This window comes from Coffea arabica, chromosome 6c, assembly GCF_036785885.1.
Source record: "Coffea arabica cultivar ET-39 chromosome 6c, Coffea Arabica ET-39 HiFi, whole genome shotgun sequence".
NCBI classification, from domain to species: Eukaryota; Viridiplantae; Streptophyta; class Magnoliopsida; order Gentianales; family Rubiaceae; genus Coffea; species Coffea arabica.
In genome coordinates this window covers 10,693,775-10,746,744 of record NC_092320.1, presented here as the reverse complement: position 1 = coordinate 10,746,744, position 52,970 = coordinate 10,693,775, and the positions used below count along the sequence as shown (strand labels likewise).

Genomic DNA, 52,970 nt, shown 5'->3' with positions numbered 1-52,970 from the left:
GCCGAGGAAAGAGAAATCTCACATTAACTACGATGGATAAAATCTCGACTACATCAACTCAAACGCCGCGCCAATCAAATTAAAAGTTTCGATACTATTTATTCATTTAATATTGATATTCTTTTAATATTGAAAACCTGATCATATCATGAGTTGTGCTCATGATGTGACTTATGTAGTCTTTACCCCAAACTCTTAATATGGTAACATATTGTAGTACCATCAATTTTGATCACGAAAAATAATACTACTATTAATTATGAGTTGTGATCTGTGGAGTTTCTTCGTTACTTTGAAATAAGATGTTCAGAAGGTTGACATTAAGAGATTACTACTAGCGGGTAGGTTCGTTTTTTGTGTTTTGGGTTTTTTTTTTTTTTGCAGATTTTGTGTCTTACTGCATTACATGTCCTTGGGCTGTTCAAATCGGGATAAAATCATGCCGTGTCCAAACTCTCTCCGGATAAAATCTTACATATACATATATATATATATTTTAAAAAAATTTTGAACTCTGGAAAAAATCCTATATTTCTTAAGCATCAAATAAAATGAATCCCCCAACATACTCGAACCTTAGTTATATATTTAGTCGCAAAATTGTCTCAACAGCTTGTGTGTGTGTTGTAGTCGATGGATCCTAGGAATGAGGTTCTAAAAAAAATTAAAATTCATGTCACATCTTGATTCTGCTATGCATGGGCACAATCCAGAATTAGATGGTTTCCATTGTTTATAAGAATCAAGTTAGAAGTTTCGCCACTATTTATTCTTTAAATATTGGTATTTTCATTATACTTACAATTATTAATAATATTTCTAATATTATAATATTATTATTGTTTTCATTGTTTATAAGAATCAAGCCGGTATTATCTATTCTTTATATATTGCCATTTTCATTATAATTGCAATTATTAATAATATTCCCAATATTATAATATTATTGCTGTTTCCATTGTTTATAAGAATCAAGTTAGAAGTTACGGTACTTATTCTTAAAATATTGGTGTTTCCATTGTTATTTCAATTATTAATAATATTTCCAATATTATATTATTATTGTTGTTTTCATTGTTTGTAAGAATCAAGTTAGAAATTTAGGTCTTATGTATTCTTTAAAATTTGGGAATATTATTGGGATTATTATTGTACTTCTAAGTATTAATAACATTCCGAATATTATAATATTATTGTTGTTTTCATTGTTTATAAGAATGTGGAAATAGTACCAATTGTTTATAAACACTTTAATAAATGCCACCGCAAGCTCCCCAATGGCTTTGTTAATATTTTACATGTTAACAAATAGTACTAAAAGCTATTATTGCAGTGGTCAATCCTAATGAATAGGATCACTACAATCTTATCTAATATCAAAGGTTAACATAAATATATTGTCATTTTTACTACCAAAATTGACAATTTGTTTGAGGCAATAATTAACATAATAAAAAATATATTTTACTATTCTAAATGTTTAATTACATATCATAAAAAATATAGTGACTCAAAACTCATATGGTCGAAATCATGCTTCACATTTCACATCGAGTTCACCCACTAAATAATGTCTCAAACATAAAATATTATCAACTACTATCATAAACATTACCAAATTAAGGATAGATTTTCTCAAATCTTACTATTAAATACACATATTACCATTCATTAATTAAAAAATAATATTTTATAATATTATTTTATAGTAAAATATTTTAAATTCTTCCATAGATTGTAATTTTTTTTTTATAATGTAAGCACCGTGCGTAGCACGGGTATTCACACTAGTGCATAATAAATTTGTGCGTTACATTTTAGTCATTCCAAAATTGTAAGTTCATTCATGATATAAGAGCAAATCTCATGAAGATTTGTTTTTGCCACATACGTGTCAGTGTTGCAGTTTGGTCATGAGTTTAAATAGTTTATTTTGATTTTGTTCATATGTTTTTCTCAGCCCAATATCTAATTAACTGTGGGGTGAAAGGGCTTTTTATCCTGTGCTTCTTTCTTTTGCTCTTTTTTTTTTTTTTTGTAAAGTCATTCCTAATTCTATAGTCCCCCGAGGACCACTTTTGGATTAAAAAATTGGATGAAAGTAGAATTGGAATTTGGTGAATGAGACGGAGAGATTGGAGCGTCTGCCCTGTAAAGTCTAAACAAACAAAAAGGAGGGTGGAGCGTGTGTTGACGAATGGAGGGACGTTTTTGAAACTAAAAATTTGGGCTCCCGACCAACTTCGAACTTCAAAGGCATCGGAAAGCCTGGGCTCACTATCTGGGTCACGTGCTTTGTTTTCTGACTGACGCCTGTTCGTCGTCTTTTTGGGCCTCCTATCCACTTGTCTAGCTTACATCGAACATGGGAAAATTCTATCTTGATCTCTTTATTCTATTTCTTTCTTTTTTTTTTTCAAGAACCCTTAAGGCTATTTTGGCCCGATTTTATTTTATAAAAAGAAAAGAAAAAAAAAAAGAAGTGGCACTAGGAATGTGCAAATAGTGTATAAAAATTATCTTAGGTTTCTTAAATATCATTTGCACGGATGTAAGCAGGTGGGTAGTTAAATTACATCAATCCACTCTTTTATAACTTCATAAACTATCGATGCATAAATTATTTTTCAGAGCGTTACATGTACTCTCGCAAATGATTTAAATTATGTAACTGTAACATTTTTTGTGATATGATACATTCGCAAAAGTTTAATTTAGCAATTACGCACCCCATCATCTTTGTCCACTAGAAGCGAGGGGGAAGGTGGCAATTTTTTACTCTATCCCCTTATCCTTGGCATCTTTTTATCCACCACAATCCACACAAAGAGACAGCAATAAATAAATGGCTCACTGCGTCAAACCATTTTCAACATCCAATGTTAGGAAATTGTGAATTTTGGATTTCATTGGATTTGTTGAATTTTGGGCAGTAGTGTAGGCAGCTCTATGAATTGAATCCGTTAAATTAAATACCGTTTATCTACACCGCCATGCAGGCATGCAGACTTCTCCATTAAATCTCTAACTACATAAGGCGCGGAAGGCTTTGCTACAGTGATTTCGCTGGTTATTTTGTAATTTGAGCGTTGATTTTGTCTTCATTTGTCTTTGTAGGTGTGATGGAAGGCATTGTGGGGTCATCTCTGTTTCATGCTTGTCGCCCACAGGTTCTAAATTTTGGTCGCCTGATTCCAATTTGACCCTTTTACACTGGTTTCGTTGTTGTTTCTCGGCAGATTTTGGCCTTTTCCGTCTTTTTATTGCAAGTACTGGTTGGCCCGTTGCCTGCTGCACATGCCTGCCCAGATTTCTTGGACCTCTCACGGTTTTTGTGAAATCTTTTATGGTCTGCCGTATTATGTTGGTTCATTGTGTTTGGATTTCATAAACAAAAAAAATGCGACTGTATCCATCCATAGCTACTATATCCGTCGATATATTAAAAAAAAAAAAAATTATGATAGGCAAACAAATCACCAACTTTGCCTGCCAAATTACTCTTTACAAGTTTCTCGCAACTTTTGCTATCATAAAATTAATTAGAACCAATAATCAAATCATAATCAGACAAAACATAAATATACCGTAAACAAAAAAAATACCAAAAAATTGCAAAACAATTACTTACTCTACCAATAGAAAAACATATCAAAATCATAATCATTCAAAATAATACAAAATATGACAAATCCATACTACATTACAAAAATTATATTAAAAATCATGATTTGGCTGTTCGATTTGTGCTTCTTTGTCCTGTGGTCCAATATGTAGCCGTCAACGTCCTCTGCTCTCAATCTGTGCCCGTGAAGGTGTGAAGCTCCAGTTACAAGTTATAAATCAATTGTCCGGCTTTGTTCTATTAAATCACCCTTGCTCCCTGCTTTGTTCGATTAAATCAAGCCCTCTTCATTATTAAATTAAAGCTGCCCACTTGTTGGATTAAAGCTATTGCGTCACTTTGTTCCATTACATCAACCTCTCTTGATTATTAAATTAAAATTACTCAATTATTAAATTAAAGCTATTGTGTTTTTAGATTGAGTAGCATAGCATAAATGTGCTCAACCTCTCTCGATTATTAAATTTGAACTACGCAATTATTAAATTAAAGCTACGGTGTTTTGAGATGAGATTTAGATAAGATTGATAAAATTTGTTAGCTATTGTTAGCTATAAGATTGAATGTCATAACATATATGTGCTTAATACAAAATGATAATTAGTTGTCTACCTTATTAAATCCATTAAATTAAACTCGCTCGATTATTAAATTAAAGCTACTCATCAAATCTTACGTGGTTCTTTTCTGTTACTTTCATATTACGTGGCGCAATTCTCCTTTGACTCTGTCAAATTTTGCCTTACGTGTTGCATGCTTACAGATTACACGTTGCAGATTGCATTGGGTCAAATTTCATCTTACGTGCTTACAGCTTACGCATTACAGCTATATTTGGTTCGTTCGGTGATTATAGATATGCTTGCTTCGTTTGGTTCTTTTATCATAGTGGACTTGCAATCATTACGTAGATTTAATGCATGCATGTGCTTGCTTTTACCAAAGCACAGGCTCTTTATATAGTTAAGCACTCTATGTGCTATATTTACATTAGCTTTTCCACCGTCAGTTTCTTTGCTTAGACTTTCTCTTTTGTCCGGCGTCTTTCTATTAAGCCTCCATCTTGTGCCAGCTTTTGGTGATTTTTGTTTCCAGTTTCCTCCTTCTGGCTCACTTCAATCAGGTGCTGCCTATTTTCCTTTACTGTATTTCTCCACTTTTGCGCCTAATATAGCTGTTTATTACATTGTTCGTTCGGTGAACTTTTTGCTCTTTCACTGTGTTTGCTTATTTTTGTTTCGTATGCTTCAAGTTATGCTTTTATCATTTTCTTTTCCCCATCATTTCCATCTCTTTGTTGCAAGCTTTTAGTTTGCATGGACTCTGACTTTTCTTATGTTAGCTACTTCCATGTTATATTTATCTTTTCTGTGATCTTATCGGTTTATTCCATGCAGCTCAGCTCAACCATCCTATTCGAAGCTTATTGTTCAGGTAAAGCAATCTCTCCTTTACTTATTTGTTCCTCATCTGCTTAGTGCTTAGTCTGTTCTACTTCGTTGTGTTTTATCTTCTATGTTTGTTATCGTTTTGCTTATTAAATGGAAATCATCTCTTTCATTCACGCTTGTTTTGTCTGCTTCAAGAAACTTTAGATGATTTGTGATTGTTATTGTTGAATGTCATGGATAACAGAATTTTCTTAATTTTAGCTACAATTGCATATGGGTCGGAAACGTAAATTTCCTCAGAAGATGAATATCGTTTAGAAAAAAGCCGTCGTGATCGTGCAAGATAATCTTGCCAACTCCAAAGCTGCTAGAGACATCATCCTCCATCAAGCGCAATCTTGAGGCAGATTTCTCTGAAAGCACAAAGCATCAAAAACTAAACTAGATAATTTACATTCCAGTTGGATGTAAAACAAAAAATTGTACTTTTTGTTTACGAATCACAGCAGCTTTCTAGAATTTTGTTCTGTACAAATAACAACTAACTTTTGTATTAAGCTGCAATTCCCAATGATCATGTATATATAAAAAATGCATGGTTTCGACTTTCCTGTTTATAATCCATCTCTTACACAAACATCTTCTTTACAAAAAAATCATCAGTTAACACTCAACAACAAGATAATATGGGCACCCCGCGACACCTGCGGGTCCAACACCTAGTACCTTTATTTACATCTCCATGCAGACATGCACTGTCTAATAAGTGGGATGCCCAGATGGCAGAAAAGTCTCGTCCTTGAAAGACGGGGCGAGGGATCACACGGATCTTCTGCAAGCTTAATGACTAATTAATACTAAGTGTTTGTCAAATTTTTTTAAAAAAAACTAATTAATAAGTGAACCTCGTCCATCTGCAGATGAAAGGGTGCAGCTGCAGGATGTTGATGTTATGAGAGGCTAGTAACTACTTACTAAAAGATTCTATTAGTACCCATTCATGGATGCAAGACGGACAATTTGGGATCTTCTGTGTTACTACTCAGTGTCAAATTTGGTGTCAATTTCACTTGCACACGAGGGTAGAAAAAACTTAAATAAACAGCATGCACTTCACAAATTAAATAAATAAGACATTTGACATAAATATGAAAATAGCACTTACGAATCTCATGTCCTATCTAGACATTTACACATATTCTTTATTTTCCACACATGCACATATATATACCATCACGCGTAAGTACATATGACTCTTTCTTTTCTTTTCTTTTCTTGTTGTCATACTCTTTCACACATGTATGCTTGCTCTTTTGTTGGAAAACAGATGGTAGGGTATTTTGAAATGGCTAATTTCACTTCATACTATTCAATTTTACTCCCATTCCTACTTTGATCTTTGGATTTTAAAATAGGACTCTTTAATTCTTAAAATATATAAATTGTCCCAATTTAGTTTCTAAAGCATAAGATCTATCATACTTTAATCCCCGCAATATAAAATCTTTCACTATTTTAGTTTATAAATTTTATATTTTATACATTAAAGTGGGGGCAAATTTTATATTTTGGAGATCAAATAGAATAGATTTTATACTGTATGAACTAGAATGAGACAAATTTTATACTTACAAAACTAAAGTATGACACTTTAAAATTTAAGAACCAAACTAGAAATAATTATTGATGGATGCAAAGTGAAATTCACCACATTTTGAAACACCAATAAGTATGTACTAATAGAAATAGTTAGTACTAGTTTTCATCCAAAAAAACAAAAGCCTTGGGACCAAACGAATGCCATTTCTCTACAACCAACTATGCTTAGAGTAGTTGGCTATCAACAGAGTTTTAAGGCTCTAATTGGATAAACGTCAAGAGATCAAATTCTTTGACTTACATTATACAAAATTTAGGCATACACCCAAGTAGAGCCTTAAAGCTCTCTTATTTTTTGTTCATACTTTCCTCGAATACCTTTTATCAATATTAGATCATTCATTGAAAGTGCTCAAATACCCATTATTAAGAGACACGTATTACTATAAGAGACACATATTAATATATAAGATCATCCATTGAAAATAAGAGACACATGTTACTATATTGTTCTTGGAGTTTAGAGCGATTTAGTTTTTCAACACAAGAATTAATGTAGTTAATGTTACATGTTTGACTAGAATGAAGAGCAAGAATAAAATCGCAAAACATTCAAACTTTTCAATTTGGAGCCATTAGAAGGTAACTAACATATTCAAAAATTTCTAATAGCCATGTACATTAAATATGAGAATGTTACTAAAATAACAAATTAACTACTCTTTAAAAATGACAATTGATCTATAATTTGATGCATACACAAAAAAGAAAATTTGGCCTATCTTAAATGAGGAAGATTGGACTAGAATCTTGAGTTTGCAAGGGAGCCACGTGTAGAGAGTTGGATGTGGCATCTTTCTCGGGAAGTGTACTAGGAGCAGGTGATCCATTTCCATATATTGCCAAACAAAAGCCCAAAAGCTCAATCGATAGACTAGTTGCCAATATTAATTATGCGATAACCGTTACATTGTTGGGTTATTCCCAGCCTAGGGTACGTTCTTTGATGCTTCGTACTCGTACGCAGGTGTACCTGGGCTTCATTTTTATTCCCATCCCGTGCGTACTTGGGGTTCTTTTTCTTCCAAGAAATCTTCCTGCGCTCACTTCTATCTTTTGCTCCTTGGACAAGGCTAAAGATGAATTTTTGGAGGCTTGACCTTAGAAAGCCCCCCGGGACTTTCTCTCTCTCAGTATTTTTTTTTAAAAAATTTCTGCATTCGGAAAGCCATTTTCTTTTAAAAACAATTTTACGTTTTCTTTCTGTGAATACATTTTTTAGTCACATTTTTACCTGACATATATCAAATCATTATAATATATATTTTTCACAGACAAAAAAAAAAAAAAAACTTCAAAGACAAGCAATCAAAAGCTTCTGCATAAATGAAATATTAGCGTGACGTCTTTCAATAACATTTGAATCCAAAAGTATCGAATATTCTTTTTCGTCTAAAAGTGTGAAGTATTTGTTTGCACTTTAACTATTAGCTATTTAGAAATCGAAATAAATATCAATAAGAACAACAATGAATTAAAACAAATAAAAAAGAGAAAAAAGTTGAGGAATCTTGGAAACAGAAGCTTCGAGTATGTTCCTTGGTATCCCTAATCTAATGACAACTTCACTTCATTGTACTTATTGGCTATAAGACTACAAAAAGTGAGTAATAATACATTATTGACTCTATGTGCTGATGTTACCAAAATGTTCAAAGTGTTTGCTCAGAGAAAATTATAAAAACTAATAATAATAACAGTCATAAAATTTAAAACCAAACTTTCCACAACCAGAAAGAAACGTGTACGGATAGCAAATAAATCTGTCTGTCTAACTCATGCACAAAGCTAAACCTGCAGACAACATGCGTAATGGTAGCAGATTGAAGACAAATCTTAAAATAATATTCACAATGCACAAATGCAAATGAGTGCAGATCCCATGAATGACATCAATAGTTATTTCTATATATTAAAAACAAGAGAGATGGGGAGGGCTGGGTTGGGTGGCACGGGGAAGAGGGAGTGTAAACGAGATATAATAAAAATAAAAATAAGAGAGATAATTCGGACCTAAAACAATCTTCTGTTATCAGAGATTAACTAATATAGAATTGGTTCGCAGAATATTGGTCAATGTCGAATCCATGGTACGTATTAAATTTTTAATTGAGACACATTACAATAATAACACTGTAAAATCTAATTGATATCAATTAAGGTTGAATTTTGCCATATAATTAAAGTATTAAAATTCTTATGTATACAGACAATGTGTATTTTATCGCTACTCTATGCATGACAACTAATATATATTTAAATTTGAAATTCAAATTTTATATATGTGTCATGTATCTAACTGTAACAGTGTATACATAATTAAATCCGGCAAGTTTTAATAAGGATCGAACCTTACCATATACTTTCAAACAAAAATGCTACAAAAAAAAAAAAGAAGAAGTTGAATCCTGACATATACCACCAATAAAAAAAAGGCAAAGTTTAAATATTTACAAGTTCGATTATATGCAATCATGTCATTTTCTGAATAATAGTACGTTCCTTATAAGAAATTGATTATTAAAAAAAAAAAGAAGAAAGTTTTCACCTAGAAAGTGAGGATACAATACAAGTATAACCTTAGAAGACTAGAGGCTATTTAATCACGCATTTATTTCTTTTTCTTTTTTTAGTTCGCTCGAATGTTAAAATAGCATAAAATGAAATTCGGCCTCAAAATTTAGCAGGTGTCCGCGGATTACAGTTGGGAGTATAAATATAGCATCGTCAATGGAGTAATGTATTAACAGGAAACTTAAGTCATAAACAACTTCTTCCTTCATCAAATTCATATTGATTGCCTCCCCCACACACCAAAAAAAAAAAAAAAAAAACTCTAATTGATTGCTAGGCATTTTTATAGTTTTATATATACGTCGCACAAACCCACAAAAATTACAGGCGAAGGAGAGGAGCACAGAAAACCACCACTACCACCACCACCTTTTCTTCTTTTCATACTTGCGGGAAAACACAGGAGAGTCTTTGAGCAAGAAAATGTATAGCAACGGAGAATCTTCTTCTCCGGAGGACTCCAATGGCGAATCAAATGGAGGGTTGATTCGAAAAAGGCTCAGAGATCGATCAGAGGTATTAATTTTTTCCCACGTATCTGATTTAGTTTTGCAGTTTGTGATGCGATTTGGCTAGTTCTTTGTCATCTGGGAATTGTTTGTTGCGCAGAAAGTGGCTAAAACGAAAGAGATGTTGTCGAAGCAAGCAGTTCAAACCAAACAGATCTTGTCTAAACATGCAGATAAGATTGCCAAACGGGCTGAAGAACACGAAAGATTCATCAACAAGGTAATCAAGTAACCGACCGACCAAAACCCACCATATGTTTGTCAGATGGTCTCAGTGGCTATTAAAAGAACAGCTTTGTAGCTCATATTTGTTTCCTAATTTGTTTATTTACTTTTACTAGCATCTTTGCTTATGGTTTGGTGACATGGGATGTCGATTTTAGGTTGAACTGATTGGCAGCTTTCTGGGTTGACAGGTGACTTATTTGTTGAGTGTTCTTGGGTTTGGAACATTCTGCTTTCTGTTGGGTGCCAGTGAGTATTACACTCTTAAGATTTGACAATTCAGTTATCTTTATCCCTCGAATAATTAGTTAGGCCTAGTGGATTGTCGTTTGTTAATTTGCTTTTGCGGTTCTTTTCTATTGTGGCGCAGGGCCTCAAGATGTCCCTTATGCATATTGTTTGCTCTATGTCATATTTGTTCCTCTACGGTGGATTTATTATCGATACAAGAAATGGCATTATTATCTCTTGGTAAGCTCTTCCTGTTTTGCAACTTCTTGTTTTGGCTCATTTAACTACACAAATATTTTTTGTTTTGCGTATCTCAGTTATTTAGATCCTTGTCGAAGAGGTTCTAGAGTCTTAATTAGACAAAATCACTTTAGGTTTAGTTGGAATTCTGATGGGACATGTTATCTGTGAATTTTTCTGTTTCAGTGTAGACTTCATCTCCTACAAATGTACTTTCTCTTGTGTCACTATGTACTTCTTTTGCCATTCAGGACTTCTGCTACTACGCCAACACACTATTCTTGGTCATGCTTCTTTGTTTTCCTAGAAACGAGAAGTTTTTCATGATTTGCTTCTCTTTTGCAGAGGTAAGCAATCAATCTGGAGATGCCTTGTTTTTATCTAAATGGCATTAAGATTTGCTTCTTTATGTCTTGACTTCTCACATAACTGCAGGGTCCACTAGCTTGGGCACTGATTGTGTGGAGATGCAGCTTAGTCTTTAATTCTTTCGACAAAATTGTAAGCGTCTTCATACATCTTTTGCCTGGTAAGTTGGACATCCTTCTCTCTTTTCTAGTCTAGCCCCCCTTTATAACAGGTATTTCGACTTGAAAGCTAGGTCTAGTTTAATGATGATGAGAATGAATTAAGCACTTGTAGTTATTAGCTATGGGCCTTCATTTTTATCACATCTGATTGCTTCTATCATCTGCTTGCCTGTTGACTTCTTCATTCGCTGCATATGTGCTTTTATCCTGATTATGTAACTGTTTATGTTTGAGAAAATATGGTATCAATCTTTTCCAGTGGATATGCAGATGTTATTTTTCTTATTTAATTACTTGTATTGCCCCTTGTAGTCTCTGCTGAATGGGAAACGATAGCAGTCCACAGATGTATGCTTGGAAATTTTGTTGAGATGGATCTAATATGAGATAGAATTAACCTTACAGTATTTCAGCTCTACAAGCCGCGACTTGTGTATTTTCCTTTCAGCATAGTTATTCTTGCTATGAGTTTTTGGTGGTATATAAACTTTCTTTCAATTGTACAAATCTCACAATGACTGAAGCAATATTCTTAAATAACAAAGAACATAAGAATTTTGTGCATTTGAATGCATTGGAATAGTTTTATGGGGTATCACGCATCCTGTCTGTTCTTGTATGACATCTAAGCTGCAATAATTGAAAATTGTAGAAAGTTTTGGCAATTCAAATATGTTTGACTTAAGAGTATTGCTTTATATTGTTTAATACATTTTAGATCTTTTAGCAACTTTAGAGACTAGAATTTTTGGCATCATCAAGATACTTTGTCACATTTTCATGTGGCCTGATGAAATTTTTCTACATGGTGATGTCTTTGGTTGTATGTTTATGGTGGTCTTATTAAGCACTCCTTTTGGAGCTATTGATGCAAATAGTTAGTTAAAGCTCGTGTGAGAATAATAAAAAATCTTGTCATGTAAACTATAAACATCCTTTGAATGAAAGGACGTCCATCCGTTCTTAACTTGCAAGTCTGCATGTGTGGCTATGCCTCACAATTGCTAATAACTGTAGAAGAATCATTTGCTTTCCTCCTAGAGCACCTGTATTACTGAAGGCTACCTAGAGACAAAGGCATATGCACAAAACACCCTCTTATTCTGTGCCTACATACATCTTCTTGTTTAAGTTGCGCTCGCTGGAGTGCAAATTTTTTCCTCTGAAGTGATGGCATGGTTCTTTCTTGTGTAGTTTCAAGTAAATTTGTTATTCAGTTGTCCGGTGCAAATTGTAGCTTACTTGATAATTCTGAATTCAGGGTTGGTTTTCTTCACAATTCGATGGTGGGATCCTGTGTTTTTTGAAGCCATGCACCCTGAGGGGACTCCTCGCAGACCTTCATGGCCTTATGTAGAAAGCAAGTATAACCTCTGGACGTGGCTATTTCTTGTTCCATTAGTTGCTTACTGTCTCTGGCAGGCTCTTTATTTTCTCATTGTAGATGTCCTCCGTAGGCAGAGACTTTTACAGGACCCTGAAGTTATGACCTCTTACAGGTTAGTGCTTTTTATCTGATTCTTCATCATTACTCTCTCTCTCTCTCTCTCACACACACACACACACACACATTCTTGCACAAGTGGAAATGTCCAGTTACTCTTGATTTAATCCTTCTTCCTATGACTTTATCTTTAGCCTTATTGGTTTTGTTCTGTTCATTCACTATTTTGCAGAGAGCTCTCCAAAAAAGCACAGAAAGCTAACAACATATGGTGGCGTTTAAGTGGTATTCTTGGAGATCAGAACCGGTTGCTTATGTATATTGTCCTCCAAGGAATATTTACAGTGGCAACAATGGCACTTACAGTACCCATATTTTTGTCCTACAAATTGTCTGTCTTTTTCCAAATCCTTAAACTCTCTGCAACTGTATGGAATGGAGGGAACTTTTTACTTGAAGTAATGCCAAGACAGTACGTACTTAAAGAGAAGAAGAAATCAGAGGGCAAACGGGAGCAGACTATCGAAGACCAGTCAATTGCCCCGGAGAATTCGATGAGCTCATATGGTAAATGCGTTCCTCAAACTATGCAGACTGAACAAGACCAGCCCATGGAACTTGAAGCCTTGATGGGAACAAGTAATTCGGCTGAGATGCAAGAGTCCTCTTAGTGATGTACAAAATAAATTCTACAAACTCCATCTTTACAAGTGAAAGCTGTGAACTTTTCAGGAATATTCTTTGTAGATTAATGTGTTTTACAAATCCCTTAAAAGTGATCACTCTTCAATGAGGGGCATAACAAGTAGTTTAGCTGAGAGGAGATGTATTGACAAGATGTCGGATCTGATGAGCTGGAACTTTTTACTTTCCAGTAAAAAAAAAACAGAACTAGAACCGAGATTTAGGAACAGAGGGTGGGAATTAATGTTTTGATGTAAAGAGAACAGTGATGTGGGAACATAAACCGGGTCCCAGTTGATTTTCTGTTTTCTTGAAATTATTTTAACAAGAGGTGTCGAAATGGTTGATGGCCTTATTCGTTCAGTCATATTCGGCTGTTGCCAACCAAATGCTCAAGGCAGTGTGTTTCTAGTCTTGCTTCAAAAGAGAATAAAAATGGATAAATCAGGTATACAACTTTGCAGCGCACCTATTACTTAGCAAAAAATAAGTATAAATTACGGGACAGGAATTCTTTCCCCATGTATGGATAGCTTGTGCTTTTCATGATGACCTGAAGTGTAAAACAGAGAAAATAATTGGATAACTAGCGTGCTTCTAATTCCTGCACGGTAACTTTGATCGTCCTACATTTGAATGGTACATCTTAGCAACACACAGATGAAGACATCCAATGCATCCTGCGAATCTTCTACGGTGGCCGTTATATTAGACCAGACAACACTTGCTAAATAAGTAACTAAACACCCTGTGGTGATGCATAATAATACTTGCAACGAGAGTGTGCTTCATAAACCAAAGCTTGAATACATGATATGTTTACAACCCGAAGTCTCCGACACTCAAAAGCTCTGATACAATTCATATAGGAATATTCCAGTTTGCATTCTTTGAAGAAACTTCGAAGTGTTCAGAGGTCCCCAAAATAGTAGAGTACGCTACGAAATGATGTGTATGGGAGAAAGTCCCCCTTCGGCTAGTTTCTTTGTGAAGGGCCTTTGGCCCCCCGGAGGCCCCCACCCGAAAAATGAAAACAAAAAAAAAAAAAATTCCCCTTTGGGTCTCACTAGACAACACATTATTGTTTCACTTCTCATCATATCAGGTTTATATCTAACTCGTCCATAACCAGAATTAAGTCAATAGAGTACTAGGTTAATGGATGTAGTTTGCCTTTAAGGCTGATTCAAGGAAACACGAGACACCAGACCCGCACCTAAAGAAGTTTATGCTACTCCGTAGTCCGTACCATTTATTTCTACACATCCAATTCCGGAAATGCAATTAGTTTGGCTCTCCCCCTCGGTGAAAATCTAAAACTACGCGCCCTGTTATTCGTAAGGTCAAACGGCGGCGAGTGACAGATTCAGATTCTCAAACCAGTAAATGGAAACGCAACAGACCTATTGTGATTCGAATTTTCTTTCTGAAAACCAAAAACGCCCAAAAGATGGGATACTATCCCTCCACTTTCACAATTTGATGATGTGATTTGCATACACCTTTTCTTTTCTCCAGTGAAGGCTACGGCAATGTTAAAACTAACAAGAGTCAAAACGCAAACTCGAGGAAAGGCACCAAGATCAGCAAAGATGGGCACAAAATGAAATTTCTTTATACTGTTCAGAACAGCAAATATATCAATTAAGGATACGCCCATGCTAAGATTAAAAGAGCCAAGACGGAACCTTGAGAAAAGGCGTTAAGATCGGCACAAAATGAAATCTTTTCAGACACTGTTCAGATCAGCTAAAAATAGGCACAACATTATTGAATTGCCCCACCCAACAGTAAGCGGAACAACCGTGTAGGCCAACGTCAGTCGCAGGAAACCAAATTTTAGTTCTGAAGTATTCCTTTGAAAACCAGAGCCATTCAAAAAATCTAAGTCTAACGTCAATCCTGTATCATACCTCATAAGACGTCAAAAAGAAAAAGAATGTAATCAAGTCATTCATATATAAACCAATAAAACCTTAGGGAGACTTTTTACATGTATTTCAAAATACAGTAGCAACCTAACTGCATTCTAAGTCCACACTAAAAGTTAAGAACCTAAAATTGCTTCAAATTTACACTCAAATCCCCAGCACACACCAACTGAAAAACCAATCATGACTCTATATTAACTAATTGCCATCACAGTACTAGCCCCTATAGCTTTGTGCTATAATACCTCTCGTGTCGGGAAATGCACGAGGGGAATCAAAAAATTGACTCAGATAACATATATTAACTGTTACCTGAGCTAATGGAGTAAATTTACAAGACAAATATGCAACCGAAAATGAAAATTTATGCACAAGTTTCTGCACACCAGCTGATGCGCAGATTTCAATCTTCCAGAGATGAGGTGATGATTTAGAATAAAAACTTGATAATCATCATCCAGAGCTCTAATGCAAAAATGCAAAACCTGAATTCTCTCGGATTAGTGGCGGAGGCTCAATGTCAGCAACATCCACTGGTTGCATTGATTTGGAGATGTCATCCACAGAGAATGGGATGCTGCATTAGTGTTAGCAAAAATTAATGCTTTTCATAGGTTCATGAAAGTAAAGTCAATGTACTCGGGAACAAGCACAATCTCAGATCCATCAAAAATAGACATCCAAACTCAACCAAGGTCAAAAACCTTTGTTGAAAAAGGTAAGTATCAAAAGAATTTTTTTATTCTAAGAACACATCCAGATAATGATCTTTCTTTTTTCAGTAGTATGTTGAAGGTTCTTGGATATGCTCAAATTACCCACATAGTACTCCCTAAATTGGTTTATTACACCCTTGAGTTTACCTTGAACGCAGCCTCAGACCTTTGTTTCATTTCCAAGTGATCAAGAGAAGGTTGAGGTACGTTAAAAGAGTCTAACACAAAATGAAACTGACATAAAAAAACAGAAGTTGTGAATCCTACACGTTAACACATGAGTACCTTGAGTCATCATCCAACAAAAAGGAACTGCTAACTGCATTGTTAGAGTCCTCTGTCATCATAACTCTCATATTTGAAATAACCTAAATTTCAAGGAAAAGATGCATAGAAGTGAATTATAAACACCAGAACTAAAATTAGGAACAGCCAAAGGAAACAGACCCATTCAAATGAAAGTACAAGGACAATTCATCTGTTTTGTGTGAGAACTAACTTACATCTGAAGAAACGCTGTGGGTGCCATACTTGTCATCCCAGTACATTGTACTTATCCTGTACAACTGCTGTATGCTAAGCTCCTGAAGAATAATAAGAAGAACAATTAGGTCCTTAAAAGTGAGAACAAAAAGATCCGGAGCGGCTACAATCAATTTCTGTATAAGATGAATAACTCATTAAGGAACTTGGAAAGAATAGGATAGGACAAAACAAGCAAAAGAACAGTTTCTCACCGAACAAAGCTCATTTGTGATTTCATGCAATGTCTTTTTGGGCTTTTGATGAATAACCTGCAGATAATTGGAAAATAGAATAGATTAGCAACCACGTGATACATCATAACCAATTGTAATGACTGTCCTGAACTCACTAGGAAGCCAACAGCCTGTCTGATATGCTTCAGTTCATCCCATGCGGAGCCTACAAACTGAAAACAGGAGGTCATGAGAGGTTTCACATTAAAAAGTTGCTGGCCTATAAGCAAGCCTGTTTGCGAATAATCCTTACTTCTTCAGTTGCAGAACAACACCATTGCTCTAATTCGGCGAGCCCAGCCTTGACATACTCCCCATTGCTGAAGGAGCAACACTCACGCCGCAAAAGAAGACTGGAAACATAAATAAACGAAAGTAAGTAATGACAATAATTAATAAGATGAAACATTTGGCGTATACAGTTGTCCTGTTACTGGGAAGAACTTGCCTGTTAAAAAGTTGAACATTGATGAAAGAAAATATCTGAGTGAAAACCTTACGGACCAAGAAGGGAGGAACCTGTAAAAGTACAAGATAAGGAGCAAGTAATAAGAAATTGATTCAGAAAGAAATATTTCCATAGAGCGTAAGTTTTAAAACTCACGGAGTTTGCTTTCATTATGTTCAAGTAATTATTTAGGCTTTTCACAATGCTCTGCCAATGAGCAATCAAAGCTTGTTGAGCAACAGCATTAGCTTGAGAGCGTCCTTTTACTAAACTAGCACGAGATGTCCTAGGAGCCTGCAGTAGAAAATTCATTACCCATGAAGTGAATACTTTTAAATTTATAGGAAACAAAACTAAGCTGCATAAGTTACCAATTCCATTATAACTCCAGAAAAGAAAAGAATATAAAACAGAGAGAGAAGAAAAGAAGAAGAAGAAGAGCTGGAATTGCATAAGGTCACACAAACTAACGAAATGGAAAAAGAGAAAATATGGGAGATATTATGGGTACCATGGATGCAGGGCTTCCAGAAATCATTGGCGTACTAAACTAAAAATGGTTTCAATTTTTTATTTGAAACCTGAAGATGAGCTTCTTTAGGAGGTTAGCAATGGTAGTTAACCTCCAAGATAAGTACTAGAGCTTTATTATTGGCCAAATCAAGTAAAGATGCTAGGAACACTAACCCTGCTAAATCATCACAAACAAGTCAATAATCATTTGCTTATCCATTAACAAAAAAACACTCGTAAGAGCTGCTTATTGTTTTCTGATGCAACTTGCAGCAATCTAAACATTTGTAAAACAACAGGACATGAAATACCTGGATGCACAAGCCAAGCAATGGAGAAATCTCTTTCTTTAAATTGTCCCTAATCATCCCATAGATCTTCTCAAGGAAAGCAGTAAGCTGCTGCTTGAACAGCAAAGCAGGATATTTAGCCTCAACTTGACGCAAGTCATCCAGTCTACCAAGCACCCGGCCATTAAGAAATGAGAGCCCAGCACTTTGTGGAGATCCCCGTAATCCCTGCATTTAAGGAAGAAAGAAGAATTTACAGAATTCAAAACAGAAGATCAAGAGAAAAGGCCACGCAAATCAAATCTTAGGCCCATACTTGAGACATCCTCCCAAAAAGTGAGGCTGATGATGACCTCCGCCTTTGAGGAGTCAAACTAGCTGCCCCAGTGGCTTTGAGTGTGTGTTGGAGCAGCATTAACAGCGTAGAAGTATTACACAACCAGTAAGTTAATGTATCATTGTTGTCTGAGACCTAGAGGACAAAGGTTGCTCAAATTAATACAACTCATGTAAGCGATTTCTGATGACATTCATCAGCAAATGCTAGTGAGCAGATTATCATGATTTATGGCTACAAGAAAAATAAAATTAGCAATCCCATTATAACAACAAACCTCTATTGCTGAAGCTATTGTTTGGATGATTCTGTCAAACACTGTAGTCCTCTCAACTTCAAATGATCTCCAATGAAGAAGGCATTTGTAAATCAAACAAGCAGCAATTGGTTTGCCACCAGAAAATCCCAAATCTTGAGAGATGCACTTGATGAGCAAGTCTTGGTTCTCCTGCAGCAGGATAGTGGATTGCAGGAAAAGAGTCCAAAAAAATCAAATAGGAAAACCAAGAATTACAAGCATAATATTTTATGCATCCAAAAAGCACCCACCTGCTGCTTTTCATTAAGAAACTTTTGTGGTTTTTCCTCAGATTCAGACTCTTTTGGACTGGCTATAGCAAGAGTCATGTCCTGACACATGTAACATACAATAAGAAATAACATCCCTTTCCATTGGTTGTTACCCAAATAAAAGTACTGATGCTCCTTACATGTGCAACCTTGGTTTCACCATTTGGAATATTTCCATTCTCCGGAGTTCTCTGCATGTACACCAAGCAATCTTTATTTTTCTCAACATAGCATGTAACTTCAAATAAGCAAGAAGCGTGATATTACCTGTATAATAGTTGTTTTTGGTCTTGCAGAAATAGTTTTTCCAGTGGGAGACATTGCCAAAGCTTGTTGACGAAGAACTTGATTCTCTGATTCAGTATTCGAGAGCTTCTCTTCAAGCCTGAAACAAGAAATAAAGAGGAAATTTGCAACTTTTCCCCATAATATGCAATAAAAGCAAAACTGGATACAAGTGCCTATGTGCTTGTGCATGATTAAGCATGCCTGATTCAAAAAGACGGTTGCAAGTGCACATTATGTGTTACCAAGCATGGGAATGAATGAAAAGAGAGGACAATAGAAACAAACTACGACAAAAGGAGATAGAGAATCCGCAAACACATGCATTTGATGAACAACAAGAGGATCAACAGCAGCATCAAAACTTTCGATTGAAATCTTAAACAGGCACAAAGCTAGAAGGATAAAAAAAGGTTGAACAGAATGACCACCTGTCACTCTTATATTGGTATATAGCATTTGCTTTATCAAGGTAATAGAAATGTTCTACTACCTACTTGATCAATTCAGTGGTTCAAGAACAACTATAGCACGCTTGAAACTTAAAACGTGTTAACATACCTCTGCAGAGACTCCTGCAGCTGATCCACTTTCCGTTCTGCATCTTCAAGTTTTTTAGCCTGTTCTGAATTTCTGGCCTCAGCATCTATAGAAGCCTTCTTTGCTGCTTCTGCAGCTTGCCTTTCAGAATTCAATGAAGCCTGCACAAGCAAAATGGCTAAGTCAATACTCTTGGCCTTAATCTAATTATCGCCATAAATGGTCATCATTGTTATCCAAAATTTAATACTGACTGGAAGCTTGAAGCCCATGAGTGAGCCAAAACAAAGTGAGGAACACGTATGACCATCCTCTGAAGGTGGATATACAAAAGATTTACATTTCTTCAAATCTATATTGACAAGTTTAATCAGGACATGCAGGTTAAGCCATGCTTGTTCAAGAACGCAAGAGATATACACTACTAATGGTCCAAAAGCCTCTGCTAGGAGAACTATGCCAGCTTTTCACTGTTTTACCAGGCTTTAGATATGTATCGCAGCACTTATTATGTCTGAATTCTTCACATTTGCAAACCAACCACAAACTGATTTGTAAGAGCTTATTGTGTAAATAATGCATATTAAGGACAGGCATTTGGCTTAATTCCAATAACAGAAGGAACACTGATCATGAATAAAAACACATTTATCCATCACATTTGATATGCTTGGTTTACATGACTGCATCAACTGATTATCCACAACACAATACAGTAATATAAGACAGCTTCACTACCTTTAATTGTTCAACCTCAGCTGTTAATGCTTCAACTTTTTCAGTATCTTGAACTATAACAGGGGTTTCCTTAATCACAGGAGGAGCTTCTTCAATGGCTTTTCTTGCTGCTTCCCGTTCTTTAATAACTTTAGCATTTGCTTCATCTACTTGAACTTGCATTGCCTGCAAAGCCTCCTGTAATTTTGTAATTTCCTGGGCTTTCGTTTCTTCCAGTTCAGTCTGTATGCAAGAACAATTGTCACAAGGTACCCATCCAACGGGAATACATTGAATATAGAAGTACATACCCGTAATCGTTTTTCAAATTGCAACCGCCATGTAAGTTCTTCCACTTTCTTTTCCAGCTTGTCCTTTGCTTCTTTGAGAGCACCAGTTTCCCTTGCGGCCTGAATTAATGCATAAAATAAGTAACTGGTTATCAAGGCACTCCAATATGAACTGTTAACATGTTAATGTCTAACGAATAAAATCACATCAAGGACAAGAGTAAACCATTTTAAGCTTGCGAAGCTCCCTCCTTGCCACTCGTGCTCTCCAACCACATTGAGTAACAAGAGCAGCCCTCTGCAGACTTTTGTAGTAAGACCAATCCCTGTAGCAACGCACATGAGCCTGCATGACAAAAATATCTTATATTAATTATTATTTCAATTACTCAAAAATTTATTCTCATTCCCTGCTTCTATTGCATCTCTGGTGAAATGGAATAATGGGCACAAACAGGACCTGGATTTTAATAGCAGCCTTTGTTTGTTTCCGATATCTGAATTCATTCCTGGCACTCAATGCTCTCATGCCTGTCTGCAATGTGATAGCAGAATGCTGCAATGTTGAGTACGATTTCCAAGCAACATAACAGCGGAAGTTCTTCTGTATCTTCAGAGCAGCTGCTTGACGGCGTAATTGTTCATATAGCTTGCGAGCTAATATACCTAATGAATTCAATAGCACAAACAGCAAGAGAAAGTGCATTCATTATTTATTTTCTCTGAGAGCCTTCTATTATCTTTGTCCATGCTGAATAGCAAATTTACAGAGAGAGGATAATAAGCAGATAATCACTGCATAAACAACCACAAGTAAGGAATACCTCGCCAACATGATTGCATTTGAATTGCTGCCTGGCGAGTTGTGATGAACTCCTTCCTAGCAATGTAAGTTCGAATCTGTCTTTGAATAATCCTGGCTGCATTTCCAAGGACCTCTGCTCTTCTCGCATCTAGCTCGGCCATTTGACCAGCTCTTAGGAAGACTTTTGTCTTGCCCATCTGCAAAGCCAATGACATTTCATATATTAATATAAAGAATTATTTGACGATGCTGCTGGTGCATCACAATGAGAACATAATGAGGACAAAAGAAACATAACAGAAATACCAAATAAAGTCTCATTTTATTCTAATGTTGAAACTGTAAATAGCTTGTCCTCCTGTAAAATTGAACAAATAGCATACCTACAAAGCTTTATTTCAGTAGGGGGGAAGAGGTTCAAATTTACCTGATAGCCTTTTAATCCCATTTTGTCCAGAATCATTTGGCACGCAACCTTGTCATCATAGCTGCCAAAGGTACTTTTGTTAGGACACGAGGAAGTAGATGAACTAGAGATGCTTAGAGAAAATAATTGAACTGCAAGATGAAAGGATCGCAGAAATGCATGCAATCCTCACTGCTATTCTTCCTGCCAGGTCAATTCTGTTAAGAAAAAGAGAACCAATAGTTTACCTTCCATCCAGAACTTCTGGAGCAAGAACACCAAATCGCAGAAGAAATTCATCAAAACTTCGCCTAGTGGGGTATCCAGCACAGCTGATTCTGATAGCTTCCAGAACACCCTATAAATGGTAGAGGGCATACTAAGAATATGAAATACAAGAAGTAAAGAAATGCACCTTAGACCTCATTAACAATCACTGGGCAAAAGATTTAACATATACTCACACCACACCGCAACTGCTGGATGACATTCAGATTCTCAAAAATAGCAGGCTTCAATTCATTATTGGGCTTCACACATCGAATGTAGTGAGGTTCTGTTGAACTCAAGGTCTCCATTAAAGATTGGAGTTGAAGCTGCAAGTGTCAACATAGATGATAAACATTAGAAAAGAGACGTCAACATATACCAAAATGCTGCTGTTCGAACTGGAGAAAGAAAAGGAGGAACAGCCATTCTTGCAAACTCTTGGATTTTTGAAAGGATAGAACCATGAAAACTTCAAGGATAACAAGGAAACAATTTGTGAGCTCAAGACTTGAGACTTTGAAAACATTGTCCCAGTGCATACCTGAGAAATATGCATCCTGTGCTAATATTCCTTCTTCTTCTAATAATAATAATTATTATTATTATTATTAAGAAAGACACTATTTAAGTGCTTCAAAGCGGACAAAATTTTTAGTAAAAAAATAATAGCAAAGAAAATCATTTGTTCAAAAGTTTTATCAAGAAGTTTACATACTAAAAAATGTTGCCCGAATGTAAAAAGGTTTCATAAATAACTTTTGACATTTCAACTAACAGGATTCCGAGGTGCCAAACTCTTTAATGTGTCTTAACAAAGTAACTCCAGAAATTCAAGTTCCTGAACATTAAATGTCTCATTGGAAGATGAACTTAAACATCAAATTTGATGATGCTGAAAACCCAAACCCAGTAGTATAATTAACCCTCTTCCAGTAACATGGAAATTAAGTCCGGCCCAAGAGTGTGAGAACTACAGTCGCCTTTTGGTAAACAGCTCCCTGGAATTTTTGGGGCCTATATTTGAGCCATCTTTGCACCAGTGAAAAGCTGTACTCATTATGAATCTCTATACTCTAGTAACTATAGTGCAGTATTGAACATAAAATACCATACATAATTGGTAGTCAACATCAAACTACCACCATAAGTCTGAAAGTTTAGCAAGATCCACAGTTTTACTGAAAGTAGTGTACAGCCATCCCATCTTTCAGTGTCATACTGAAACAGAGAGCTTCAGGAACATAGGCAGAAACGCTTGCAAATCAGAAAAAAGAAGCGAGCTAACACAGCAATACAGAGAATTCTTTCACAGATATGACTTTTATCATAATGGCATCTCATGTGGTCTAAAACTTTAACATCCACAAGATTTCTATAGTAATTCAGTCGACCATAACTTTAGTCAAGATTTCATGTTTCACAGAATAGGCACAATAGTCCAGCAACATAGTTCTATTTGGTTTTTGTCTACTACATGTTTCATTTTAATGCAGATTGTGGCCGTGCAAATTACTAAATTTAGACCATGGTGTCCAAAGAATAGGCAAGCAAACAACAACTTTGCCATCAGCTTACAATAAAATACTGGCCACTCCTGAAGTAAAACCTGCTAAATTAGATTATATGAAGGTAACAGTCAGACTATTTAATTTTACATCTCTCTGGGTTCTATTCTCTGTATTTCACATGTATAGCAGTTCAGTAATGCTAGGTAAATTGAAGAATGAATTTGCCATCTCCATAAGGCAATCAAAGACAGCAAGTACCTTAAAGCGGGACCCGATAGAAGAAAATTTGGATGACTTTGATGATTCTTCAGGAAGTGGAGGAAATAAACCAGCTACAAAGGGACACTTTGAAGCTGTCAGAAGATCCTGATGTTCTGCCACCACATAATCTTTGTTTTTATCCAGAAACAGATCTGCCATATACGTAACCTGCAAATGATACAGGAAGTAAAGCATAAGATTGCAGTGAACTGCTCTATACAGAACCTTATAGGATGCACATTGATACCTCTCCTGCATAGTGAGATATTGTAAAATTGGTGCGCGAAAGCTTAGGTTTGATGAAGCGCTTATTCTTTGCAAATGTTTGGTACAACTTCTGAGCAAATGTTTCATGGGTCGATTTGGGGAACATGCTGCATCAAGCAAAACATATCAAAAGTGCACTAAAGCAGAAGTAAAGTCGTGTAAGTGGGTAAACAAATTTGAGCTTGTCCATATTGTTGATGAGTTTCTAAGTGCCACAATGACACAGCAAACAACAAATAGTTATCGTAAATATCAACCCGCAACCAAGATTGAATGGCATTAAGTATGAAAATCAATTTCTGATAGAGGTGGAGAAAAAGAAAAGAAAGGAAAATTACAGACCATGCTTCATCCAGAAGTGCAATGATTCCTCCAGGTTTCTGCAACATTTTAGGGCAAGTTAAGTAAAGAAGCCAAGGCCCTTAGCAGAGAAGGCGGGAAAAAAAAGCTAAGGCACTACATGATGAACAAAAAGGAGAAGAAACCATTTGATTATTAGCTCTACAATCATATGATACAATAGCCAAACAAGTGACTTTCTCATATTAAGAAAACATCAGCAAAAAATCTGTAATCTCAAGAATCAATAAGGTAGCATACCTTTTCAATCAGATCCAAAACATCTTGGTTATCAACAAACTCTATGTAGCTCCAATTAATTTGTTCCTTCTCATACTCTTCTTGTTCCATTTTAAATACATGCTGCAAATGTTATGTCAAACAAATTGATGAAAAGAATGTCCAAATTTTTAGTCAAAGCAATGACCAATATATGATAAACAGAGCAATAACCTGGTTGAAATGTTGCTGCAGCTTTTCATTGGTAAAATTAATGCAGAACTGTTCAAAGCTAATTACACGCATAATAAAAAAAACAATGAGAATAGGCTGTAAACTGTACTCCAGATAAAACACTGTACCCAAAAGATGTTTGTAAGGGGTTACCTATTCTGCTTAAAACTTTCAAACCCATATATATCAAGAACTCCTATTATTGATTTTGAGTTCGGATCCTGACCAATTGATATATTTATTTTCTCCACAATCCTGGGGAAATAGATAACAGTCACTAAAATTAGACAAGGTCAAACTCCAAAAATGTTCAAATATTTGATAATAATTAGAAAAATTAGAACTCCTTACCAGTCAAATAGACGAGAATATATCGTCTTAGCCAAAGCGTCCCTGCTACCAGTAGCTGCTTCTGGATCAAGAGTCCTTGTGATAACCTCCTCAGGTGTCACCATCACACGCTTAATGAGTGCGTCTTCCAAGCTCTTAGCATCACACCTATTCCATCATGTTTCTGCCTTTTAGATACCTAATTGCAATTTAAAAATCTTACTCAAGAATGAAAGGCGAATATGCCTACTTGAGCAATTCAGCTGTCACATCAAGATGGAACCTAGATTTCTCATCCTTGATCACAGAAGAATCTATCTCCTGCCCCTTTGCAAAGTCAACATTACCCAGGTGAAGAATTGCAGCCACAACCCTGAATATTGCCTCCTGGAAAGATGTCGTGTAATGTAAGAAATCTAAAGAATATGCACAAAAAGCTCAAGGAAATCGTTGGCAGGCCAACCTGTTCTTCCTCATTGATTCCAACTATATCCATAGCCCTTCTTGTTGCAACATATTCTTCACCATCATTAACTCCATCAAGCTCATAACAATTGGACTGATTGAGATAATGAAATATTTTTGGATTTCCCAACTTATACCTCTCCTTCTCCTGCAAGTTAAAGTCGAATAATCATTTTCATATATTTAGCCAGTATAATTAGTACAAGAGAGGTAAAATCTTAGTAAAAGTCACCCGTCCAATGGAAATAGGACAACCCATTAACTCTTACCTCCGGTGGTGCTGCACAAAGAAGATAAAAGCAGTGGTAATTTCTCTCAGGAGTAGAGATCTGGCATACACGAGATCTTTCCAGCAGGTAAGTTCGTATAGCTGCCCCAGATATCCTCCCGCTCTTATCAAATTGTATCTCAACAAATTTACCAAAACGACTACATTGAGAAATCACAAGCAAAAGATCAGAAAAAGTATTATCACACATTTCAAGATGATGTGTGAACAGAAGACACCCTAAGATACAATGAATCAAAGTATATGTAAACCAAGTAAATAACTCTAGCCAATAAACTTTCTCACCTTGAGTTATTGTTCCTCACAGTTTTAGCATTTCCAAATGCTTCAAGAACAGGATTGGACTGTAAAGTTAGCATAAACAAGTCAGGGACAATGCCCATCCAAATGACAATTAGAAATGAAAACAGCTTTTTGCATCCTTTTATACGAGCAAGAGAAGACGAAAAAGAGAAGAAAACAGTCCATCTTACTTCTAGAACTTGCTGTTCGACCGTCCGCCCTTCAACTCCAGAACGACCGCCCAGGTATGCAAGATATCTCATGAGCATCTTCGTTGTTTCAGTTTTACCAGCACCGCTTTCACCACTGACCAAAATTGAGTTGCTCTTTCCCTCATTGATCATTTGCCTGAAGGCAATAAAATGTTGAGAAGCGGCTAGTAAGGGAAAAGACAGTGGAAGAAAAATCCCATTCAAAAGATAAAAACACTCAAAGATTATTGAGTACTCACCTGTATGAAACATCGGCAATTGCAAATACATGTGGACTAAGCTCTCCAAATCCTGTTCCTTTATATTGTTCCATCATGTTACTATCATACAGGTGAGGTATTTTTTGAAAAGGATTCACTGCTATCAATATATTTCCTGTGTATGTCTGTGCAATAGATTGAAGAAAAAAAAAAAATATGAGAAGATTGGTTCTTACATCAATTATACTTTTCTTCAACAAGCATTTTGCAAGGTCCTGAAAAGATATTCTGAAGCTTACATATATTTCATTGAGTTCATATCTGGTAGCCAGGTTTTGCAGAACACCTGGTTCATGCAAGTAAGAGAGCTTAGTCATGTCATCCACACCTCCAGGAGGAGCTTCGGTATCCTCTGGAAATGCTTTTGAAATGTTTGCAACAACCTAAAATCAACTTTCAATCATAAGAACCTTCAAATTCCATGTAAAAGAGTGGCTTCTCAGAAGCATCCAACCACGTTCTAAGCTAAAACTCAACTAACAGTTAACAGCTGAATTTGCATGGCTTCTTTACCCCATTTCAATTTTCGACCAAGGTATTGAGGCATCTAATCCACTTACCAATTATCATTCAAAGGCATATAAAGCAAAGTGAGTTAAAGCTCATGTTGAGTTGATAAAGGCTCAAAGTGAAGTAGAATAAAGCTAAATTTCCTAATTGCAGGGGAATGAAGTATCAGGATATTGCACATAGAAGTGGCAGCTAGTGAAGAATTTGATCTACGTTAAGAAATGCCAGAAGTTACATGAAAATAGAAGTTCTGTAAATGTCACTTATTCACTTTTCAATTGCTGTCTACTTTGCTGAACATAAAAAAAATGCCTACCCTGTAAGTTTGCTTTTTCATCAACAACTACCCGCTTGCCCAAGGTGAAAGACCATGGTGGCATACTACCATTGGCCCTCTGCCACAATCAAAAAACCTTATCACCACCATAGTCCGTTGCAGCACAATGTTACAGGGCCACCAATAACTATTATATTCCGTTGCAGCACAATGTTACAGGGCCACCTATAACTATTCCTGTCAAACAACTTCGTAGAGCCTAAGTTACCGGCTCAAAACACTTAAGCCCAAGCAGCTAGGAGCAAGATGTCTAAATTCTTAGAAGCTATTGAAATATCTTTCACCTATGCATTTTGAACTAGTTGTTGGAGCATTACAATCAGCCATCACAGCCGTAGCTCAAGCCACACTAGTACCATATACAGGATTGCTTTGGTATCAACTATAAGTGGAAAGTACCAGCATATGCAGGCTAAGCTTACAGGAGGCTAAACTACCAATGGAAGATTCTTAAGCTGAAGCAGATTAAAAAAAAAAACTGCAAATATAGGAAGACTGCATGATCATACAAGAGACACAAAATATATTGCTCCAACATCAAACAGGACACACCAAGATTCTTAACGTCTACCAACAGCAGGTTATCACATATTAAGACTTTCATTTCGGCACACCATTTGAGCCACCGCCATAACAAGAGACTACAGTGAAAAAGTTTAGCTATGAATATAGCTGCACTCACTTTTTTCCCATTTGTTGTGTGAACATGAACATCTTGACCATTAATTTGAGTTACTTCCCCATCGATCCACGCCAAGACTGGATCCTCAACCCATACATGAGAGCCAACAATAATATTAACTGGCGATGCCTGCAAAAGAACCAATACCATTAAATTAATAGATTTAAATTCACAACAACATTATTTAAACTCATAATAATTAAGACAAGTATCAACTTGTATAACCCAACACACAGAAATGTAAAAAACAAAGAAAGAGCATCAGAAAGTAGAGAACTTCAACATAGATAAACTGTTCATCTTCTATGAAGGAATTCTTACTGCAGCCAATCAGAGCATAAACAAATCATACAGATACAAAGAAATTAGATACACTGGATCCTAAAGCTAATTTAGTTTGTTTCTCTAAAAGGCTACCTCCTGCCTAGTTCTCCAAGGAACATTGGGAACTAGAGTCTAGCAGAATGTGCAAGAAAGATAATCTAAAAGCCCAACAACTGGAACGCCATACACCTCAATTAATATAACAATAATTTAAATAGAGAATTTACAAACAAAAGCTTCACAGAAGTGCTGTTTGAACACCAAATTCAGAATACAAACCCAAAGCATGTGATACACCGAAGTGAACAGCTAATTCAATGCCAATCTACTTAGAGTACAAGAATAACTTTTGACACGCAAAATGCTAACCCACATATCAATTGTATATTGTAAGAGATGTCTAGTCATTTCTTTTCCTTAGACTTACTTCACCAATTTATTCCATGTTAGTTTCTCTTAAAGCACTTTTTTGCAGAAAGTCAGTACCTCCATGTTAGTTTCTCTTAAAGCACTTTTTGGCAGAAAGTCAGTACCTTGTAATTGTGGCAATGTACATAAATCTTATGTGCCATTTGAAAATGCGAAAGGGGGGTTACTTGAAAACCAAATATGAACTCTTTTAAGTTCGGCATGGTACACAGTGCATCAATTTCCACAATCAAGAAATTTTTCTTGCTACATTGTTGTGTTTGCCACTAAAATTGGCTCTAGTATGCTATACAGTTCACTGTATGCTATGAAGCAGAAATTGGATCTGTAAAGAAAAGTTTAGGTGCAAAGTGCACTAAATTGATAGATGCAAAAGGGAAAGATATTATTTTGGGGGAGTGAGGAGTTCAAGTGCCTTGTCCGTTAGTCCTCAAAAAGAAGCCTCAACAAATTCATGAAGATGTTCACACATAGTATTTTAAAAGAAACCCCAAATACATAAACAATGAAAACCACTCACATTGGCCTAAAATCTGCTTTTCCTGGAAACTAAGGAGAAAGTGACATTTGGTAGCATTAGATCATTACAGGACTCAATAAAACACTCTCTGCCACATAACCTACTCTAAACCACCAGTTGCTTTTGAAGGTTGGGCAGCAAAAAGAGGGCTTTAACAATTGCATAACTAAGCAGGAAACATGCTGAGAATAAACTTACTCGGACTAGGCCACTCATTTTACAGAACTTTGACGATTTATTTTCTCAATGTAACTGCAACTGGGGGCTCAATTTTTCAGTTACAAGACTCTAAACAGATAAAAAGTACAATAATCTGAGAGCCTTAACGATCATGATTTACTTTCTCCCTTTATATTTGCTTTGACAGCGTAAAATTAATTTTTTTAACACTTCTTAAGGCATAGCCAATGCCTTTCCTACTACAAATTACGAAAGACTCTGGATATTTTATTTCCCGACATTTAATATCCTAGTTGAACCAACTAACGATTGCATTTGAATCCTACGTGGAAGGTAAAAACAAAGTACTCATTCCCAATTCAGAATAAGATAAAAATTTACCGATTATATTTAAGTACCTGTTGATAAATTTAAAAAAAAAAATCCTCCAATAATTCGTGAATTATTTACAAGTATCCGATCAATTAGATGTGCATAATGCATATTGTGCCCGTAATATAAACATTTGGACAATTTTGTCGTACCAAAGGTAAATAGACTAATTTAATAAAAACAAAATACAAACTTCCAACAAATAAGGAAATTAAAAAAGGGAATACTACTGTTAGTAGAAACTAAGCTGAACAGATTTGACTCGAGGCAACCAAAAAAAAAAAAAAGAAAAGCTTAATCAGTCAAAATAAATTCAAAGCAGCAATAAGAACCGTGGTCACGGCCTGGACTTACCATTGAAGAGTTTCCGTAACTATCGATCTCCTCCTCCTTGCCGTCTCCAACTCATCAAGCAGAAAGAGACCGACCAAACGGAGCTCCGACTCAGTGAGTTCAGATCGGAGCCAACTCAGGCTCAAAAGCTTCGGAATTTTCGGCGACGCCGATGCAACAAAAACACAACAAAGTTTCTTTTCTCCTATAACAATAATAATGATTCAATTCAACTCCCTACAAAAAGCTCTCTAGCTTTCCCTCTCTAAAATAAATACAAGTGAAAAATTTTAAAAAAAATAAGAATATCATGAAATTCTCAGTATATTTGAAAAAAAAAAAAAGAAATGAATGAAAAGGTGAAGTGGAAACTGGAAATGGTTGTAAATTTTGTTGCCTTTTGTTTTAGTTTCTCACTCTAAACTTTGCTTTTGTTTGCTTGTTTTGTAGGAATGTTTTCTCCGTCTTAAAATTTGAAGCTGGTTTTGGGTTATTCAGTGGTGGCTGGGTGGGGCCGGCTCTGGTGAGAGGTGGGTGTGGGACCCCACTCAGGGCAAATAGGAATGATGTCGTGCAAGAGAGGGAGCTGGAGTTGGAATTGGAGGTGCTTAACACGAAAACCGACATTAAGGCTAGGCTGGATTAGTTTATTACGGCTAATTAAGCTGGGTTTTTTTTTCCCCCCCATTGTATTGTATATTTGTATGTCCGGGTTTAGTGTTTAGGTTTATTTACCAGGTTTAGCCCTAGAATGCGGGAATTCAAGCGTTACTGTCAGATATTAATATTTAAATTTTACCGGATTTATAATCCTAACGTCCTTTTAGGGACACTCGATGAAATTGAAACAATACAGAGCCTCTGTACAAGGATAACACGCACAAATCAAGCTACATAGGTTTAGCTTAACTGGTAACCTTCCTTATTGAAATTAATACTGAGGAGACATTGACTAGCAGGTAAAGTGGGTTTTTTTTTTTTTTTTTTGGATTTTGATTAACAATCAAGTTAGAGCCTCCAATATACTCGTTCTTGTCTTCTTTTTTTTAAAAAAAAAAAAGAAAAAAAAAGAAAAGCCTATAACAAAAATGGTAGAAATTGATTTTATTGCATTGTCAATTCGAAGGTTCACATAATGGCCTTGCTATATCGATGAAGAGTGTAAAATGGCCATCCCAAGGTCTTGAGATTTAATCAAGGTACCTAAAGAGAGGGTAACAAATGTACAAATTCCTTGTAATTTTGGGAGCTAAGTTCACTGCTAACAGTCATTTTCTAGTAAGCAGCATCAAGTGGTTTTGTTGGCTAGACGTTAAGTGGGAGGAATCTAGTTTGCCACGGTACTTTGTAGGTGTAACTTAATAGCTCCTACTTACCAAAACAAAACAAAACAATAATTTGGGATAGAGTACTATTATTTGGAATAATTACTGTAGCATTTTTTGTGATGTGATGTATATAAAATAAAAAGTAGTTAGAGATATAAAAAGGTGAATTGGGAAACGTGTTTATGTATGATGCAAACGAAATATTGTTTAGGATAATTTGGCAATCCAAACACACTACGGTTATAATATTTTGAAGGTAGATAATTGGTTATATAATATGCAAAACAAAATTCATAATAATATAAATACTTTCATACCCAACCGTTCAAACATATACCACAAATATGATTAGAGACTATTTTGTTAGTTCCATCCTTCACTTATGTTTGGTTATCAAGATTTGCCCCAAAAAAAATTTTCAAATTTTTTTACTGCTTGCATCATAAACACAATTTTCAACCACAACCAAACAATTTTGGCTTTTTGTTTATTTACGCTAGAGTATTTTATTTAATCTACTATCTCTTTCTAATTCCTTATTCCGCTTTTTTTTTTTTTCCTAATGATCAGTATTTACTCAGAAACTACTGGTGCTAACAGATTCAAATGAAAGAAGAAAAAATTGCAAATCAAAATGTCAGCCTCGGTGATGCTTGTTGAAGCTAAAAAAGAGAAGAAGAGAGGTCCAAAAAATTAATAAAAAGATTGATGTAGTTTAACTTGCAATATCTTTTTTTCTACTATGTTAATTAATAAGTGTATGCAAGACCACTATCATGCATGTCGTTGCTAATTCTTACTACATCAATCACCCCACAGGAATCTCATGATGTTCTTATATCATATGCTCGTACTTGATTTTGTTTTGAAAAATTTGGGCCACAATTATTAATTAACAAGTACAACCCTTTTAATTTATTTTTTTTTTTAGCAAAGAATGAGTGAGATTTAAGAAAGGAAAATTTTAAAGCAGAACCCCTAACTTTTTACGTTTCAATTTTATCCACTGGATCAAGGCTTTCGCGGGAAATAAAACCGTTTCATGATAGAAAATGATGGGTCTATGCTCTACTCCAAAGCCTAAGCTTGCTTTTGAAGTTAATCATTTGATTTGCAGGAGATCACAAAGACAAATTACAGGCGAAGAAATTAGTACCTGCTGGGTGATTTGATGTATAGAAGATGAAATTTCAGGTAGGTATATTACAGGCGAATGTCTTCCGACAAGTCTCATCCAGTCATGGCGCACAAATTATTTACCTTTATTCTGGGGAGAGTTGGGAAGGACTTCGTCGCCCAACAAAATTCTAAGACGCACCCAAATCTTCCTAAACACATACCTTCTTACCCCACAAATTTTCATGGAATGCCACTCATAAAATTGATTAGGACTGCTTTTCTTTTTATTGGATTGACTAGGACTTAAAAAATAAGAAATTTTAAGAAAGAAGCCATTGACTTTGTCGCGAACCAATCAGGTTTGAGCATACAAGTTGTTTCGTAACTTGCTAAAATTCTTGTTTACCTTAGTGTGTACCTTACCCCAAAAATAAAAATAATAAAAAAACAGTTCACTAATTAATTCAATTACTTTTGTTTGGATTGGCCATTTTTTTTTTAAAAAAAAAAAGAAGTTTTTCAACTATAATGTTATAGTAATACACAAATAAAAATAATTCACAAAACATTTCGTTCATATAATATGTCAAATATTTCAAAAAATATTTATAGTAAAAGTTTTGCATATACAGTGCTATAGTAATGTTTTTCAAAAACACCCCGAAAAATAATAATAAATAGGAGGTGTTTTTATAGCACCTAAATGTGATGTGTCCCGTGACCGCATAACCATTTTTTATTTTGAGATAATTCTGAGAGAGGCAGGATTCAATGCGACAAGAAGACATTTTAAAAATAACGCACAAAGCCCACATTTTCTTCTCTTCTCTGCCGCACACCTTCATGATTCACAATTCACAAGTGGAGTTGCTTAATTTGCCTTTTGATGTTCGTTTGCTGAGTGAGTTAGGTTGGTCGGCGACAGATTCCGGAGGTTGAAGTCTTTTCTTTATCTTGTTTGAACTCTTTCCTTTTCATTGTTTACTGTTTAAAGGAGAAATAGAAACAACAAGACTGTTTTTAGAAATTAGCAAATTGGTAACCGGACAAAAGTTTTTCAAGTTAAATTTGGCGCGATTCATTAGTTTGTCTAAATGGGGTTGTTACATGTGCAAGAAAATGATTTTGAATCATCTCATTGTTATACGTTAGTCCGTTTTGAAAGAAAGCCGTTTCCTGTGTGGTGGAGGATGATTTTCATTAGCTGAATAGCTTACAGCATAGAAATTAGTCCTAGCAAATTCTGCGCTTGACAAAAGTTTATCAAGCTGACTTGATCCATTAGCTTCTCTAAATGGGGTCGTTATATGTGCGAGAAAATTATTTTGAAATTACTGTCTAATGCATTTTAACTTTTCATTTGAAATACGATCTCGTCACTCGTGCACTTTAGTGTCTTAATGCATTCAGTTTTTCACCGATTATTCGACTAAATTGGATAATTGATGAATCGAAATCTTGTGAAAAGGGCTAATGAATCTTGAAAAATTTTGTTATAGCAGAGTTTTTAGATTATATTTTATAATATTTTTAGAAAATATTTTGGGATATTTAAGAGTAGAAGAGTCTCTAAAATATATTTTGAGATATTTTTTAAAATTTTAAAAAAATTTATATTAATTTTTAGATTACTTTTTAGAGTACTTTTTTAAAATTTTTATTATATTTGAAAAACTAGTTTTTAAAAAACACTTCCATCCAAACAAAGTTAATATGTTTTCGGTGTAAGCTGGCATTTGGCCGAGCTTGAGAGTAAAGAAACAAATCACCCAAAGGAATTCCAAACAAACCACGAGAATGATCTTCGCTTCGGTCGAAGCTCGGGTGATGTTAAACTACCTAACTTTTGTGCCATCAAACATACGAGAGGAGACATGGAAAAGCAAAAAAAAAAAAATGTTTAAAGCCTTCCAATGCATATTTCTGCCACAGATCCGTATGTAACCTCGCCGAGAAAATAACAGAACGAATAATGAAGATTGTATAATTGGGAGCTTGGATGCTAAGTCATTGGTCCAACCAATATAAGAGATTATCAGCAAAATTGTACGATGAGAAAGATTGCGGATGTATATGACAGATTTGACATTCTCGTAGAGTAGTACTACTCAAGCTGTATGGAATTTTTTTTTTTTTTGGACAAAGCTTATGTTATATATTTCGTATCAATCCTATTCGCAGAATAACTTGCAATAGCTGGTAGATTCTGCCAACTTACCGTGAAAAAAATTTTATCATAATAATAAGTTAGTAACTTATTAGTACTATCAGGAAAAGATTCTCAGTTGCTCTGCCCTACAGGTGGATTGATATCAACCATATCTCACTCCAATAATGTGGGGTCTCAAAGCCTAGTATTTGAACTGACTAGTCAGCCTTAATTATGTCCAAGGCAACTGCACGTACGGAGGATTAACAAGCTTGGAAAATTTTTTTTTTTCCCCTTCTCCTCTTACTTGTAACCTTTGGATTAAATGCCCAGCAATCATGACTTGGCTGCCCTAAACTGGACATCATCATTCTGCCCCACAAAGGCAAGAGAAAAGAAAATTTGCCGAACCAAGTAATGGAGCAGGAAAACCACTGGTAGCCATCAGAGAGAGTCTTAAGTCCTTCCTTGAATCTTTGGTAAGAGTTCAAATTTCATCAGCAACAAAAAATTTTTAAAAATTATCTCATAATATTTTATTCATTGAGTTGGGTCTGTATATTCATTAGCACCTATAATAGCCTCCTTAGGCTCCCTTCTGCCTAGATTATGATACAATAAGTTATACAAATACTCCCTCCCTTTTTTTATAACTGACGTTTAAGAAATTTGCTCTTAAGTACTTTTATCTGTCGTTGTATTATCTCCATGCAGCATTAATTATTTTTTCACAATTTTACCCTTTTATCTCTCTTTTCATAATTGGTGAGAGTTGGTTTGCATTGCTTTTGGCCTAGTAAAACAGCACCATTTAATACTCTAGTGAGAAAAAACATGGGTGAATTGGATAATTAATGAGGGTACAAAAGGAAAGTAGTGTATAGATTTAAACAATGAAAAACTTTTCTTAATTGGTGTGTAAAACCTTAAACGTCAGTTATAAAAAAAGGGAGGGAGTATATCGTTGCTGACAAAAAAAAAAAAAAAAAAAGTAACGGAGCACGAAAATGTCCTGCCGCTCAATTTCGTACAAAATTTTAGCGATTGTTCTTGCTCTATTTCCTTTTACGGTGCAGCATGCCAATTGGTGAGAATATTGAATGGTTGAATAACGTTTCTTAATTTTCTCTATTTCCTTGTTTGGATATAGTGTTATTTGAAATAATTACTGTAGCACTTTTTGTGATGTGATATATGTGAGATAAAAAATTGGTTGGAAATATAAAAAAGTGAGTTGGAAAATATATTTATGATGCAAGCGAAATATTATTTAGAATAATTAGTATCCAATTTTAGGTTTACAAGCACAATAATTCTGCTGTAAGTAATTCCTACGAACAAATTTAATAATCATAATAATAAAAAAAGTTTCTGCAACTGAATCTAGCTCCTTATAAACAAGTCTAGCTTTATAGTAATACGACACAGCCCGGTTATCCTATGGATGAACCTAGCTCCATTGTACAACGGGCTACACAAGTTTGAATAAAACGAATATAGCATCAAAATGGGGCATGGTACGATTAATGCATTCGCGGTTTGTAGGATGTTTAAACCAAGTCGTTATAGGACTAGTTTATTTGTTTAAAAACTACTTATTTCATTGTTATTTAATTGTGATTAGTATGATTTGATAGTTTACTATATATGGAATTTTGTCAGTGAATGGTCTTATATAAATGGGCAAAAAATCTCAGCGCCTGTTAAATTATTGTTCATGTCGACTTTTGATCATCAAACAATATTTCATCACAAATTAACTACTAAACTAATTAATTAATATACCCGTGGTCATTTCTTCGATTATTGTTCTTAATTTACATAATAATCAGAACAGATGTCAAAATGTAAGAGTATGTTTGTCCACCATTGGTATTTTTTTTGGTCAAAGCACAATTCTGATTATTTTATAAATTAAGAGCAAAATTCGACGAAATAACAGTGAGAGTGCTGAACAGTTAATATGGTAGCTAATTTATGACAAAAAATAATTTGATAGTCAAAAGTTGATACGGATAATAATTTACTGATCGCTAAAATTTGTTTTTACCCTATATATAGAAATACCTTTTCTAGTCCATTGATGTATGAGAGATTTATCAGAAGGTTTCCCATCGCTGAGAAAATGCTATCGACAAAAGAAGGTCAACTCCCAGCTTTGTTTCGTGTCAAGCATCGAGAAGCCATTCGTCCCGTTCTCATTTGTTCGTCGTGTCTGATTCATACCTCTGGTTATTTGGCATATATACTACACTATTTTTGAGGCACTGAATATCAGTATAGAAGTCCTAAAAGAATGAAAGGCCGTCCAACTCCCTGGTCCATACAGGATGACAAGTGTGAAACCTGCCGCCAGCATGGCTCGGAAGATAGAGATGACACGTGTAAACTGTGCCGCCATCATCCTCGGACAAAGGAATGACAAGATAAAAAGGGGTTGCATCAAGTCTTCATCTGCCACAACAAAAAGTCTACATTCCAATTATCAAAAAAAACAAAAAAAAAGTCTTCCGAATCCCCCACTCACTGACCCCACGAGCCCTCAGTTCCTCCTCCTCCCCAACCCATAACCGCCACTTGCCACCCTCTTAACAAAGCCGAATTCAGCCCACAATTACCCAAAATCGGCTCTCCTCCTTAAGCACTAAACTGGGGCATCTAAATGACATGGCTTCTTCACCACTGTTCAACTCATTCCTCTCCAAACCCACAACCGCTGCCCCGTCACCTCCAAGTACGTCCCTCAGCTTCTCTGCCAACTACGTCCCCTTCACTGCCATCACCTCCAGCTCTGACTCTTCCCCTACCGCAGAATCCTACTCCCTCGATGAAATCGTCTACCGCAGCCGCACCGGCGGCCTTCTTGATGTGCAGCATGACATGGCCGCCCTGAAACAATTCGACGGTCAATACTGGAGGTCTTTGTTTGACTCCCGCGTTGGCAAAACGACGTGGCCTTACGGTTCGGGTGTCTGGTCCAAGAAAGAGTGGGTTTTGCCTGAAATTTCAGACGATGATATTGTCAGTGCATTCGAGGGAAATACCAATCTTTTCTGGGCTGAGCGGTTTGGAAAAGTACATCTAGATATGAATGATTTGTGGGTGAAGCATTGCGGGATTAGCCACACGGGCAGCTTTAAGGATCTGGGCATGACAGTTTTGGTTAGTCAAGTGAACAGGTTACGAAAAATGAAACGTCCTTTGGTTGGGGTGGGCTGTGCTTCCACCGGCGACACCTCGGCGGCTTTATCGGCTTATTGCGCGGCTGCGAATATTCCGTCCATTGTTTTTCTGCCCGCTAATAAGATTTCCATGGCGCAGTTGGTTCAGCCCATAGCAAATGGTGCATTTGTGCTCAGTATTGATACTGATTTCGATGGATGCATGAAACTGATACGTCAAGTCACCTCAGAGTTACCTATATACTTGGCGAATTCATTGAATAGTTTGAGGCTGGAAGGACAAAAAACGGCTGCCATTGAAATTCTGCAGCAGTTTGACTGGAAAGTGCCTGATTGGGTTATAGTTCCCGGCGGGAATTTAGGGAATATCTATGCATTCTATAAAGGGTTCAACATGTGCCAAGAATTGGGGTTGGTTGATCGCATTCCTAGGCTTGTCTGTGCACAAGCTGCAAATGCAAATCCTTTGTATTTGTATTATAAATCAGGGTGGCAGGAGTTTCAGCCAGTGAGGGCTAGCACCACTTTTGCTTCTGCTATTCAAATTGGCGACCCTGTTTCGATTGACAGAGCTGTTTTTGCTTTGAAGAATTCAAATGGGATTGTGGAGGAGGCTACCGAGGAGGAATTGATGGATGCTATGGCTTTGGCTGATTCTACTGGGATGTTTATTTGTCCGCACACTGGAGTTGCATTAACAGCTTTGACTAAGCTGAGGAAGAGTGGAATTATTGGTCCGACTGATAGAACTGTTGTGGTGAGTACTGCTCACGGTTTGAAATTTACTCAGTCCAAGATTGATTATCATTCTAGACAGATCAAAGACATGTCTTGCCGTTTAGCGAATCCTCCTGTGCAAGTGAAATCTGATTTTGGGGCTGTCATGGATGTTTTGAAGAACTACTTAGATGGTAGAGCTTCTTAGTAGGAGTAGGATATGCGTGTCATATGTTTTTCCTTCTAGTTCTGAACTAGTGAGGTACAGTTTCTCTTATTAATGGACTTTTAATATGTGAGATATTAAATATGTGAAGTTTAGTACGGTAAATTGTGGCGTTGATGGTGAATAATGGCGGGGTGGATAGTTTAATTTGTTCTTAATCCAGTCTACGGACAGTAAACTAAAATTTTTGTTTGGAGATTTGTAGCGACTTATTTAGAGATCTGCACTTTGATCTGTAGTCAAATGGTTTAGTGCTATGTGCTAGTGAAAGGCTGCACCCAAGGATCGTAGTAAGCTGACGGACAATGCATTTGCGGTGCATGCTGTCCTTCGTAGTTACTACTAGTAGTATCGATCTCCACCACGTTCAAATCTGTAGTAGTATCGATCTCCACCAGGTTAAAATCTTGCCTCTCACTCACTGAATACTACAGTAAATGACTTTTAAAAAAATTCAGATAGATATGTTGTGCATTCGTCTGATCCGATAGTGATTCAATTTTTGTCGATCTACTCATTGGTCCAGTTGAGCCCTCCCTTAGAAATAGATTAAAGTAGGAGTAAATATAAAATAGACTATTAACAACTGTCCGGAAAAAAAAAAAAAAAGGACCCTAGCGTGGAATTCCTTTTTTTTTTTGGTACATATTTTTCACGTGCATGCTGTCCTTCGTAGCGACTACTAGTAGATAAGGACCATAATGTGGAATTCTTTAATGAGAAAGGACCCGGCAATAGCATATTCGGTCTTAAAGCTTTGCGGAAGTCCTGTCTTTTAAGGTAAAGAACAGGCATCCAATGTGACATTCCGCTGTGTTTGGGATATTGTGGAGGGACAGCTGTTGTGGAGCGATTATACAACTGTAGGAAACAAGAACTAAGAAGTGGGGTGTGATTTGTGAAATTAAATAGATGTGGCTCTCCTTTGTTAGTGGGGCACTGCCTGAAACTCGTTGAGTTGGAAATTTGCAGACAGTAGTAATTTTCGGTTGCATGAGTTTCAATCGGTCCAAATAATGAAGGTAAGCATAACTGACGCTAAATTTACTCCAACCCGATTGCTTATGACATATCAAAGTTCCCAAATTACGTTAGAAGAAATGCAAGAATTTGACTGGTGCCGTTCTTTGTATGACGGGTTTATCTTGTTATCCCGTCCCAATGGCAAAACCTTGGCCAAATTCGAGGACAGAATTAAGGCGCCTAGTTGCCGGGGCATAAATGAAAGAGATGCTACGCGGGTTGCACAAGTGAATTTGTATTTTGTTAGCTAAAATTTTGGGATATCAAACTATATGATTAATGATACAATCTGATCATCACAGCAAGCGACGTGAAGCGGACTCAACAACTAACATAAAGCTTCAATCCTCCTTGCTTTGAGCAAAATCAATTCTCAAGAGTACTGATAAAATGCTATGCTTTTGTCATCAGATACACTTGCAAGCAGAGAGGACCCTGGTGGTCCAAATGCAACCGCCCAAACCTGATCATTGTGGTTCGAAAGTATCTGTGTAGCCGCTCTCATCTTCAAATCCCACAGCCTAACCGTCTTGTCGCTTGAGCCTGTTGCAATTGCTGCTCCATCCGGAGAAGCATCCAAACTTAACACCCAGCTTGAATGACCCGACATGGTACTTATCAAGGTTTTCCCCTCAGTATCATACACGTGCACATGGCCATCATCTGAAGCAGAGAATAGTACCCTAGAATCAACACGTGAATATACAAGGGAGCGAACGGGCATGCAATGACCTTCCAGGTGATGTAGAAATTTGGCTCGTGTTACATCAAAAACAGAGATGGTTCCATCCATTGAACCACAAGCAACGTGTCTTCCATCAAGGCTCCAGGCTTCTTGTTGCCACTTTTATCAGAGGGCTTCAAACCTTCGGGACGAGGGATTGACAATGTAGCTATCTCCTTCCATTTAACTGTATCCCACAGCTTGACTGAGGCACTGCCACCTCCAGCTGCAGCTAAGATTGTGCCCTGAAGATGCAAGGAGAAACGGTGCAAAGCTAAGTGATCCTGGTGCTTGTTAAGAAAGCAACAACTGATAAACATCTTAAGGCAGCAACTGATGATACCTTCATGGAATTGCTAGCAAGGTACAAGGGCAAACAGAAAAAGGACCAAGGACGGAAAGGAAAAACCCAAACATTTGAAGAAAGCAAATAATACTCACGAGTCTTGAATGTGCCGTGAATTTAAAGAAATATGACCTTGAGTTTGTAACAAATAGCAGCTAAAAGAAAGAAATCAATCAATGAAAATGATCCACTTAATATCCCCCCACATTAACATCCACCCAGTGGCAACATCTTGCCATATTAAGACAATTGGTTGCAATAGCCAAATCATGGCATGAAGAATCTTTTCCTAAAGGTCACGAAGTTCATTTCATCAAAAAGCTGCTAAAAGGGTTCTCCAGGTGTAGCCACAGCAATTGGGCTATCAAATGTCCTATAATGCACTAACTTGGCGCCAAGTTTACTTCCTTTTGAGTATTTAAATAGCCAAATATAAAACAAATTACTCAACTATTAGTCAGACCCAAGGAAATGGCAGCAGGTAAGATGATAATGCAAGCAATGTAACTATGGGTTCAACATAAAGACATTACTCAAAGGTCAAAAAGACGACAAGCAAACCATAACTGACGAGAAAGTAAGTTTGCTTAATGTTGCAATGTCTAATACTAGCCATCAAAGGAGAAAGCAAAACCTCAACTTCTTATAGTCCACACATACGAAGAATGCATATATCACATGCATAAATTAGCATAAGCAGGTAACAAGCATAACATATGAACTTCTTTCTTTAAAATGCCATTACATGAGACTACAATGAGTTTTCTTCTTCTTAAGAGAACTGAAAAAAAAATGATATACTAAAAGTTTTGTGGGCTACATTATATGCAAATATACGTTGCCTTTGGTAGCCCCAATGTGACAAAAAACACTAGTTTCTAAGATCTGTTGTCTACTTACAATAAACTTGGGAAACAAAAAGTTAGGCTCACAGAAAGTATGATAGCCAAATATTCAGGAACAAGCAGTTAAATCTAGATATTGCTACACTTGCTTAATAAAAAGCTCCATTTTGTTTTAAAACTCATCTGTCCTTCTCTTTCACACACAAAGGGACAGAGAAAAAGAAGTGCTCTGTAGCATGCTTTGTTAGACTCTTCAGCCTTTATAATCGTTCCGGGAGTAGCCCAACAAATTCAAATTAGCTTGAAACACATTGACATATAATACCAAAGGCAGATTCAACACATATATGCTGTGTCTAGCCAGAAATCATGTTTAAAGACAATAAGCGAAATCAACAAAAGTAATACTACTGCAAGAGAAGGCTGACACTGCAAAGAGTGTATAGGAACAAACAAAACTGTAATGTGGCTATGGGAAGCATGAACTAGCTTAGACAGAAATCTCTGTAGAAAAGAAAGCCAATTTACAGGTACCCTGAAATCTAGAGTCCTCATTGCATTATTGTTGTTGAGCCATGTAGGTAACTTCCTGCCTCAATTTCCACTTCATCTAAATCTCTTACACAGGCTTTTCTCTTTTTTAAGTCAATTCTTGTGGAAACATTTAAAGCTATAAACCAGCATAAAACCTGATTTTGCTCTATTCATTTATTTCCCTCAAAAGAAGAAAAGGTGAACCTCTCACAACATTCTTGCACTACGTGAAGTAATACATTATATTTGCGGTTTCACATGTTAATAATGGTTAATTTCCTCAAATTCAAATTCATATGCCTGAACTATTTGAAATTTTTCAATAGTTGTCATGCATGCCCTAGAATCCCCCATTTTTAAGTTCTGAATACGACTCTGGTACTATTCACCTTTTCACTTGCAATCAACTAAAATTACAAGTAAAGCTCTGACAGCTGACACAGCTTTATGAGAACTAAAAACATTATAGGCAGACTTTCTAAGCTAAAAATGCTCATTATATATAAAAAAAAAATGGTAAACGAAAAACCACATTTTCCAAAATAATAATAATAATAAAAAAAAGAAAAGTTAGGTCCTACTCCAACTTTAGCATTATCCAATCTGTAAACTAATAAAATACTTCATAAAATATAAATTGGATTATTTGCATTATTATCCAAAATAAGTAAAAACAAAAAAAATCTACTCCGAAAGAACAGGGCCGTTCTTTTTTTTTTTTTTTTTTATACCTCAGGGTTAAATTGCAACTGCCAGACTTCAGAAGGGGGAGCTTCAAGGGTGGCAATGGTATTATTGGAAGCAACATCAAAAACCCTAATAAAGCTATCGATGGAGGCGGAGGCTGCCATTCTGCAGGAGGGATTGGCGGCGACGGAGACAACGCCGAGGCAGTGGCCGGTGTTAGTCCGGATGCAACTGTCCTTTTTGGGGTCCCACAGCCGAACGGTTTCATCGAGCGATCCAGTAAGTAGGATAGGGGCAGAATCTTCTGGGGCTGGTGTCCACGTGGCCGTCCATATGGAGTCGTCGTGGGCGTTCTCGATTATCACGGGTGAAGTTAGTTTCATAGTGGTGGTGCTGCTGGTGCCGTTATGGTGGAATTTGGTCGGAGTGGCGGGCTTAAACCCTAGGCTTAAGGGCTAGTTTGGGACTGACACTTTTGGAAAGAAAACGAAGGATGGGGTTTTGCCTTTTTTGTTTTTGGGGAGATTTTTGGAGGAAAGAAGAGAAAGGTTATGGACGGACGAGATGCAGCGCTACGCTTATTTTATCAAAAAAAAAAAAAAAAAAACTACTCAAGGCACTATTTGTTTGGATAGTGAATTATTTATAAAAAATTTATTTGTTCACGTCATCAACTCATTTTTCAATTACTTTTTCAATTGCATGTGTGCATTAATTTATTTCCCATTCTTGACATTATAGTATTTTGTTCCACTTAATTAATTAATTCGAGCTTAACTTGACTAAGCTAGATTGTGAATCGTGGTAAATCCTTCAAACAGAACAAGTTAATTATTGGAGACATCTCATAGTGTTCTACAGGTAAGCTGCAAGAAGGTTACGAACTAAAAGCAGGCCTAAAAAAGGTACCCAAAGATTAAACAGAAGTGTATCTTCGAGGTAGAAATAACAAATCTACATGGCAATATGCTATGTCAGTTCGTGATTTACGAATGATCTCATCTATGCAGCTAGAGAATTAATGTTGTTAGAAGGGGGTTCCCATGCAATGCAAGGGATTATCCACGTAGACGCGCAATGTTCAACATTTGCTTCAAAACTGTCGTGGATTCTGTTCATTTGTGGTCCTTCCTGCTCAGTGTACACGCACAGATTAACAAATCCAGGCCTCTCGGAAGTGTTTTGTAATCCTAGTATTCTAATGTATGCTCTCTGTTCCTTCAGCCAGTGACTGTGAATTGATGACTTTCCAAGTTTCCAACCCCACTTTCTGACCCAATTCATCAAGAATGAGGCCACAGAAATTGCAAAGCTGAGGCACAATTGACACTTGAAAGTTGAAAGAAGCATACATCATGAGTACTACTCATGGCCATCTAATTAATATGCTTCAGTCAGTGCAACGTGCAAGTGAAAAGCAATGAGGATGTGATCACTGCTGTATGCATCATAATTTTGCATAAAAGTTAAAATCGGTCTCAAAAAAATTGTAAGTTCCGTTTAACAAGCGAGTTTTTTGAGTGTTTGTCCAAAATTTTACTTTAACTTATTATAGAATTTATAGAAAAAATTTTCAAGACGTAAAACTTTTTTTCCTTTTTCATTTTCCTTTTCTTTTTTTTCCTCTCCTCTATCGCTGCATCTCTACTGCCAGTTGACTCTTAAACGTCTCTTGGCAACTAACGCCGATAACAACAGATTTTTTTTTTTTTTGCTTTTTTCTCTCTCCCCCTCTCCTCCTTCCTCTTCCCTCCTTTTTCTCTTCCCTTCCTCCCCTCCATTCCCCTCTCCTCTTTCCTTCTCTCTCCCTCGCCACCCTCTAACATAATATTTCAAGTGATTCGGTTGATCGGATCGTGCTAGGGAGAAGGAGGGTGGCGGGGGAGAGGGAAGTAGGAAGGAGGAGAGGGAGAAGAGAAAGAAAGAAAGGAGAAAAAAAAAAAAAGAGGTGGTTAGCACCGGAAGAGGTGTCCGACGGTGTTAGTTGGCAGTGGAGATGGCGGTAGGCAGAGGTGAGGGGAGCAAGAATAAGAAAGGAAAGAAGGGAAATTTTTTTGTGTGTTTTTGTATATTTTGAGCTGTGTATTTTTAAAATTTTGAGGAAATTTTTTTTGGAAATTATTTTAATTAAAATTGTTGAGAAACTTGTAGGAGAAAATTTTGGCAAGAAAACAAGTTTGCAAAACAGGGCTGTAGATCGAACGTGATGGTGAAAACATCAGTTCAGTGATCAATTGTTATGTTCTAGTCTCCCTCTTATATAACGGGAGATGCTAGGGGCCCTTTTTCTCGGTATTGTTTTCTTAGGTTGCAACTCACTGTTGGAGGATGGAACAAGAAATTTTGACCCTTGAATTGCAAAAATTTCAATCGTTTAAAATGTAGATCAATCGCTACCGTCGTTGAATGATGGGGCAATTAGCGAGTGGACAAAAATTAGGGGAATGATTCATTAAAGGGGCTATAAAACTTTAGTCTTGGCAAGCATATAAATGAGAAATGACGAAGATTTTAATCAAATTTATTCAAATATCACGATGAATCCAAGCTCTTGATTGATAACAAGCCAAGGGCATTTAGTTATGGTTTAAAGGTAACATATGGTGGTGTTTCCGCAAAGCAACGGCCAAAAAGCTTTATAGTCGTAGCGGGATCGATTGGGATGATCCATACTCAAAAGCTTGCTTATGCTTTCAAGTCCAAACTCGAAAATTTTTTTGCTTTTGATAACTTATTATAGCCTGTTTTTGGTTCATTTGAACGTTCCTTCGTGAAGAGGTATGCCTCCTTCTTGTTTTGCTTTTTGTCCGAAGAGGCATTTGCCAGGAAATTACAATCTAAAGAAGTCTCATCATGAATCTCACACAAAAGTCTTAGCTTTTCCGCTTTTATTATATGGTTGAATGCTGATTCTAAGATCGTTCAATGCACAATCTTACAATCTTGCGATTTAGTCTGTGCTCCTTTTCATTGTGTAGGCGGCATATCAACCTGCCTGCATTTCTTTCTCTTCTGTTTTATTTAATGACAAAAACCAAAAAGGACAGAAGGAAAAGGAAGATTTTTTTAGGCTCTCAGTCGCAAGCTCAAGGAACTAAACAGCTATTAAAAAATGCAAAGCCGAAAAGTAGATGATTAAGCATATTCTGTTCTGTTCCACTCTCCATCTCATTTCTTACCCATCGACACACCGTCTTCCATCAGCTACCCGGTCATCCCAATCATAGGAAAAGTCTATATACTTCTGATGCTTTTTCTTTTTTCTGTTTTAATTTGGTCACTAGCCGAAGTGTCACAGCCACAAGCAAAAAGATTAGTGTATTTATTAGTAACATTTAATAATAGTTGTGTCTTCAACTACTAGGAAGGATTGGCTCAGCAGCCAGAAGCTTAGCTTTTAGAGTTAATACATGGCTCCGTTCGGATTGGCTGTTTTTTAGGGCGTTTTTAAAAAATTTTATTGTAGCAAAATTTTTAAATTATAGTTTGGAATATTTTCAGAAAATATTTTGAAATATTTAAGAGTAGAAGCGTTTCTAAAATATATTTTGAGATATTTTTAAAAATTTAAACTAATTTTTAGATTACCTTTTAGAGTACTTTTTAAAAATTTTTATTATATTTAAAAAACTAATTTTTAAAAAACACTCCCATGGTATTTCTGTGCCGTATGTTCCCTATCACCTGTTCAACTTTTAAAGTGCTGGTAGCCATAACCCCACTATCACCTAAACCATTTTACCCTGCAAATGTTCACAGGATCCTAAATTAATCAAATCTCTAGTCATGTAACAAAGGCCCATTCCTCCCAAAGGAAAGACCAACACCAAATTGCTTCCATTCACTACTATAAGTACAGCAAAAAAGCATATACACATCCAGTATTCCATCCATGCAGCAAAACTCAGCCCTAAACTAATCCCAACGATGAGAAAGCTCTGAAGTGAATTTGTGGGGTTGGGATTGTGTGTTGTGGGGGGAGGAACACAATCAGAGCCATGTCAAATGTAGCATTATACACTATTGTGTACCAAATTCATAGTCCTTTTGTCTCAATAATAATTCAATCAAACCAAACAGCTTAAGATATAACTCGCATCCTCTGCAAGAAGTTGCTCCAATTTAGAACAAAAAACACAACCAGAGCAACAATTTTTTTGCCACCCATGAATGACACACAATCTACATACTCTCAACCATAAGCTAGTGGAACTAAGTAATTTGGTCTCCTTTGTGATTGGCAAAAATTGTATAAGTGGAAAATTGAAAAAGGGCAAAAAAAAAAAGAAAAAGAAAAAGAAAAATCAGCGTAGCTTATGCCTGTTGATCACTGGGCTCAAACAAATTCTGGGCTTGGTCCATGGTCCGTCTTATGCACCCCTTTCATTGAATTCATTTTCTCCAGCCTCCACTCGTCTTTGAGCCTAGCAATAAAATTGTCAGCTTTCAGGTTCACATCCGGGCTTGGACAAAACACTGACTGCCCAATTGAATCTGCACCGTCCATTGCTTCCGATGATTTGACTGACATTACGTCAACGTCTTCCAGTTCCGGAGAGCTACACCTTGAACTGTGAGCGCTCCTTATTCTAACAAAATCTCCGCGAGCCACGAATTTGAAGTCCGGCATTGGAAACGGCGGTGGTGGCGGAGGCGGCGTTGGTATTTGTGGCGATTGTGCGCCGCTATTTATGTAATCCTCGTAGTAAATACTTGTTTTCGCCGGCAACGGAGGCTTCCCGGTGGACGATGGTCGTCGCCGGAAAGGTTCAGGTACTGTTGTTGGAGTTTGAGGTTGAGTGTATTTCGGCTTGCGGTTTGATGTCATTTGTTGCATTGGTGGAGGTGGCGGCGGCGGGGGTGGTGGTGGTGGAGATGAGCTCTCTGATTTGAACCGCCTGCTTTTGCTTCCGTGCTTGAAAAGTGTATTCAGGATAGACGACGGAGGTGGCGGAGGTGGGGGTGGTGGAGGAGGAGCTGATGACGTCGAGTTAAATCGCTTACTCTTGCTCCCGCCTTTAAACAAGTTATTGAATATTGAATTTGGAGGAGGCGGTGGCGGAGGCGGAGGTGGTGGTGCAGTGCCGGAAAGGGAATATATGCGTTTATTTTTGCTACTTTTCTTGAAAAGATTTTGAAAGACCCGAGAAGAAGGAAGTGGTGGAGGAGGAGGAGGTGGCGGCGGGGGCGTTGGTGGTGGAACGGATGAATGTACAGAAGGCGGAGAGCTCTCACTGGAACTCTCAGAATTGTTTCTTTTTTTCAAAATTTTCTTTCTTTTAGTCTGATTGTATAAAGAAGCGAGGGCTGTTGTTATTTCCTTGGCCGTTCCGCTCTTTCTCCGCTGGAGCTTCTGCTCTGGAGTTTGCTCAAACTCCAGAGGTGGTGGTGGCGGCGGCGGAGGAGGAGGAGCAAATGACTGAGGCGGAGGTCGTAATGGGCTTTCTTCCAACTCAGCCTCAGTAACCTTAGGCTCCACACGTGGCTTTCCCAACTTTTCTTTACGTGGTGGAACGCTGTGAAGTGATCGCCTCCGCTTCAATCTCGCCGGTGGAGGCGGTTGCGGCGGAGGAGGAGGTGGTGGTGTTGCTGGCTTCGGCGGCGGTTCAGGTGAGGGAGGCCTAGCTGAATGAACTTCAAAAGTATCCACCGGGATCACTTTAACATCAGTCTCCTCCTTCTCCGCCCCGCTCCGCCGTGGACGGTGGTGAAGTTCTTCGGTAGCAGTTCGCCGCGAATGCCTGTACACCTCAAAGTCATCCGTAAACCGGTGGCGCGTTTCTCCGGTTTCCCACAGCGGTCCTTGCCTTAAATCCGGATAAGAACTACTGCTCCTTCTCAACCGGTTAACCCCGGTCCCTCCCAGTCCAACCAGAGGAGTGTTAAACCATTGATTGGTGCTGCTCTCAGCTTGCTGAGCAGTTGTATCACTAGCAGCAGCAACCCGTTCATCATCATGGGAACTTTCCGCCGCCGAAACGTCGTCGTTTCTCTTCGCAAAAACCCCACAAAGAATTGCAAAGATTACCAGAAGGATATTGAGTGAATCCCAACTTTTTTTAACTGAATAGGTGGGACGAAGGATTTGAGTTGTATGGGTGAGAAATGGAGGAAGTAAGAAAAATATAACGAGCAATGCTATGATCGGTAGGAGGAGGATAAGGGAAACCGGGTTAAAGATAGGAGAGGGTGGTCGGCGGCGAAGGCGTTGGTGTTGGAAGATGGCGTTGGTTGAAGGTTGGGACCAGAAAGGTGGTGAGTCTCCATCTTGCTCCATGGAATTATGATCTGGTTTGGCTTTTAGGCGGAAGAGAGGTTCTTTTAAAGCAAAGCTATATTGTTCTCTCTTCTTTTTTCAACAGCCTGAATCAGACTTTTGTTGTTTTATAAACCTAATCCCAGAATTAACCTCAAAAGCCGGCAACTCTTGAGGCAATCCCAGGGACTTATATCCCAACCCAAACCCAACCCCAACCCCGATGTGGGACAAATGTACCTATAGGGGGGACCTGCTGCTAAGTGGGATACTACCACCCAATACCCTTTCAACCCTGAGGCAATTTATCTTTTTTCAACAGCCTGAATCAGAGGCTTGGCCTATATAGAGAGTTCGCGACACAGTAGATACGGATTTTTCTTTTCTCTCTCTTTATTTTTGTTAATCAACAACTCCTGCTCCTCCGGCCCAACTGAGCCAAGAGGATTAGAGGGAGAATATCCCTTCTGCCCTCTCTAAATCAAAGGAGTGCTCTACTGCATTTCTACGTCTTATTGTATTTTTATACCTTACATTTTACTTTATAGGTCAAAGGAGTGCTCTACTGCATTTTTACACCTTAATGCACTTCTACACCTTACATTTTACCTTATAACCAACTCGCCTAGAAGAGCGTTGATTGGAATCATAGTAAATGATCCATAATTAAATGCCATGCCAATGCAACAGGAACTGGGATACACTCCTGTACGGTATACATCATTAGGGTACTTAAATGTTTTAGCATTAATCATTAGCTTAGGGGCACTAGATTTTTAATTTAGTGAAGATCACCAACAATGGCCATTTTCTAAGGTTTCCCATTATTAGTTTAGAAGGGCAATGTCTTTGCTATTCAGTAATGTATTGTCTGATTGTTGGCTTAGCCACGTAAGAAAAGACTGTTGTGGGTCTTGACTTAAAAAAGTTCCAAACATTTTAATACTATATGTTCTTTCGCTGACATGCTTCTATTAGGTTTTGGGGTAACCATCATGCATGATTGAAGCCCGGATGGAGATTAAAAATTTACAACAAATATCCCGTTTGAAAAGCGTCATGCAACAGAAGTCTATACCGCATCACATGAAATACTACTACTACTATTGCATTGCAAAATGGCACGAAATCTGGTAGCCCAAGTTTCAAATGTTGAATATTTTTATGATGGTTTTCGGTAGGAAGGGAGCAAATGGCAGCTAGCAAGGGAGGGAGGGTAGTTTGCTTAATTGGAAGTCAATCTTGCTCTGGTGTGTCTCGTCCATTGATGCTTCATTACAGGAGCTACTTACTGCTGGGCACCCAGTTCCGTACAGCGCTGCAAACGAATCGAGCCGCTCGCGAGCCGCTCGAATCGAGTTCGATCAATATCGAGCTCGAGTATATATATATATATTTTTTTTATTTTTTTATTTTAAGTATATATATTTTTTATTTTCTTATTTTAATAGTAAAATTACATATATATCCTTAATATTTTATTATTTATTAAGAAAAAATATTATTTTATTTATTTCTTAAAAAATAAAATAATTCGAGCTTTAAATTTGCTGGCTCGTCGAGCTCGAGTTTGGTAAAATTTAGTCGAGACTCGACTCGATTAGCCCAAAGTTCGACTCGACTTGGCTCGTTTGTAGCCCTAGTCTCGCATTTTAAATAAAGTCTTGCAATAGGCTGTTGTTTTGTCAACAACTGCATGTCAAGAATATTGATGCAGGGATTTGTTTGGATTGAGATGATTTCACGTAAAATAATTTGCTTCACAAATCTCAATCGTCTTTTTATCTTTTTAATTATTTTTTTTATCTCACATTCATCACATAACATCACAAGAAATGCTACAGTCAAATAAATCGTCCAAATAAACTCCTATCCAAATAAACCCAGCAGCAGTAGCTATACAGTATCTTAAAAAAAAAAAAAGGACATTTTGCATTTAACATGTTACTAATTTTACCACCGAATTAATGAATCAATGAATTGTGAACCTCCAATCCGATCTTAATGAGGACCATACTTGATTTTGCTCTAATTAAGTTAAGTCGTTGCACTTTTACTTATTTTCTTTTCATTTCTAGACAAATGGAGTAATCGTATGGTAGAAGTTTCCCGGCCATAAACAGATACTAGTAGTATGAGTCGCCCATTGGTTGATAAGAAAAGAAGAATAAGAATAATAATGGGATATTTGTGGTGGGTTCTTTTGATGGGACGGGGGGTGGATCAAGTTAAAGACACGTTTAACTTTAGGAGGAGGGAGGAAGCGGCTCGGCTAGCGGACACAGGTCACGGCTTGTATTATTGGAAATTTGGAGCGTGGCTGTAATCATTAAAACCTCCAATCCCTTTTACATCAAAACACCAAGAAACACCTTTAAAATAGTAATCAACTCAGTCAAAAGCAAAGAAAAAGTACCTGAGACTGCTACCGCCCGCCCAGTCCATATCTGCATCTTTCACTGCTGCTAAGAACATGTTGCATTTCCTTTGTTTGTCGGAACTTCAAACCTCTTGCTGTGCCGAATTATGGCAAAATTTTTCCTCGATCATTCCTTCACCTGCCGCAAATTTTTGCTCTTGTTTGGATTGCATCTGTCTAGAAAAATTACTGCAATGATTTGATACATGTGAAATGAAAAAAGTGATCCCACAGGAAGAAAAAAAACGTGTCCTAAAGCAGAAACTTTCCAATCGGTGGAAGCCCTTTTGAATTGCAGTGTCAAAAACCACCGGCTGCGTTTGGATTGAGTGTTTTTGCACCTGTTTTTGAAAAACTGTTTTTCACATTCCAAATGCTACAGTAATGTGTATTTCAAAAACAACTTCAAAAACACATATCCAAACAATATATCAAAAACAATTCCAAATATATTTCAATTATGTATATTTAATTTGTATATTTTAATAAGTATATTTCAATTTGTATATTTTAAATATGTATTTTAATATGTATATTTGAATTATGTATTTTAATATGTATATTTGAATTATGTATATTATATATTATATATTATATTAATATAAATATATTTATTTCAATTATGTATAATATTATATATATTATATCAATTGAAATAAATATTATATATTTATATAAATACATTTATTTATATATAAATTTATAATTATATTTATTCAATTTTGTTTTATAATATATATTAATATGTATATTTCAATTATGTATATTATACATAAATTATATTAATAATAATGTATATTATATATATTATACATTTCTAATATTATATATTTATACATACATATTATAAATATTTGATTTTATTTATAATATATTTTTATATATTTATAATATATTTACATAAATATTATATGTTATATAAATTATATATAATATAATGTATAATATATTATACCTTTATATAAATGTACATTTATACATAATATATAAATATTTACGTATATTTATAATATACATTTATATTATGTATAATATATAATATAATACATTTATACATTTATATTAATATACATA

At 36.4% G+C, this 52,970-nt stretch overlaps 4 protein-coding genes, 1 long non-coding RNA gene and 1 pseudogene across 6 annotated transcripts; 3 read left to right on the top strand and 3 right to left on the bottom strand.

Moving 5' to 3' along the window:
• The first annotated feature begins 4,534 nt into the window (after positions 1–4,534).
• On the top strand, positions 4,535–5,379 carry LOC113691618 (uncharacterized). The gene is made up of 3 exons (XR_003448742.2): positions 4,535–4,748; positions 5,023–5,059; positions 5,278–5,379. It is a non-coding gene; the product is annotated as an uncharacterized lncRNA (long non-coding RNA).
• A 4,038-nt stretch (positions 5,380–9,417) lies between these two features.
• On the top strand, positions 9,418–13,163 carry LOC113694187 (glycerophosphocholine acyltransferase 1-like). The gene is made up of 8 exons (XM_027213050.2): positions 9,418–9,765; positions 9,859–9,978; positions 10,175–10,232; positions 10,354–10,454; positions 10,706–10,801; positions 10,890–10,983; positions 12,246–12,483; positions 12,661–13,163. Exons 1-8 carry the CDS (start codon positions 9,673–9,675, stop codon positions 13,097–13,099), a joined length of 1,239 nt encoding a protein of 412 aa, XP_027068851.1. The 5' UTR covers positions 9,418–9,672; the 3' UTR covers positions 13,100–13,163.
• A 1,880-nt stretch (positions 13,164–15,043) lies between these two features.
• Positions 15,044–30,914, bottom strand: LOC113691486 (myosin-17-like). Of its 2 annotated transcripts, XM_027209630.2 has the most exons (39): positions 30,363–30,914; positions 28,184–28,312; positions 26,894–27,037; positions 26,634–26,779; positions 26,374–26,530; positions 26,186–26,244; positions 25,881–26,040; positions 25,610–25,759; positions 25,397–25,533; positions 25,168–25,314; positions 24,970–25,071; positions 24,817–24,874; positions 24,625–24,726; positions 24,367–24,404; positions 24,005–24,131; positions 23,755–23,925; positions 22,183–22,314; positions 21,967–22,076; positions 21,740–21,800; positions 21,332–21,509; positions 20,968–21,173; positions 20,734–20,853; positions 20,529–20,627; positions 20,239–20,460; positions 19,522–19,661; positions 18,943–19,060; positions 18,816–18,866; positions 18,655–18,735; positions 18,383–18,553; positions 18,085–18,240; positions 17,790–17,996; positions 17,122–17,259; positions 16,966–17,036; positions 16,771–16,870; positions 16,634–16,690; positions 16,497–16,553; positions 16,263–16,343; positions 16,045–16,127; positions 15,044–15,620 (listed from the first exon to the last, which is right to left on the bottom strand). In XM_027209630.2, the coding sequence occupies exons 1-39, from the start codon at positions 30,363–30,365 to the stop codon at positions 15,509–15,511; spliced, it is 4,581 nt and encodes a 1,526-aa protein (XP_027065431.1). In that variant the 5' UTR covers positions 30,366–30,914; the 3' UTR covers positions 15,044–15,508. The 2 variants fall into 2 exon arrangements, with proteins under 2 accessions (XP_027065431.1, XP_071908904.1); XM_072052803.1 differs by lacking the exon at positions 16,045–16,127 and having other exon boundaries at positions 30,363–30,804.
• A 6,473-nt stretch (positions 30,915–37,387) lies between these two features.
• On the top strand, positions 37,388–39,167 carry LOC113692367 (threonine synthase 1, chloroplastic-like). The gene has a single exon (XM_027210762.2). The coding sequence runs from the start codon at positions 37,605–37,607 to the stop codon at positions 39,042–39,044; it is 1,440 nt and encodes a 479-aa protein (XP_027066563.1). The 5' UTR covers positions 37,388–37,604; the 3' UTR covers positions 39,045–39,167.
• Positions 39,168–40,304: 1,137 nt separating this feature from the next.
• On the bottom strand, positions 40,305–43,744 carry LOC113691953 (WD repeat-containing protein VIP3-like; annotated as a pseudogene).
• Positions 43,745–47,244: 3,500 nt separating this feature from the next.
• Positions 47,245–49,903, bottom strand: LOC113692184 (uncharacterized). Its single transcript, XM_027210553.2, has one exon. It carries the CDS (start codon positions 49,496–49,498, stop codon positions 47,558–47,560), a length of 1,941 nt encoding a protein of 646 aa, XP_027066354.1. The 5' UTR covers positions 49,499–49,903; the 3' UTR covers positions 47,245–47,557.
• Between the last annotated feature and the right edge of the window lie 3,067 nt (positions 49,904–52,970).

Bases quoted from the DNA above. Each gene is read 5' to 3' on its own strand.
- LOC113691486 (XM_027209630.2), bottom strand. The intron at 22,077-22,182 runs GTGAGTATATGT...TACCATTTATAG, and splicing joins TCCAGCAGTTGCGGTGTGGT to GGTGTTCTGGAAGCTATCAG. The intron at 17,997-18,084 runs GTATGGGCCTAA...CCTTAAATGCAG, and splicing joins TTTTTGGGAGGATGTCTCAA to GGATTACGGGGATCTCCACA.
- LOC113692367 (XM_027210762.2), top strand. From the start codon at position 37,605: ATGGCTTCTTCACCACTGTTCAACTCATTCCTCTCCAAACCCACAACC.
- LOC113692184 (XM_027210553.2), bottom strand. From the start codon at position 49,498: ATGGAGCAAGATGGAGACTCACCACCTTTCTGGTCCCAACCTTCAACC.
- LOC113694187 (XM_027213050.2), top strand. From the start codon at position 9,673: ATGTATAGCAACGGAGAATCTTCTTCTCCGGAGGACTCCAATGGCGAA. The intron at 9,979-10,174 runs GTAATCAAGTAA...CTGGGTTGACAG, and splicing joins ACGAAAGATTCATCAACAAG to GTGACTTATTTGTTGAGTGT. The intron at 10,802-10,889 runs GTAAGCAATCAA...ACATAACTGCAG, and splicing joins TTTGCTTCTCTTTTGCAGAG to GGTCCACTAGCTTGGGCACT.